A 72,089-nucleotide genomic window follows, 5' to 3' on the forward strand; every position below is an offset into this window, starting at 1 on the left:
CATATTTTCAAACTCCTCTCAAAGACTATCTCAAGCAAACTCTTTCTCTCTCAGGAGTATTGCCCTTCCTCCAAGGAGCAATTCATCTGCACAAAGCACTTCTTGCAACAGGGACTCTCCTTCCAACAGCATTCTGTGGCATCTTTCCTTTCCCTCCCTCTCCGCAGCTCTCGTGAAAAGACATCAGACCAGACCACTGTAGGTCACAAAGCTCCCTCTGCTTTACTCTCTCCAGAACTTTCTCCAGATACCACCATACTGATTGGCTGACACAGTATCCCCAAGTTGGACAGCAGGGCTTCTTGTCTTTAGCTGTAATCAAAACATTCTACCAGCTGGACACACTGCTTTTGCAGAAAACTGCTAAAATGAATACTTACAGCATGGCGGTAAGTATTCTTAACCAGGGGATTACATACACTGTAAGACGTGAATCAAAGCCACGGACAAATTAGAGAGGAAACCTACCTCAGGGAAAGGGAGATCTGAACGTCCTGCAGTTACATGTGAACAGGTATCTGACGATTTACATTTTTATCTGAACAAAGTAGCACAACTGAATATGACTGATGAAGAAATCAGGACTAAAAATATGATCAGTGCTGAGTCTAATGGAACTTGGCTCCTTATGCAACTGGATGCTTGATTTCCTCACTTGCAGATCTCAGTCAGTATGGGTTAACAACAGCGCGGTATTGTAGCAGTTAGCGTGATGCTATTGCAGCTTGGGGCGTTGGAGTTCAGAGTTCAAACCCCTCTCTGTCCGCAAGGAGTTTATACATTCTGTGGTGACCACGTGGGACTCCTCTGGGTGCTGGGTGCTGGGTGCTCTGGTTTCCTCCCACAGTCCAAAAACTTGCCGATTAGTGAGTTAATTGGACTTTGTAAAGCGTCCTTGATTAGCCTCATGTTAAATAAGTGGATTGCTGGATGGTGTGGTTGATTGGACCAGAAGGGCCTGTTCCACACTATATCTCTAAATAAATAAACATCTACTCTACAATGACCATCAGCCCAGGGGCACCACAAGGTTGTGCTCTACTTGCTTTATACTTGTGTCTGTGAGGGCTAAGTACAACTTCAATGCCATATTTAAGTTTGCTGACAATACCACTGTTGACAGAATCAAAGGTAGTGATGAATCAGCGTATTGGAGAGAGATTGAAAACCTGGCTAATTGGTGCCACAATAAAAACCTCTTAATCAATGTCAACATGATCAAGGAGCTGATTATTGACTGCAGGAGAAAGAAAACAGAGGTCCAAGAGCCAGTCCTCATTAACAAATTGGTGGTTGAAAGTGTCAGTAACATTGAATTTAGTGGCGTTATCGTATTAGAGAATCTGTCCAGGCACCAGCACATGAGTGCCATTATAGAGAAGGCTTGGCAGTATCTCTACCTTCTTATAAGTTTGCTCGTATACGGAGATAATCTAAAACTTTGACAAACTTGTACAGCTGCAAAGTGGAGATGCAAACTGTTTGTATCACGGCCTGGTATGGAAACAACAATGCCCAAGAATGGCAAAGCTTGTAAAAAGCAGTGGATACAGCCCAGTCCATTACACGAAAAACCCTCCTAACCATCCCACCATTGAGCACATCTACAAGGAGTGTTGTGGCAAGAAAGCAAATCCATCATCAAGGACCCCACCATCCCGGCTATGCTCTCTTCTCCCCGCTGCCATCAAGCAGGCGGTACAGGAGATTTAGACCCCGCACCATCAGATTCAAGAAGTTATTACCTGTCAGCAAATCAGGGTCCTGATCCAGCGTGAATAACTTCACTCACCTCAACTCTGAAGTGATTCTACAACCTATGGACTTAATTTTAAGGACTCTATAACTCGCGTTCTTAGGAATATTTATGAATATTTAATAACACATTATATTATATGTTTTTGTAGTGCACAGATTCTCTTTATGCATATTGGTTGTCAGTCTTTTTTTCTGGTTTATGATTCTATTCTATTTCCTTGTTCTGTCATGAATGTAAGAAAACGTATACACACATTCACGATAAATGTACTTTGAAATTTGAACACTTAGATCAATTCAAAGGACATGGGGCAAGATGTCAGAGAATGTCTAAGATGGATGTTATCAGTTGTAACAACTGAGAAAGAGGGAGCTTGTTCAGTTACAATATCAGCAGGATAAACTCGGTGAGAAACAAGTGAGAAAACTAAAGTTTGAAGAGTATCTGAGTCACAGTGAACTATACAAAGCTCAAAAACAAAGTGAGACAGTGTGGAGAAGCAAAGCGGTCCTGTCACTGGCAAACCCTTCCTATAACGGCCAGTAATCCAAATCAGCGCCAAGATCTGAATTTACAGGAACGCAGAATGGACACGACAGCTGCTTTTAGTGATGTGACTGATGAGAAAACACCACGGCAGTCTTAGTGCCTCCTGGTGCAGTGGGATCCTTCTGTGCACTTTAATCCACACTGGGGGAGCCCTTCTGGGTCCAACTGTCACAGTGACATACAATGAGCCTCGGATACTATTAAAACAAAGCTGGTTTGACTGACACCTCAACTATTGGTGGGCTCCCTCTGCCCTCTAATGGTTGTGAGTTATTACTGCAAGGTATCAAATGATGTGAGTCCACTCAGCTTCAGTCCACATTGGCACCTGAACTACAAAGAGCAAATGAAATCATCACAGAAGCTTAAAAAAAATGCAAATATTGCAAATAAAAATTCCCTAAAATACAAGTGGGCAGAATCAGAGGAGAGAGAAATGAACTGATCAAAACCAGTCAAAGCCTTTCCCCAGAGCTGAGGAATTCAAACATTGAATAGTTGAAAAGCAAGTACCCTGATAGAAACCCCTCCCACGCCGCCCTCTGCTCTCCGCGATGAACGTGAGCCCATGTGAGTAAGTTTGTGAAGGCACTGTTGCCTTATCTCCCTTCAGAGTACTTCCTTCGCAGAAATAAACAATTTCCTCGGTCAGAGAAACCAGTTATATTCTCTGTAACTGGGAAGAAATTTATTATAAATGATCCACTAATAATTAAACTATGTCCAGGCCAGTCTTTTCCGATGCCTCTCCACTGTCATTCAACTAAGTGGGGCCACAATCTTAAACACGAGGAATTCTGCAGATGCTGGAAATTCAAGCAACACACATCAAAGTTGCTGGTGAACGCAGCAGGCCAGGCAGCATCTCTAGGAAGAGGTACAGTCGACGTTTCAGGCCAAGACCCTTCGGGCCACAATCTTTTACTCTTCAGAAAAGAAACACAACCTGTTCCTTGAAGAGATTGAGTCAGACAAGAAACAGACCTTTCAGTCCAATGAGTCTGTGCTGACCATCAAGCACCCATTCCGAATCAGGTTTATTCTCACTGACGTGTTGTGACAGCTGTGTTTTACAGCAGCAGTATAATTTAGTACATAAAAATACTACAAATTACAGTAAGAAATATATGTTACAAATCAAATAAGTATTGCAAAAGAGAGAGCAAAAAGAGTGAGGTAGTATTCATGGGTTGGTTCATTGTCCGTCCAAATATATGATGGTGGAGAGGAAGAAGCTGTTTCTAAAACATTGAGTGTGTGCCTCCAGACTCCTGTACCTCCTCTCTGATGGTAGTAATTGTGAAAAGGGCATATACTGGCTGGTGAGGGTCGTTAATAATGGATGCAAAAGTTCTTGGCACATTGCCTGTTGAAGCTGCTCTTGATGATGGGGAGATAGTGCCCAAGATGGAGCTGACCGAGTTTACACCAATATTCAGACTAATCCTATATTTATTCCATAATTTTAAATGTCCCCATATTCTAATCACCCCACACTTGCACCCACCCCTGTTCTTCTAGAACTCCTCAGTTACATGCAGAGAGTGACTTACAGCAGCCAATTAACCAGAAGACCGTAAGTACAACCATAAGATGTAGAAGCAGAATTAGGCTATTTAGCCCATCTAGTCTGCTCCGCCATTTCATCATGGCTGATCCAATTTTCCTCTTGGCCCCTGTCTCCTGCCTTCTCCCTGTATCCCTTCATGCCCTGACCTATCAAGAATCTATCAACCTCTGCCTTAAATATACATAAAGACTCAGCATCCATAGCTGGCTGTGGCAAAAAATTCCACAGATTCACCTCTCCCTGGCTAAAGAAATTCCTCCTCATCTCCGTTGTAAAAGGACGCCACTCTATTTTGAGGCTGTGTCCTCTGATCTTAGACTCCCCCACCATAGGAAAAATCCTCATTACATCTACTCTATCAAGGCCTTTCACCATTTGATAAGTTTCAATGAGTCCACCTCGCATTCTTCTGAATTCTAGTGAATACAGGCCCAGAGCTGTCAAACACTCTTCATATGACAAGCATTCGATCCTGGAATCATTTTTGGGAACCTTCTTTGAACTCTCTCCAGTTTCTAAGATAAGGGGCCCAAACCTGCTCACAATACTCCAAGTGAGGCCTCACCACTGCTTTATAAAGTTTCAACGTTACATCCTTGCTTCCAGTTCTCTTGAAATTAAAGCTCACCATAGACTCAACCAGCAAATTAACCTTTGGGGAATCCTGCACAAGGACCCCCAAGTCCCTTTATGTCTCCGTCATTTGTATTTTCTGTCCAATTAGAAAATAGTAAACCCTTTCATTTCTTCTACCAAGTTACATGACCAAACACTTCCTGAGACTGAATTCCAACTAACCTACCAACAATCATGTATTTTGGACATGGGAGGAAGCTAGATCTCTCAGGGGAAGACCTTGCAATGATGGGAGAACGTGCAAACTCCACAGGGTCAGCATCTCTTTGTTTTGAAGGCTGAACAGATAAGCCACCAGCAGGTGCAAGTAATGTGTTGTGCCTAGGATAGAATCTTGGTGATGTTTTTGCCCTGGAACTTGAAGCTATGCAGCCTTTCCATCACTTTCTACGCAATGAAGACTAGTGTGTGTTCTCCTAACTTCCCCTTCCTGAAATCCACAATAATTTCGTTGGTCTTGCTGATGTTGGGTACGGGGTTGTTGTTGCTCGACCAGCAAATCAATCTCATGCCTAGGTAATCTATTTCACTCCTAGCTGAACTATCTCACTCCTCTGCAAGAATTATCAAGTTCTTTTTTTTTGGTGTGTGCGTGCGTGCGTGCGAGTCTGTGCGTGTGCATCTGCGTGTGCGTGCATGCATCCGTGATGACGTCTTTTTCGTGGCTTTTACAAGGCGCAGAGCGAGACAGACTGTGTTGCGCGCCACTCCTCACACAGATATTTTCGCAGTATTTTTCCCTTTATTTTACGAGGTCAAGTTGTGATCTCGACACTCAACCCAGCACGGATGGAAAGCGTACTCGGGAGCGGACCCAACTGGTTTCGAACCCGGGAACCTCCGCTCCCGGGTCCGGCGCCAATGTCGTTGCACCACCAGCCGGCCCAGAATCATCAAGTTCTGATAGACAACTGTGGCAAGTAGATAAGAAAACAAATAGTATGTTGCAACACACATTAAAGTTGCTGGTGAACGCAGCAGGCCAGGCAGCATCTCTAGGAAGAGGTACAGTCGATGTTTCGGGCCGAGACCCTTCGTCAGATTGTATGTTGGCCTTAATTGTAAAAGAGATAAAAAAAGGTAATGTTTTGCAGCATGTTGCTGAGGCCACGCCCTGGTGTACTGCACTGTTTGATCCTCTGTTGCAGGAGTTCCCAACCTTTTTTATGCCATAGACCAATGCTATTAAGCAAAGGGCCTATGGACCCCAGTTGGGAACCCCTATTCTACAGGGATAGATTAACATTGGAATCATTTCAAACTAGATTCACCAGGCCAATTCCAGAGCTGAGAGGACTGGCCTATCAGAAGAGATGAAACAGTTTGGATCAGTATTCCATGGAGTTTAAAAGAATGAGGGGTGATCTTATTGAAATATATCCAATCATAAGGAGGCATTACAGGGTAAATATGGAGATATATTCGGCAGTGGGTGAGTCACGAAAAATGAGGTGTAGTTAAATATAAGGGGAGTAGAGAGTCTTTGCAATGTGAAATCCTGGAATGATATATTTCTGAGACCTAAATCTCTAGAAGTATTTAGAATAGAGACAGGTTAAATAAAAAAACTCTGCAACATCGTGGACTTGTGCGCTCGGGTTCTGAAGAGGTGTTGATGTAGATCATATTGAATGGTGTGGCAGGCTCGATATACTGCACGTGGTGGCCTATTACTGCTCTAGTTTTCTTGTGTCAGTTCTTGGTGCTACCTGAAAACCCCTCCCCTCTCCCCCAGTGTAGAGGACCTCACCCTTCCACTAATACTTCAATGGTGGAAGTACTGGTGCTGACAGCCCTGTCTGTGTTGCCTCATGTTGTCAATGCTCTCTGATTCCTTGATTCAATGGCCCTCTAGCAGGAATACCTTTTAGGATGGCTTAATTAGTTACTGTATCTCAGACAGTGAATTAGAGACCTAATAGGTAATTGCAGTTTCCAATAATCCCAAACTGAACAGGACATCTCCACTTAAATGGTAAATTAGCTGATCTATATTACACACTAATATCATATAACACCATTTTCAATATTATTTTGTTGACTGTGGCAAGGCATAAAACTGCACAGGTCTTCCCAGGTCCATGTCCACCATTATGTCTAATCTATTTTCTTAGTTACCTCCTCAAAAAGATCAATCAGGTTTGTGAGCATAATCAATCCTACACAAAACCTTACTTGACATTTTCAAACCAGTCTCTGCCTTTTTAGTGAACGTTAATCCCTCAGAATCCTGTCAAATAACTTGCCACTGATGTTAGGTTCACTGGCCTGTGCTTTCCAGGTTTACTTTCACTACCCTCTTTTAACAAGGGGTCAACTCCAGCTTTCCTCAGTCTTCTGATACCTCACCCGTGGCTTACAAAGGATACAAAATCTGTGTCAGAACTGCAGTAATCTCCATAAATTCACTTGGTGACTCGGAATAGATCCCATCAGGCCCTGGGGTTATATCCATCTGTATGAGTGCCGGTTGTTCTCACACTTCTCCCTTCCTACTACAGACATAATGCAGAATGTCAGCATATTAATCTCCTACAATTCAAGTCTCCACATCCGTCTCCTCGGTGAATACTGACAAAAGTCACAGAATCAGGTGCTCACCTGGTGCCACAGAGACAGGGTACAGAAATGTCGGCGGAGCAGGATTGTTCCAGTGGATGGAGAAGATGCCATTAGAGCGATGGTCGGAGACGGAGACCCAGGGTGGCTTGAGATGGCGCGAGCAGGGCCTTTCAGAACTTTTTGGCGTTAAATGCTGATGATGGTACAGCGTGGAACATCGCTGTCCCCTCGATTTCAGCCCACCACATCTCTCTGGTCCTTTCAGACATGGGAGTGAGGGATTTATCCTCTCCCCACCCTCACCTATCACCCCAACCTCCCCCACCATTTTTGGGGAGGGAAGGAGGGCCAAGCGATGGTTACACCTGAGGAAGAGCTGGTGAGGAGCGAGGGAGCACTGATGGATGAACGGATAGGAGGGAAGGAGAGCCAGTGCAAGAACTGGGAAGTTTCAAACCCTGAAACACCAAACAAGCTTTTATTTTGTTCCAAACAATCATCTTATTGGTTACTAGAGATGATCTCCCTTCTCCTTCCACTTTCCTGCTCTCTCCTCACTCCCCCCATTAACATTCCCTCTCCCTCCCTCCTTCCTAACCCCACCCAATGTGTACCTACACACGGTCACTAGGAATTGCAGGAAACTCAGGTTGATCCTTGTGAGGACGCCTGAGAATATCATTGGGGTCTCTCTTCGATCCAGCAGAGATATTTATCAGGAGTGCTGCATATGCGGGCTCCCTGGTGTTGTCAATCCCTCCATCTATCCAACAATCGCTTTGACCCCTACCACCAGGCAGGGGTACCATAGCATTACGACAACAATGTCAGTCATTCTCTAATTCAATTTAAAATTGTACATCGTTATTATTTGACAAAGGAGAGACTGTCGAAAATATTTCCTAATGTTAATAGTCAGTGTGATAGATGTAAAACTGAGATAGCTATATTGACACATATGTTTTGGTCATGTTCTCTATTGAAACAGTTTTGGAAATCTATTTTTTCCACAATTTCCAAAGCTCTAAAAATTAATTTACAACCTAATAAACTGACAGTTTTGTTTGGTATTATTCTTCAATATATTCATGGTATTTCTATATCAGGCCAACATGTAATTGCGTTTGTTACATTGTTGGCTAGAAGGGCTATTTTATTAAAATGAAAAGATGCCTCTGCTCCCACTTTGATACAATGGTTCTCTCAGGTGCTTCTATGTCTTAGTTTGGAAAAAATCAGGTCGAACTTTTGACCCTCGATTTGACTTTGAGAAAAGGCAGGGCTCTTTTGCCCGCTAGTATCATTTGATTTGAGTTAATTAAGATGGTCCCCTTCTGATTCTTGGGTAAATAAATTCGGTTGGTGGATTGATGTCTTTTTTTTATGGAAGCTTGTATGACGTATAGCTCCGGGTTTGTGCTCCAAATGGTTTTTTTTTCTCTTTTTTTTGTTAGCAGGGTTTTTTTTGTTTTAGTTAGTAGGGGTTCTTTTTTCCTTCTTTCTTTTTTCCAAAAGAAATAGCTTTAACATTTTGTTTTCTTATTATTATTATTGATGTACTGTTTAGCTTGGTTAATAGTTTGACTCTTATTATACATATTGATACACTGACTTGATTATTTTAATGTATTTTTTGTTGCTGATTTTCAATAATAACTAATAAAAAGATTTAAAAATGAGAATATAACTAAGCAATGTTGGGATGGGAAACGGCTTGTTTCCCCAGTCCGTATGACGACTGAATTACCTGCTAGCACAACGTCTCATCACACATGAAGAGTCGTTAGGGTTAAACTGTTTACTTTTTAATTTGCATTGTAAATGCTTCTTAAATAAATTGTGAATTTATTAGTGGTAATATTGTATTATTTTGTGTTTTATGTCTGTGTTCTATGTATGGTGTTTTGTACCTTGGTCTGGAGTAACGTTAGTTCTTTTGGGGGTATATATCTTTGCAGTTGAATAACAATATAATTGATCTTGAACTAAACTATGCCCCTGAACTCAGGTCAGACTTGAAATCCCTTGCTGGCTTGTTCCAAACGAGGCCTCAATGACAGGGGTGCAGTGCTAATTTTTTATGTGCTGGAGCTGACAAAATGCTTGCCATTTCCTATATCCTCTCTCTATATACGAGGGGTGATTGATAAGTTCTGGCCTAAGGTAGAAGGAGATGAGTTATACAGCTCTGGTTACATGCACGTGCAATTCAACTCTTTGAGTGATTATGCAGAAAGTTTGAAGTTAATAACTTTTGTGGTATTTCTGTCTCAGATAATTGAAAATTGCTAGGTTTTCTAAAATTGACTCTTCCACCTTAGGCCACGAACTTGTCAATCACCCCTTGTATGTCACACCCAATTTGTGTACCTGCTCATTTCATGTACTGGGCAACTTTCTTGCCCCATTCATGTAATGAGCAGGTACACAAATTGGGTGTGATATATATCTATGAATAGGGCTTCTTATAATGTCAAGCACTAAGCCAAGATGAAAGAAATATATGAATTCCAGAGCTCCACAGAAATATAGTGATAGTTAAGACATTAACAAGATTACAGCCTATCACTACATTTCAGTGTATAACTGGTACAATAAAACATATAGTACTTAATTTAATAATATGACAAAGTATTGCACGGTTGCACTCACTAATTATCATAAAATATAATTATCAAGCAGGTAAAGAAAAAGACGGTAATCATGTATTTTACCAATTTAAGAGTAATTACCTAGTTACCAAATGCCACCAATGAGAAGTTTCACAATAACTTCCACAAAGGGTCAGGCATAATATGTGTTCGGGGGTCTAAAGCAACTCTTGTCCTTGTGTCATCTGCTGATCTGTGGTACCGCAGCCATGATGTGACATACGGCTCAGGATTCCACTGAACTAGAGGAGGTCCGTGTAGTTTAACAAACATAAGTGCTGATACATGATCTATGAGAATGCTTGAGCGTGTTGTTGTTATTATCAAGTTCATGTGACTGAATCCTCTCTCACACTCAGCAGTACTAATAGGAATAACTTGTGAACAGCTCAGTAATGGGCGTAAATCTTGGGGAGATGCAGCGTCCACGATTTCCACATAATCTCTGAAGGCATTTATTACAGAGGAAGAAGAAAGCTTAAACCTCTTACAGAGAGATGATATTGCAGCTTCTCCATAATTAGGTGGTATTTCAGCAGGCCAGTTATCTTTATCAAGGACACACATTTCATTTAGCAGGGACTTATACATACTTTGAAGTTTAGAAGTTTGAGAACCTTTCAAGGATGTTGCCGTGAACATACGCTGCTGCAAATTGTTTATAAGACTAGTAAGAAACCGTAGATAATTAACGGAGGCAATTTTGTCATTGGAAATTATCATGTCAGGATAATGTTCCTTGAGAATTGTAGCAACACCAGATTAAACACCAAGCATTACACTCGCCCCATCACTAGAAAATGCTACAAGGTTCTGTTTCAAGTAAGAGTCATCAAACCCTTGGTTATTGAGACAGTTCAATAGATGCTTAGCAATAGTTGCAGCTTTCTGATCAGGCAGTTCAATTAGATCTAAAAACATAAAATGGGGATCGCCTTCCTTATCACTTTCACGTTTCAAATAAAATTATTAGGGTGGTCTTAATGCTCAAGCTTGTTGATTCATCAATGAGAACAGAAAATGTGCCATTTATCTGCTTGATATGCTGGCAAATTTTATTTTTCATATTAATGGCTATGTGATTAATTATCTCTGTAGCACTAGCGCGGGAATGCAGTCCAATTCCAATGTCAATAACATTTTTTTTGAAGTTCCAATAAGCCAAAGTGATCAGAGTATGGTCTGTCATTCTGAGCTCAATAATATGCAGAACAAAAAATTGAACAAGTTGCCTTTAGATGCGAAGCATTCATGGTGTCACATAATTTTCCAAGAGCATCTTCACTAGCTATATTTTCAACATTTAGAGCAGCAGTGTGAGCTTTTGATAGTTTGTGATCAACAATTTTTTTTCTGAGAGACTTCAAGCGTGTACTTCGATCGGCTCCATAATAGGATACTTGGTACATCTGCCATTCATTTGACAGCCTCAAACCCTTAGAAGTGAAAAGTGTCAGATTGCTTTTGTTTGCAGTTGCATATACTTTACACCCAAGTTTATCATCCTTGAAGTCTAACCAGGGATAAGTTTCCTTCCTTTTCTTCCACATTACTTCAGTCCAGACATCTGAACAGGGATACAAGCCTGACTTCGAAGGACCATTACTTTCAGATCTACATTTGGACCTGGTTAGAAAATTTGAACTAGAAGCAGGCGAAACACAGTTTTTGTCACTTTTACTGTTATCAGTCTCTTGTACGTTATTCTTGTTACACTCCTCAGCTTGTTTACGAAAGAAAGAAGTTGACGTTGTTTGCTTAGAAGCTATAGGGTTGTTAGTGAGAAAAATTTACTTTTGTATTAGCGAGTAATCCACGGACCACCGCAGATGTAGCCTTACTAATAACGAGTGCTGGAGAGAGACTGAGGATCTGTGAAATGGCCGGAGGCTACAGCAGGGTATGCTGGGAAAACAACGGGTCGAGCAAGGATGAATTTCACAAATACCTAAATAAAAAACAGTCACAGCTCCAGGATTTCACCAAAAATGATCAAATATCCTAATGTTATTAGTGGTATTTCCCCCACCAGCCACCACCCCCTCTCCCCAACCCCCATTTCCATAAAATTCCCTCTATTTAATATACGGCCGCTGTTAAATTCCCCGCTTGTTTATTTTGACTTTTGTTTTACAGAGGTGCTGGAGCAGTGCTCCAGTGAGCTCCAGCAGCACTGCACCCCTGCTCAACAACCCAGTCCTCACTTCTTGGAGCCATCCAGTGCAGTCTGAAACCCACGAGGGGAGGGGGGTCAGGAATTCAAGGCCTTCTTCCCTGCTCCAGCCCACTTCCCGCACTCCAAATTGAGCAGCATTCTTGCCACCTGCGCTTCACCAAAGTTGAAGGTGGCCCAGAATTCATAATCGGTGCTGGGCACCCCGAATAGCTTAGAATCTCGAATTGAGATTGAAGAGAGGCCTATTCCAATGGGAAACGCGCCAAGGCTTCCATGTGGCTCTCAAATCTTGGGAGAATCACCTTCATCATATCTTCTAAAATGTCCAGTGAGCCTCATAACTCAATCTGCTCATCCTGGGACTGGAAACCAGGCTGGGGATGGAGGCGGGGGAACCACACATTGATCAAAGGAATGGAAAGCCATGTTCTCCTCCTGCCCACCCCGCACGCAGGAAAACTCCAGCTCCTCCCCCTCCTCTCTCTCCACCTTCTCTCTCTTCTTGCATCCTGTAGAAGAGCAGGACCCACCTCCAGAGATGGCACCCCGACGGGATACAAAATTGATGGGTCATATCCTGGAGAGGGCAGAGATGTTAGAATGCTTAAAATACAATTTTTCCAATTTCCCACACATGCACTGTGCTTCCAGTGTGCCCAACCCAGGGACAGAGAGAACTGTGCATTGTACTCCTGGTGTAGGTTAAGACCCAGCAATAGGGTAGCAGGGACTGTGCTCACTGGTCCTGGAGTGGGTCAGGGAATATGACAATGGGAACCGAGCATAACACTCCTATTGTGGGTCTGACCCAGGGGATACAGTCATAGGATTGTGCTCGGTATTCCCAGCATGGGTCTGACCCATCCCAATCCCTCTACCAACCTCTTTGTACCTGTAACCGATTTTCCACTCGCACAGAAGCTTTGCAAACTTTTCCTGCTTGTGGAATGTTAGAGTGTTCCAGCAGGGAACAAAGGCTTGACTGGGTTCCCCCTAGGCAATTCCTTTCTCTGCTGCTTGTTTTCCCAAATGGCAAATCGACTGACACATTGGCAGCAGGACTGGGAAACCTGTGGAAAGAGATTGCAAAATTCATTGCGCTGTCAGACACTGTACTCCTGGTGTGGTCTGACCCAGAGGATACAGTGATGGGTACTGTGCTTGATACTCCTGGTATGGGTCTGACCCACCTCTACCCCTCTTCCACTCCTCAGTACCCATAACTAATATTCCACGCGCGCGCACGTTTTACAATTTTCCCTGTTCGTCTATAGACTGTTGGGGGCTTTCAGACTGGGGAAAAAGGCTTGTCTGGATTCTCGCCATATTCGATTCCCTTCTCTGCTGCTTGTATTCTGGAGTGACAGACGGACTGAGGCATTTGCAGCAGGATTTCCATCTTTTTTGGAAAGTGATTGCAAAGTTCCTGAATCATTGCACTGTGCGAGACTGTGCCCCTGGTGTGGTCTGACCCAGAGGTACAAGGACTGGAACCGTGCATGCTGTTCTCAGAAACAGACGTTTGGCATCAGTCGGAGAGCTGGCATCATGCCAAGTTTCACAAGGGCAGATTAGAGAAAAAAACCATTGGGGGAATGCGCACATACTCTAAATACTGAATCAGGCAATGGTGCAGTAACAGCAGGTGGGTTGTAGGAGGGTGGGACAGAATTTCCCACGTGCAGCCACCTCAGGGAGCTAGGACTCGGATCCCAAGATCCTCGTTGTTCCTCTGTGAGAGCAGAACTCAGGAAAGGCAGGCTTGATTGGAGTTGGTGGAAACCTGTCGACATGAGTTGGGAGTTCCAGGACATGGGTGGGATTAATTCTCTGAAGGCATTGAAGTTACAGAAAGGGAATGGTTAGAATCGCAGAGAGTGTACGAGGGAGGAGTCACAGCAGGCTGGAGGGGGAGAGGAAATGGGCAAATTCAGGGATGAATTTCTATATGTCCTTCAAGGTTCATTCTTGGTAGAGAGCTCACTGACAAATATTTTGACTGACAGGCAGTCCTCAACATGGTGAGAAAGGGTCATGCCTGCACTAGCGTATGAAGTCACCTCCTGCAGACCGGCAGGTGAGGTCAACAGTGAGATTGAACAGCCAGGAGGGCGATTCTGCAATGTTTTGTGGAGAGCAAGGGCATGAAGAGGCACTGAAGAAGTCATGGTCATCCACTGCAACCAATCAATCAGTTATGTGAAAAAGACAAGAAAATACAGGTGAGGCCAAGACCAGACCAGCCATTTTCTTACTGAATGGTAAGCCAGGCATGAGGGGCCACGTGGTCTTTTCCAGATCCCAAGTCTTATGTTCTGTGAACTACTTTTTCTGGTAGTGTTCTAATTAAGTTCTAATTATGAGGAATGAGATCACTATGTGCACATCTGTTGCAGAAATTGCCTGAGCAGTACTGGTGAGGTTCAAAACATGGTTGAATGTTTGAATACTGCAATTTGATGTGGAAACCATTGCATTTACAATACACTCTGAGAATGACGAAAGGTCCCACACAACCCAATTTTAGGGTAAACTGTGATAAAATAAGAATGGCATTTTAAGATTAAACGGAAGGAAGCTTTCAATGCGTCATGAATGAGTGCTATTTGATTAAGGCTGCAATTTGTTGGGGCAGTAATGATCAGCTTTATTCTGAAACCAATCTGCACTACCTTGTAGGCTGTAGTGCAGAACTCTTATGTAGCAAAGAGAGCAAATATCCTGGAGAAGTGGCTGGGAAAGAAAGAAACAGAAGAGGCCATTCAGTCCCTTCAGGCAGTTTCCAGTTTATCATTGGCTAGTGACCAAAGTATACGTCACTCCCTTTTTTTCTTCATACTCCTCAGTATTTTTATGATCCCAACCATGGTAATTTCAGTTGAGTCTGATTTAGAATCAGAATCAGTTTTATTATCACTGACATATCTTGTGAAATCTACTGTTTTGCAGCAGTAGAGTGCAAAGACAAAAGAAAATTACAAAAATAAACACCCGTTGAGTTTATGAGGAAGGTAACTCACATCACAAAGTATAAACCTTTCAAATAATTATTTGACTGCTCCTTTTTTACGGCAGTAAGAAAAAGATCATGCTTGTCTGCTAAATTCTGCTAAAAGATCATGCTTGTCTGCTAAATTCTTTCCCGATCTCCCGATCCTCCAGCATTTTGTATGTGGTTCCTGAAATAATGAAATAATTCGCAATCATAGCAGAAAATTACACCTCCGTCTACATACTTGCAATGCAATGGGAATGTTATAGGTGGTATTATTGTAGGTTTTTGCAAATAAAATGATGGAGGTGTTTTATGTTTAAGAACAGTGGTTATTGTACTCGAAACACTAAACACAAAAAGCCCGATGACAGAACTTTATGTAATATGTCAGACCAGCCTCGTAAAGTGAATCCCAACTCAATGTTGGTGGTTGTGAATTATGTACATTTCCACTCTTTACGTTACCCTATACAGGCCGCCAACACCCCCCCCACCCCTGCAAAAGTTCACTAAAATTGGCACTGTGAGATTCTCTGGAGCTCGAATCAGCTCCACCCGGGGAGGAACAGCAGGTGCCTCTGGCTCTTCCAGAAGTGTGTTGACACACTTATCATCCTGTCCTGATGGCAGGGGCATATATATAACCATATAACAATTACAGCACAGAAACAGGCCATCTCGGCCCTCCTAGTCCATGCCGAACTCTTACCCTATCCTATTCCCACTGACCTGCACTCAGCCCATAACCCTCCATTCCTTTCCTGTCCATATACCTATCCAATTTAACTTTAAACAGCAACATCGAACCTGCCTCAACCACTTCTGCTGGAAGCTCATTCCACACAGCTACCACTCTCTGAGTAAAGAACTTCCCCCTCATGTTACCCCTAAACTTTTGTCCTCTAATTCTCAACCCATGCCCTCTTGTTTGAATCTTCCCCACTCTCAATGGATAAAGTCTAACCACATCAACTCTATCAATCCCCCTCATAATTTTAAACACCTCTATCAAGTCTCCCCTCAACTTTCTAAGCTCCAAAGGATAAAGACCTAACTTGTTCAACCTTTCTCTGTAACTTAGGAGATGAAACCGAGGCAACATTTTCGTAAACCTCCTCTGTACTCTCTCAATTTTATTGACATCCTTCCTATAATTCGGTACCAGAACTGTACACAATACTCCAGATTTGGCCTTACCAATGCCTTATACAAATTGAACATTACATCCCAACTCCTATACTCAATGCTCTGATTAATAAAGGCATGGTGGTGGAATCCTCCAAATCTTGGTGGGTTTAAGGCAAACTACCAAAATACATTCAGGTTTACCCCTCTTATGTATGATAATAATCTCTTATCTCCATTCCAAAATGCAGAATGAGCCAACGTAAGGGGGCATAGTTTTAAGCTGCTGGAAGTAGGTACAGAGGAGATGTCAAGGGTAAGTTTTTTTACACAGAGAGAGGTCAGTGCATGGAATGGGCTGCTGTGTGGTTAAGAAGGCATATGGTGCATTGGCCTTCATCAATCATGGAATCCTCAAGGGTGAAGGTGACCATCCGGAAGTGGTGGTGCATGTCGGCACAAATGACGTGGGGAAGAAGAGGAAAGACATTCTACAGAGTGAATTCAGAGAACTCGGAAGAAGGCTGAAAAGTAGGACTTCCAGGGTGGTTATCTCCAGTTTGCTTCCAGTTCCTCGTGCTGGAGAGGGCAGAAACAGGGAGATAATAGATCTGAATGTGTGGCTGAGGAACTGGTGCAGGAAGCAAGGATTTACATTCTTGGACCACTGAGGTATGTTTTGTGGTAAGGATGAATTGTACAAAAGAGATGGGTTGCACCTTAATAGGCGGGGGACCAGCATTCTGGCAGGCAGGTTTGCCTCTGCAACACGGGTGTGTTTAAACTAAGTAGTTGGGGGGAGGGGACGAACTGGAAATATAAGGATGGAGTTAAAGGGAAAGTGAGAATAAGAAAAGTTAAGAAAGACAACAGAATCAACGGAGCAGAAAGCTCAAGAAGATCGTACAGTATGGCCAAGTGAAACAGGAATTGATATGGGAGGTGAGGGGAGTAATGAATTAAAAGTATCGTATATGAATGCATGGAGTATAAGAAATAAAGTGGATGAGCTTGAGGCACAGTTGGAAATTGGTAAGTATGATGTTGTGGGAATGACAGAGACATGGCTTCAAGTGGACAGGGCCTGGGAAATGAATATTCAAGGGTAGACGTCCTATTGAAAGGACAGACTGATGGGCAGAGGGGATGGGGTGACTCTGTTGGTGAGGAATGATATTCAGTCCCTTGCGAGGGGGGACATAGAATCAGGAGACGTAGAGTCAGTATGGATAGAACTGACAAATTCTAAGGGTAGAAAGACCCTAATGGGAGCTATCTACTACAGGCCCGCAAACAGTAGTCTGGATGTAGGGTGTAAGTTGAATCAAGAGTTAAAATTGGCATGTCACAAAGGTAATGCTACAGTTGTTATGGGGGATTTCAACCTGCAGGTAGACTGGAAGAATCAGGTTGGTACTGGACCCCAAGAAAGGGAGTTTGTGGAGTCCCTCTGAGATGGATTCTTAGAACAGCTTGTACTGGAGCCTACCAGAGAGAAGGCAATTCTAGATTTAGTGTTATGCGATGAACCTGATTTGATCAGGGACCTCGAGGTAAAAGAGCCATTAGGAGGTAGTGACCATAATATGACAAGTTTTAATCTACAAATTGAGAAGAAGGGAAAATCAGAAGTGTCAGTGTTACAGTTGAACAAAGGGAACCGTGGAGCTATGAGGGAGGAGCTGGCCAATGTTCAATGGAACAATACCTTAGCAGGGATGACAGTGGAACAACAATGGCAGGTATTTCTGGGAATAATGCAGAAGGTGCAGGATCAGTTCATTCCAAAGAGGAAGAAAGATCCTAAGGGGAGTAAGGGGAGGCCGTGGCTGACAAGGGAAGTAAAGGACAGTATAAAAATAAAAGAGAAGAATTATAACATAGCAAAGATGAATGGGAAGCAGGAGGATTGGGAAACTTTTGAAGAGCAACAGAAGATAACTAAAAAGGCAATATGGGGGAAAAGATGAGGTACGAAGGTAAACTAGCCAAGAACATAAAGGAGGATAGTAGAAGCTTCTTTAGGTATGTGAAAAGGAAAAAAATAGTTAAGACCAAAATTGGGCCCTTGAAGACAGAAGCGGGTGAATTTATTATGGGGAACAAGGAAATGGCAGACGAGTTGAACAGGTACTTTGAATCTGTCTTCACTAGGGAAGACACAAACAATCTCCCAGATGTAATAGTGGCCAAAAGACATAGGGTAATGGATGAACTGAAGGAAATTTATATTAGGCAGGAAATGGTGTTGGATAGGCTGTTGGGTCTGAAGGCTGATAGGTCCCCGGAACCTGATGGTCTGCATCTCAGGGTACTTAAGGAGGTGGCTTTAGAAAACGTGGACGCATTGGTAATCATTTTCCAATGTTCTATAGATTCAAATTCAGTTCCTGTGGATTGGAGGGTGGCTAATGTTGTCCCACTTTTTAAGATAGGAGGGAGAGATAAAACAGGGAATTATAGACCGGTTAGCCTGACGTCGGTGGTGGGAAAGATGCTGGAGTCAATTATAAAAGATGAAATTACAACACATCTGGATAGCAGTAACAGGATAGGTCCGAGTCACCATGGATTTACGAAGGGGAAATCGTGCTTGACTAATCTTCTGGAATTTTTTGAGGATGTAACTGTGAAAATGGACAAGGGAGAGCCAGTGGATGTAGTGTACCTGGACTTCAGAAAGCCTTTGATAAAGTCCCACATAGGAGATTAATGGACAAAATTAGGGCACATGGTATTGGGAGCAGAGTACCAACATGGATTGAAAATTGGCTGGCTGACAGGAAACAAAGAGTAGCAATTAACGGGTCCCTTTCGGAATGGCAGGCGGTGACCAGTGGGGTACCGCAGGGTTCAGTACTGGGACCGCAGCTGTTTACAATATACATTAATGATTTAGATGAAGGGATTAAAAGTAACATTAGTAAATTTGCAGATGACACAAAGCTGGGTGGCAGTGTGAAATGTGAGGAGGATGTTATGAGAATGCAAGATGACTTGGACGGCTGGGTGAGTGGGCGGATGCATGGCAGATGCAGTTTAATGTGGATAACTGTGAGGTTATCCACTTTGATGGAAAGAACAGGAAGGCAGATTATTATCTAAATGGAGTCAAGTTAGGAAAAGGGGAAGCACAACGAGATCTAGGTAATCTTGTACATCAGTCACTGAAAGCAAGCATGCAGGTACAGCAGGCAGTGAAGAAAGCTAGTGGCATGCTGGCCTTCATAACAAGGGGAATTGAGTATAGGAGCAAAGAGGTCCTTCTGCAGCTGTACAGGGCCCTGGTGAGACCATACCCGGAGTATTGTGTGCAGTTTTGGTCTCCATATTTGAGGAAGAACATTCTTGCTATCGAGGGAGTGCAGCGTAGGTTCACAATGTTAATTCCCGGGATGGTGGGACTGTCACATGTTGAAAGATTGGAGCAACTGGGCTTGTATACACTGGAATTTAGAAGGATGAGAGGGGATCTGATTGAAACATAAGATTATTAAGGGATTGGACACGCTGGAGGCAGGAAACATGTTCCCGATGTTGGTGGAGTCCCGAACCAGAGGCCACAGTTTAAGAATAAGGGGTAGGCCATGTAGAACAGAGTTGAGGAAAAACATTTTCACCCAGTGAGTGGTGGATATGTGGAATGCTCTGCCCCAGAAGGCAGTGGAGACCAAGTCTCTGGACGCTTTCAAGAAAGAGTTAGATAGAGCTCTTAAAGATAGTGGAATCAAAGGTTATGGGGATAAGGCAGGAACTGGATACTGATTGTCATGATCAGCCTTGATCACAGTGAATGGCAGTGCTGGCTCGAAGGGCTGAATGGCCTACTCCTGCACCTATCGTCTATTGTCTATTGATTGAGTTTAGGGGCCGAGAGGTAATGTTACAGCTATATAGGACCCTGGTCAGAACCCACTTGGAGTACTGTGCTCAGTTCTGGTCGCCTCACTACTGGAAGGATGTGGAAACCATAGAAAGGGTGCCGAGGAGATTTACAAGGATGCTGCCTGGATTAGGGAGCATGCCTTATGAGAATAGGTTGAGTGAACTCGACCTTTTCTCCTTGAAGCGACGGAGAAAGAGAGGTGACCAGATAGAGGTGTATAAGATGATGAGAGGCAATGATTGTGTAGATAGTCAGAGGCTTTTTTCCCAGGGCTGAAATGGCTAACACAAGAGGGCACAGTTCTAAGGTGCTTGAAAGCAAGTACAGAGGAGATGTCAGGGGTAAGTTTTTTTTACACAGAGTGGTGAGTGCGTGGAATGGGCTGCCAGCGATGGCGGATACAATAGGGTCTTTTTTGAGGATGTGACTAAACTTATTGATGAAGGTAGAGCAGTAGATGTAGTCTGTATGAATTTCAGCAAGGCATTTGATAAGGTACCCCAGGGGTCCCCAACCTTTTTCGCACTGCGGACCGGTTTCATATTGTCAATATTCTTGCGGACCGGCCGACCCGGGGGGGGGGGGGGGGGTTGCGGGGGTAAGGGTTGTCAACGGACAAGAATAGCAGTCAAATATGCTGGATTTCCCCGAGAAAGACTACAATGACCATGAAGCCTTGCGCGGGCGCCAGTGCGCATGCGTAACTTGCGGGGCGTGTGTACCATTTTTTTCTACAAATCGTTTTTGGCGATCCTGTTCGGGGGGGGGTGCTAATCACGACCGGAATATAGATAATTAGCTAATACACTCAATTTCGTTTCTAAAAGGGTTTATCTAACGAATTTAATATTAAACACACAGCACATATTTTCCTCGCATGAATATAGTGATAAGTCAATTATCAGGGGAGCTTGAAGTAAATGTTGAACGAGCTTCCAGTAGAAGTGGTAGAGGCAGGTTCGATATTATCATTTAAAGAAAAATTGGATAGGTATATGGACAAGAAAGGAATGGAGGGTTATGGGCTGAGTGCAGGTCGGTGGGACTAAGTGAGAGTAGCATTCAGCACGGACTAGAAGGGCAGAGATGGCCTGTTTCCGTGCTGTAGTTGTTATATGGTTATATAAGTCAATGGCATCATAACATTTTAAGTATTGTTTGGATATTAAACACGCAGCACATATTTTCCCCGTATGAACATATAAAGTCATGCAACACACCAATATTGCTGAATCAGTGGGAGCTCTGGGCTTGTTTCCCCGCAACGAGACGGTCCTATCGAGGTGTGATGGGAGACAGCGATACTCGAAGGAGGTCCCTGATGTCCAGTCTATTCCGCAATTTAGTTTTCATTGCACTCATTGCAGAGATATGTTGGAAATGGAAGCAACGTTTTCAGTGCTTTCGTGGCTATGTCAGGATATTTAGCCTTGACTTTGATCCATAATGACGGCAGAGATGTTATGTCAAACATACTTTTCAGCCCGCCGTCATTTGCAAGCTCGAGGAGTTGATCTCCTTCCCGCGCTGACATGGATGACGCGCGGGTAATGACCTCGCATGCGTAATGGCTCAACAGTGGCCATGACAAGGAATGAGGAAAGGTGCAGCTGACTAATATCGCCAAATCATATCGTTTTCTCGCGGCCCGGTAGCGCATGCTCTGCGGCCCGGTACTGGTCCGCGGCCCGGTGGTTGGGGACCACTGAGGTACCCCATGCAAGGCTTATTGAGAAAGTAAAGAGGTATGGGATCCAAGGGGATCTTGTTTTGTGGATTCAGAACTGCCTTGCTCATGGAAGATAAAGAGTGGTTGTAGACGGGTCATATTCTGCATGGAGGTCGATGACCAGTGGTGTGCCTCAGGGATCTGTTCTGGGACCCCTACTCTTCATGATTTTTAAAAATGACCTGGATGAGGAAGTAGAGGGATGTGTTAGTAAATTTTCTGATGACACAAAGGTTGGGGGTGTTGTAGATAGTTTGGAGGGCTGTCAGAGGTTACAGTGGGACATTGATACGATGCAAAACTGGGCTAAGAAGTGGCAGATGGAGTTCAACCCAGATAAACGTGAGGTGGTTCATTTTGGTAGGTCAAATATGATGGCAGACTATAGTATTAATGGTGTTACGTACCTCGTAACTGGGTTGCCAAACCAGCAGAAATGGATCACTCAGTTGGAGTCTGGATTACTAGAACTAAGAAAGTTTTATTGAAGAAACAAGCAACACAGTACTCTAATCAAAAGGATAATAAATGCAACAGTTCAGCAATGGTAAACACACATGTACACAGAATTAGGATAACAGGATCAATCAAGCTCTATCGTCGTCTAGGGGTAAATGACCAGTTTCAAAGTGACGCAAAGTTCAGTTCAATTGAGTTCAGTTCAGTTCACAGTAATCACTGCCGTGGGAGATGGACAGTGGGGGGAAGGAGAGAGAGAGCAAAAACGAATGAATATTCAAACGGCTTCCACACAGACTTTCGATATTCTTCGCAGTCAGCTTTCGGGCGAGCCCTTTGTGATGTCTTCTGAGGTCACCGACTGTGACCCCACCGTTTCCAGATACGATCATTTCTCTGCGGTGAAACCTGGCACCCAGGCAAGGGCGGACACACACCAGGTTCCCGCCGATTGTACCTTTCCACCCTGTGCGTCTATGGCTTGGTCCCGCGACCAGACCTCCAAAACCTCCCACCGACTTGTGGGAGACGCACCGCTTCCAGGGTCTTGTTACCTCGGGGTGTCGTGTGTGTCTGCCTTAGCGAACCTGTCCCTTTTTATCCCTCTGCTGGGGTATCGCCTGTCCATCACTTCAAACAGTTCAGGGTTCAAAGGGGGGCCGATCTTGACAGCTCTCCTTCTGTCCCTTCATTAACATCTCCAAATGCTGCTCCATCGTTTTCCTTATCTCTCTTTCTCCTGAAGACAGGTGGCAGACCAACTGCTGATCCCACTGGTGCCAGCACAGGACAGCTAACATCTTAATCTATGTGTATTCTCGTCACACCCCTCACCTTTAAGGATTTTTACCAGGGTAAAAATTACAAACATGAATACATTATTTGATACACACAAATATACATCTTCATCAGCTATTTGGCTAATACAGCGAATTTTAAATTGTCAACACCTGACAGACAAGTCAGCAATCACATTTTCTGTTCCTTTTATATGTGTTATTAATAATCTCTTAAACCAGGCTCCAACTTAGCAAACTTCGTAATGGCCGAAAACACTGATGAATTGCGATCAATGTAACCTCTCGTTGGGTTTCGTCCTGGACCACAATAGCAAGGGTCGTCCCATTCCAACTTAGTTTTCTCTCGCAAGGGCTTAGTAGGAGGGGGAGGGGTAGTAACCGCAGAGTTATTGCAAAACTTCCTACAGTACCCCACCATCTCCAAGAGCCTTCTGAGGGCCCTCTTGTCTGTCGGGGTTGGGATGTCAGAGATAGCCCGCACTTTAGCTTGCATCGCTGCCAGCTGCCCCTGTGTCACCACAATTCCCAGATAAATGACCTTCGTGTGGCCGAACTCATTTTTTTCAAGATTCACTATCAAGCTGGCTTCAGACAGCCGTATTACATCGCCAATACACACCTCTGTGTTCGTCAGCCCTTTCGTCACTGAATTACTCATTCTATAGGATATGTGCTCACTAGGTTGACCTAGCATAACAAACACCACCCAACGTCCCAGTTCTTTGCATCACCTCAGGACAATCAAACACACGTGTGCGAGCTGTTTAATTACTTCTCCTAAAGAGTCGCTTTGTTTGGGGATTAAGGGAGAGACCTTAACAGCAGAGCTGGCCAAAACAATAGCCTTCTCCCATCTGGTCGATACCATACTCATCTTTGCAAAATGTTTCTTTTCTCTTATCAGGGGGACCCTAGCTTCATTGATTTCCGCGCTAACACCGACTAGGTTTGTTAGCATATCAAAAGCCTGTGACCGTCTCAGTTCGCGTCTGCCATAATCAATAACATCCTTCCTCCTGTGCAGCCGGTAAACTTCTTTCATGATTCCACCAACTGTTTCCTCCAGCACCTCAAAGTGTCCACCGAGGGGTACCTTGTGGGCCAGGTTAAAAATCTCATCCCCATAAATCTTTTGCACCACCCCCCATTCCTCATCTGCGGGTACGGTACTTGGTCTCCCTTTCTTCCTTAGCACTTCCTCCTCCACACAATAGCCTACTGGCTCCCTTCTTAATTCTGCGTCAGAGAGAGCTGTCTCCACCAAAACCATCAGCCCCTCGTCTCGCTCCTGCACCTGCACAAATTCCTTCCTGGCTAATGCTAAGTCTGTCTCAGCTCCCTCGCTACCTCTTGTTTCACTACACTCCTTCTTTTCACTTTCTACCTCCTCCTGGTACATCTCAGCTAACTTTACTTCGGCAGTCCCGTGATGAACCTGTGAGTCTATGGGCGGGGCCTCAATGCTGGCAGGCTGACCTGTCAATCTCACTGCTGGGAACACGATTCCCCCGGCGAGGTCATTACCGAGCAAGACTTCCATGCCTTTCATCAGTAATTCGGACCTCACCCTGATCGTGACTAGTCCAGAGACCAGGTTGCTTTGTAGGTGAATCTGGTGCAAAGGGACTGCCTCTGTCCCTTCTCCAATACCTTTGACCTTGACCTCCCGAGTCTGGGTCTCTGAGCTAAACTCTAATACACTCTTCAGTATCAGTGACTGACACGCTCCCGTGTCTCTCCAGATCCGCACTGGAACTGGTTTTAACCCCTCCTTCACCAACACCAATCCGGCCGAGATAAACCTCTCGCGCCCTTCCTGAACTTTGGCAGACCTTTCCTCTCCTAGCGGTTCGTTTACCAGCTCGATACAGCCAGTCAAAATCGCCATTTTTCCTTTACCCGTCTCCTTCTTTGGGGCAAAGCACCTGGACGCAAAATGTCTGACTTTCCCACAATTATAACAGACGACCCCAGGAGACTTCCTACCAGACTGCTCCCGGTCTACCTTATCCTTCTCACTAGTCCCCAGCTTACTTTCTGACTTTTCTGGCGGACTCTCCCCACCGTCCTGACTACCCTTCTGGTAGCCTTTACTCGGGGCAAACTTCATTTTATGCGTCAACGCGTACTCATCCGCCAACTTAGCAGTTGCGGCTAACGTGGCTGCCTCTTTCTCATCTAGGTAGGGTCTCATACCCTCAGGGACACAATGTTTAAACTGCTCAATCAGGATCAGCTGTAGCAGTCTGTCATAATCCCCCTCTACCCCCTTCGAGGCGCACCAACGCTCACAATATGTCTGTATCTCATGGGCAAACTCTAAATACGTGCGGTCCCACTGCTTCCTCACATTCCTGAACCTCTGCCAGTATGCCTTCGGGACCAACTCAAAAATCCTGAGGATGGCCTCTTTCACCACCTCATACCTCTGGGCATCTTCCGTGGACAAAGCTGAGTAAGCTTGTTGGGCTTTCCCTTTCAGTACACTCTGAAGCAAAACAGCCCACTTATCCCTCGGCCAGTCCTGACTTGTAGCAACTTTTTCGAAATGGAGAAGGTACCGATCCATGTCGGTATCGTCAAATGGGGGAACCAGCCTAACCTCCTGGGTCGCCCGGAACCCTCCACCTTGGATCGGCACGGGCCCCTGCTCTGCCCTTATCTTTAACTTCTCCAGCTCAAATTCCCTTTCCCTCTGTTTCTCCAACTGCCTCTCTTCTCGCTCCAACTGTCTCTCTCTCTCTCTAACTCTCTCTCCTGCCTTTCTAACTGTTTCTCTTTCTCCTGCCTTTCTAACTGCTTCTCTTCGTGTTCTAACTGCCGTACCCAGAACACGTGCTCGAGTCTCAGTTCTTCAAGCTGCACCTGTACCACGTCTCCAGCAGGTTTTTCAATAGACACCACCTCCAGCTCCCCTTGGGGAAACACACCTTTAGATACATAGTGCTCTACGATAGCTCTGTGTATCTCCTCTCTCCTCATTGTCGACTTCCCCTTAACAAGATTCAACCATTTGGCCACAGCTGCCAATTCTGCTTTCCTGGCATCCTCTAATGCCTCCAAGGTTGGCGCCTTTATAAATTCCTCAATCTCCATTTCTGCTGTTTGTCTTTTCTTTCTTTCGGGAATTTTAACCGAATCAATTTACTCCGTCCCAAATTTAGCGTTCAAAATCGCGGACGAGAACCCCACTTATGTTACGTACCCCGTAACTGGGTTGCCAAACCAGCAGAAATGGATCACTCAGTTGGAGTCTGGATTACAAGAACTAAGAAAGTTTTATTAAAGAAACAAGCAACACAGTACTCTAATCAAAAGGATAATAAATGCAACAGTTCAGCAATGATAAACACACATGTACACAGAATTAGGATAACAGGATCAATCAAGCTCTATCGTCGTCTAGGGGTAAATGACCAGTTTCAAAGTGACGCAAAGTTCAGTTCAATTGAGTTCAGTTCAGTTCACAGTAATCACTGCCGTGGGAGATGGACAGTGGGGGGAAGGAGAGAGAGAGCAAAAATGAATGAATATTCAAACGGCTTCCACACAGATCTTCGATATTCTTCGCAGTCAGCTTTCAGGCGAGCCCTTTGTGCTGTCTTCTGAGGTCACCGACTGTGACCCCCCCGTTTCCAGATATGATTGTTTCTCTGCGGTGAACCTGGCACCCAGGCAAGGGTGGACACACACCAGGTTCCCGCCGATCGTACCTTTCCACCCTGTGCGTCTATGGCTTGGTCCCGCGACCGGCCCTCCAAAACCTCCCACCGACTTGTGGGAGACGCACTGCTTCCAGGGTCATGTTACCTCGGGGTGTCGTGTGTGTCTGCCTTAGCGAACCTGTCCCTTTTTATCCCCCTGCTGGGGTATCGCCGGTCCATCACTTCAAACAGTTCAGGGTTCAAAGGGGGGCCAATCTTGACTGCTCTCCTTCTGTCCCTTCATTAACATCTCCAAATGCTGCTCCATCGTTTTCCTTATCTCTCTTTCTCCTGAAGACAGGTGGCAGACCAACTGCTGATCCCACTGGTGCCAGCCCAGGCCAGCTAACATCTTAATCTATGTGTATTCTCGTCATAATGGTAAGACACTTGGCAGTGTGGAGGATCAGAGGGATCTTGGGGTCTGAGGTCATAGGACACTCAAAGCTGCTGCACAGGTTGACTGTGTGGTTAAGAAGGCACACAGTGCACTGGCCTTCATCAATCATAGGATTGAGTTTAGGAGCCGAGAGGCATTGTACAGCTATATAGGACCCTGGTCAGACCCTACTTGGAGTACTGTGCTCAGTTCTGGTCGCCTCACTACTGGAAAGATGTGGAAATCATAGAAAGGGTGCAGAGGAGATTTACAAGGATGTTGCCTGGATTAGGGGACATGCCTTATGAGAATAGGTTGAGTGAACTTGGCCGTTTCTCACTGGAGCAACCGAGGAAGAGAGGTGACCTGATAGGGGTGTATAAGATGATGAGAGGCATTGACTGTGTGGATAGTCAGAGGCTTTTTCCCAAGGCTGAAATGGCTAACACAAGAGGGCACAGTTTTAAGGTGCTTGAAAGCTAGTACAGAGGAGATGTCAGGGGTAAGTTTTTTTACACAAAGAGTGGTGAGTGCATGGAATGGGCTGCTGGCAACGGTGGTGGAGGCAGATACAATAGGGTCTTTTAAGGGGCTCCTGGATAGGTACATGGAACTTAGAAAATAGAGGGCTATGGGTAACCCAACGTAATTTCCAAAGTAAGTACATGTTCGGGACAGCATTGTGGGCCAAAGGGCCTGTATTGTGCTGTAAGTTTCTCTATGTTTCTATCGGGAGACTCCATTTCTTGCCGATCAAAACCTTGAGGAGAATGCAGTGGAGGCCGGGTTGGCGGTTGCTCTCCAAGAAGGCATTTGGGAGGTCATGGGTCAGTGGAGGATGTTCTGGAAATTTCAAGACGTATGGGATTCTTGGTGCGGACTGTATGATTTACTTCAGTTTTCTGTGTTTTGTTTCTTCTTGTCAGTTTCTAGGTGGGCAATCAGTTGGTTTTTGTGCAAGGGAGGGGTTGGGGTTTGACAGTTTTGTTTCCTATTCTTTTTCGTGTGGGGGGGGAATGTCTTTTCTTTCAACGACGCCATGGTTTTTTTCAGTATTAAACAGCTATGTGGAGAAGACAAATCTCAGAGTTGCATTCTGCACACATATTTTGATAATAAAATGCACCTTTAATCTTTGGAAGTTTTGAACCATTGATCATGTCAGACCATCTCTTAAACTGGATCCCAACTCAATGTCAGTGGTTGTGAATTATGTACGTTTTCATCAATTACCCTACATTATAAACATGAGTAAGTGTAGCTTAATGAGGCAAGTCAATAAACATAAACTTATTTATCTCTGTAATTTTCTCCTCTTCTTTGCAAGTAATTTTATTCCACCTTTGTTTTATGATGGGCATCATTCCGTCACAAGTGTCTCCTGTGGAGAAGTTGTTAGCTGAACAGAATATGTCGAGAAGCAAAAAGGATGATTATGAATTGTTCCATTTGAAAATGAACAATCATCCCAGAGCATTTATTTTAAACCCCTGATGTAGATGAATATCCATTATTACATTTAATTATTGTTCTAAATATTGTTTCTTAAAGTTACTGATTGTTACTGCTTCACTTGGAATCAACATTCTGAATATTTGAATCTGCGAGTGGTTTGCTCCAAATTTTGATAAATTTTATCTCCACCTATAACGAAGTATACTGGAAACACTGTGGAGTTTACAATCATCAGAGTATATGGCAAGTGTTTGCTGTTCCCTTCCACGCCTTGTGGTGCATCAGGCAGAAACCTTGCCATTTCTTTAGCATCTTTGTCTGTCTTTTACGCTTAAAGGCTGATTTATACTTCTGCGTCAAATTGATGCCGTAGGTACAGTGTAGCCACGAACCCTACGCAGAGCCTACGCGGATCCCTACGCTGTAACCTGACGTGCACCTCTCCCAAAATGTAACTACGCGTCGTGGCAACGCAGACCGCAACAACTGTGATTGGTCCGCTTGGTAGCATCGCATTTCCTCCTACGCTGCAATAGCTTCCCATTGGGCGACTGAAGGGCAGGGAAGGAACTCTGGCTGCAATGCTTTCCATAAAGCTTTACAGACCTCCGAAATTATGGAGGACACATTTTGCTTTTACAAAAAGAGACGCTTGCTAAACATGTTTACCCCGAGAAAGACTACCAGGCCCATGAAGCCTTGCACGGGCAGGGGTGTGCGCATGTGTGACGTGCGCGAATTGCAGAGTGACGCAGACACACCAATACACAAGTATAAATGCTCACAACGCGTGTAGGCCACTTGCGTAGGTTACGGCGTCCATTTGACGCAGAAATATAAATCAGCCTTAACCCAGCAGGTATGGTAAGCATGCAAGGAGCTGGCTGAATTCGAACTTGCGACCATTCGTCTCAAAGTCCAGTGCGTATGTCACTACCCCACCGGCCAGCCACATACTAATGTCAACATTTGTTATTTCCAGGCCATACATGAGATGATTTAACACTCACAGGACTCTCATTGGATTGTTGCTGGAAAGATGTGCACAACGATCAACATTTGAGATTATAATTTGCTTTACTACATAGTACACACAAAATTCATGCTGCCTAATACTTTGATAATTTCTGCAGTTGTATAAAACTTTGCTCAGGCTGTTTTTGAGGTATTGTGTTCAGTTCTGGTCACATTACAGGAAGCATGGGGAGGCCTTGGAGAAGGTGCAGAAGTGATTCACTAGGATTCTACTTGGATTAGAGTGTTAGCTAAAAGGAGGGATTGAATAGACAAGCGTTGCTTTCTCTGGAGTGTCGGAGGTTGAGGGGAGACCTGAGATAAGTTTATGGAATTATGAGAGACATCGATAGGATAGGCAATGGAAGTCTCTTTGCCGGGGTAGAAATGTCAAGTACTAGGGGGCAGAGCTTTAAGGTCTGGAGTTGGGGGAATTAAGAGAAATGTGCAGGACAATTTCTTTACATGAAGAGTGGCAGATGCCTTCTTGTGGTGACGAAAAGGCATTTAGTCAGGCTCATGAACAGATAGGGAACGGATGGAATAAGACCATAAGACACAGGAGTGAATGGAGGGACATGTATCAAGTGCAGGCAGATGCAAATAACTTCAGGCCAGTCAAGGTCAGCACAGACATCATGAGCCAAAGAGCCTGTTCTTCTGCTGTACTGTTCTAAATTCTGGGTTGTATCTGATGTTCATCCGCCTGGATCATTGCTTAAAAGAACCGTGATTGGTGAAAATTGGGGTTTAATTTCAGAAATGGCTTGCATCAGTTAAAACCAGGTTGTTCTTCAAGTAATTCTAAGGATAACTAAATGAGGCAGTGATCAGTTCTCCCTCAGCTCAACAGCATTCTAGTATCATCACAGCCATAGCAATATCAGTCACTGACATTGCAGAAGCAACTGCAGAATGATTTGTGCCCAGTAGTGTTTGTTGCAATTCTGAGGTCCACTTGATAGAACAAGCATCCAATCAGCAATGCACATTAACTAACAAAACCTTCTGCCTACTTTGCATAATCCCAGCAGGCAGAGTCATCATGGAGGGACTTCAACACAACCTTCCGATACTTCTCCGGCAGGACCAGCTGCCAACACCGAGCTCGGTCCAGGGGTGACGTTACCCGGTATAACATTTGTTTCTTCAACCTCAACCGAAGCCATTCTTTCAGTAACAGCGACATGGGACCATGCATAGCTTTCTCCGCCTGTGTCACAACCCCCTCTTCCATGGCATGGCAGACCGGGCCTATGTCTGGGTCATCTCGCTGTGCAGCGGCCACTTCCCCAGGGCTTAACCCTGGCAGCTGTGTAGTCTTCAGAGCAGTCATATCACAGTACACTAGGGGCAGAGCGTCACCGGATGCCCCCAATGAGTCCACTGCTTGATCCGGCCTCTCCTTCTCCTCAGCCTGCATGGCGATAGCAAACTGGCACATCGCCTTCACCCTGGATGCAGGAACACTATCCTACTCCTTGTCCTTCCCCGGCTCCTCATGGTCCCGTCAGGACAGAGCATCCGCGTCAACATTCCGGCTCCCCGGTCGGTACTTCAGGCTGAAAACATATGAAGAAAAAGCTGCCAGCTACCGATGGCCTGACACATCCAGTTTCGCCGAGCTCAAGATGTAAGTGAGCGGGTTGTTGTCTGTCCGCACCTCAAACTTGCCTCATAGAGATAGCCACTCAGCTTATCCACCACCGCCCATTTCAACGCCAGGAACTCCAACTTGTGAGTGGGATAGTTTCTCTCTGAAGGTGACAAACTCCAGCTGACAAACGCTACAGGCCTCAGGCCAGCGCCCTGATCTTGATATAAAGTGGCCCCTAACCCCTCATGACTGGTGTCAGTGTGTAGCAGATAGGGCAATCGGGGGTCTGCAAAAGCCAGCACCGGTGCCTGAGTCAGTATCTCCTTCAGTGACTGGAAAGCTGCTTCACATTTGTCATCCCATCTCTGTCCGAAGGGCTCTGACAGGTTCACATATTCTCCCACCTCCTGTCTTTTGCTCCCTTTTCCCCTCTGTCCCAGGGGAGGGTGGCCACACAGAAGATGGTTCAAGGGATGACTCACCTTGGCATAGCCCTTCACGAATCTCCGATAGTACCCACAGAACCCTAGGAACGAGCGCAGAGCATCACGGTCTGGAGCCTCGGCCAGGTGGTCATTGCTTCGATCTTAGCCGGGTCTGCCACTACACCATCCACGAGACAATGTGTCCAACATAGCTAACAGACGTCTGGCAGAAGTGGCACTTGTCCAGGGAAAGCTTCAACCCTTCCTGCTTCAGCCGGTTGAGCACCTTCATCAGCCTCGCTTCATGTTCTTCCAAGGTGGATCCAAATACTATGAGGCCTTCCAAATATACCAGCACTTCAAGCAGGTTCATATCCCCCACTGTCTTCTCCATGACCTTCTGGAAGGTGGCAGTGTCATAGTCCGGTCTGTTGGAGTCTGTGTTCCGGTTCACGGTCCAGTCCATGGTTCCTTGTTCCGGGGTTTCTGGTTTTCCCCAGTTTCTGTTGTGGGCATATGTTTCTCGTTTTGGGGCTGAGACATAAATACCTCTGCAAATCAGCGATTCCCTGCTGGACTGTTCTGTTCCCCTCCTTGTCTTTAACCCCCTCCCCTGGCTCCATGCCTGGATACCTCGCCTGACTCTCTGCCTGCTCACCTTGCCTGGATACCCCGCCTGGATACCGTGCCTGTACCACTGAAGTTTTACCGCCAGAGCAAGACTGGAGCCTTGTTAGGTCAAGATAAGGAACTGTCTTTTGTTGTGTGGAATTGTCTCTTTGTGTCCATGCCTTTGCTAGGTGGGTCTGGCTGTTTGCCACCACCTAGAGTTGGGACCTGTCTCTGTGTCCACGCCTTCGCTAGGTGGGTCCAGCTGTTTGCCGCTACCGTATTGGGATCTGTCTCTTCATGTTCAGTGTTCAGTGTATGAGTCCTGGCCCTACGTCCTGTTCCCAAGGAGGGGTCCTGGCTCTGTGTTCCGTGCTCCCGTCTCTTCTAGTCCAAGGCTCCATGCTCCTGAACGCCCTTGTCCAGTCTGTGCCCAGTCCAGTCCTATTCGAGTCCTGTCCATGTGCCTTTACCTGTCCTTGTGTCTTGTCCTACCCAGGAGTTCCTCACCCAACCATGTCCAGTCATGTAGCCTTGTCTTGTCCTTGCCTAGTTCTGGAGTCCGAGCCCGAGTTAAGTCCCAGGTTCTGGGTCCTTGCCCAGTCTCTGGCTTGGAATCCATACCCAAGCCTCCGCATTTCAAGACCAAGACCCCAGTCTGCAGGCCTCAAGACCAAGACCCCAGCCTGCAGCCAAGCTCAAGAGCAAAGACCCTAGACTGCCTCCAAGCCTCAAGCCTCAAGACCCAAGCCTGTCTCCAAGCTTCTAGCCTCAAGACCAAGACCCCAGCCTGTCTCTAGCCTCAAGACCAAGACCCCAGCCTGTCTCCAAGCCTCTAGCCTCAAGACCCCAACCTCTAGTCCTGCAGTCATGTCATGTCCATTCCTGGTTCTGGCGCCCGAGCCCAAGGCAAGACCCAGGTTCTGGGTCCTTGTCCAGTCTCTGGCTCAGGGTCCATACCCTAGTCTGCGTTCTTGTCCCTGCTCGTTGGCTGTATCCTGTTACGTCCCTACTCTAGTCAGGTCCTGATCCTTGTACTTCAGTGTCTGTGTCTTGCATTTGGGTCTGTTCCCAATGCCCCTATTGTGACAGGCAGGGGCTCCTGATATGCCCTGGGGCATCCATTCGAACTGGTAAAAGCCCAAAGGGCAAATGAAGGCCAACTTCTCCTTATCGGCCTCAGTCATCGGGCTCTGGTAATACCCACTCCTCAAATCCAGCACGCTAAATCACTTCGCCCTACTCAGACAGGCCAGCGCATCTTCCACCCGGGGGACAATGTACTGATCTGGGACCGTGTGCCTGTTCAGTGTTCTATAGTCCACACACATACGAACCTTCCCATTCTTCTTCCGGGCCACTACGATAGGAGACGCATACGGGCTTCGGGACTCCGTGATGATCCCAGCCTTCTTCAACTTGCCCAAATGCTGCCGCATGTCTTCCACGTCTGCAGGGGCCAGTCGCCGTGACTGTTCTCTAAACGGAGTATCCTCAGTCACCCGTATGGTGTGGCGAGTGCTCCTGGAACAACCCACATCAAACTCATCAAGGGAAAAAACATCTGTCAAAGTCAACATCTTCTCCACCAGCCTCCGCTTCCAACCCTCCGGTACAGGTGATGCCCCAAATTTAAAAGCTTCAGCAGGCAACTTAGGCCTTTTTCGCGACAGCTCTCCCCCAACTGGCCTCACGGGGGCGCTATGCATCACCGTCACCGGGAACAAATGCGCCAGAGGCATTCCTCGCTTAAAGGTGACCTCCCGTGCAGTAGTGTTCCTGACGATCACCACCAGCCTGCGTGCCTATACCACCGAGGGCTTCTGCAACTCGGGTCGCACCAGCACCCCAGCAGGGAATCTCGACTCCCCTTCGAGATCTTCCAGGGTGTCCACTAAAAGGGCTTCACCCTCAGGCACTCCCGGGAATCTAGGGATCCCCATCACTCTCGCTACTTCACCCGGCCGCACCACCCTGGGCTTCGACTGGGCACACCACACAGTGCCTGGTTCACACATCACATCCAGCCCAGGGCGACCCCATGCTTCCTCAAAAGCAGCTCAGAACACTGGGTGCACTGACAGAGTCTCCAAAAAGTCTTTACCCACCTTCTCCTTGCAGGCTCCCGGGAGTCCCTGCACAATAGGGGTGTTGGTCCCCACCACAATTGACACACCCCCAGTCTCACCAGGGTCCGGGCAAATCAGTACCAGGGCTTCATAAGCCTCAGACACCTCCACCTCAGCTTCCAGGAACTCCAGTTCCAAAAATAGCCATCGTACGGGTAATCACCATCACTGATGCCCCAAATCTCCAGTGCACTGAAAGGTGTCAGGGGAAAATGCGCCAGATACTGATTGTAGAACGACTGGTACAGTAATGTGACCTGCGACACCGTGCCGAGTATGGCTTTTGCATCTATCCCCTCTATTCGTACCAACATGCTGGATCGGGGCTCCACTAATCCTTCTGGGATAGGGTCTTTTCCTCCCGAGGGTCCCGCGGCACATTGTTGGGAACATATTTTCCCAGAGACTCCAGTCCGCTCCCTCACTGAGTCTCCTCTAAGTTTCCCGACCCCCTTCCTGCTGGGACACCCGGGGACTCTCCCTCCGAGGGGCTCCCTGCCGATCACATTCCCACCTGAAGTGCCCCTCTTCCCCGCAGTTATAGCACACGACTCGCCTCGCAGGTCCCCGGCCTCTGCCTGGCCTCAGTGCCGTCTGTCCCTTCTGAGAGGGGCCTTCTCCGCTAGTCCCCTCCCGCGGAGGGACCCCACCTGCCGCGACCTCATTATATGTCTCCCTCGTGGAGCTGACCCCAGTCATTTCACCACAAGGGTCTACTACCGAGGACTGTACCTTCTTACCAGAGGCGCCTTCTGCTTCCAATTCGTCCTCCTCCTCCCTGACCTCTCTGCGCAACTGAACAAAAGACGGGGGGGTGGGGGAGGGACGAATTCTACAGGACTGCCGGAGGCTCTTAGCGATCGCATCAAGTCTCTGGGCGTCCCTGACAACCTGGTTGATCCTTATCTCATCCACCTCATTCCCCGAAATGACCCCCCGGCACCTCAAGCAATTTAGCCTTCGCTCTAGTCGGAGAAAAGTCAGAAAACTTATCCCCTTTCTCCTGACGCAGATTCTGAATCCCCCCTAAAAGCTCCACCGGGCTTCCCGTCAGCCCAAACGCCTCCTCTAGGGCAACTAGACACTCCTTCCAAGAAGCCAAGGCTGGTTAACGCTCACCCCTTTTTCCACCTCAGCTGCCACCCCTCTCAAACTGTCCCCCATTCTTTTCCGGTTCTCCTCCTCAGAACACTGCCACTCACCAAGCAACTGAGAGGTATGTCCTACCCAGGACCGGTAATCCTCTTCCCCGTCGGGGATGGGGGTCCTCCCTGAGAAAATTCTTAACTTCTGTCGTGGACCCACCGCCTGGTCCACCAGAGTTAATGGCTGAGGCCAACTCAGAGCCCCCCCCCCCTTCTGTGGGGAATGAGAACTAATTACATTCTCCAAATCTGACCACTCCCCTCCTTCATCCCTCAAAAACAACTGGACCTGCTCTCTAAAATCTCCGATCCTAGCTTCGGGCAACTCCTCTGGTGTCTCTTCAGACCCTTCCTCCGTGACAGCGTGCACGCCCCATGGGGGCCTCACCTACGTCACCGATAGACTGGGGCAGCCCCAATTCCTTGACGTCAGCAACGGTCTGTATCAGCACAAAGGCTGAGACCCCGTTTTACCAATCTTTCTGCTTACAATCTCAACCTTACCGATGGCTCTGACTGTACTCAAACATCGAATTAACACATCATCCGGGGTATGTACATCCACCCCACTTAATATGCAGGCATGAGTAACCGGGACATCCTGAATCTCACACCAAAGCTCGATCTTATCCGCATCCATCCCTTTTAATTTAACCCAGGTGATTTACCCCATATCCTGACAGAATTCAAATCCCGGACGAGCTCCCAGATGTGACGGTCTTTGCCCCACTGACTCCCGTTGCCTAGGGTGACTAGCTGTCGCCCCTGCCAAACAGTGCAAATGCTTTGGTGCGGATAAGGTTTGAGTCGCCCAATGATCAGCCATGACACAAATATGAAACAATATACAAAGTGCGAGTAAAGAATGATACTTTATAGCAAATTTTTGGTGATGGGTTAGTAGCAACAACTAAAAGAAAAGGCGCCACATAAGTGACTTATCAGTCTTGTGCACATAATATCTTAATACGTTGGAGCTCACAACTCCGATTCCATCCACAACGTCCTTCCGAGACTCCGGCCACCTTCCAAACCCCCGAGGTCCGGTGTCCGCTGCCCTGGAACCGCTGTCCGTTCTTCACACATCCGTCCTCTCTGTTTGCCTCCCGAAAAAGCCCGCACTCCTCAACTCAGCACACATATACAAGATAATAGAACATGACTTCCATTGGCTAACAAATGAATATAGTTTCCATTATCACATTGGATAATCTGAACATTGCTGTTACAGGGAACCCCTTGCTCAGCAGTTAACAGTACGGGAAGCCATTTTGGTAATAAACAATTAACAGTTAACAGTCTGTCTAGTATTACTGAGATCCGTACATTACACCTAAGGAAGGGCCGGTGAGGAGTGAGGGAGCACCAAGGGGTGAATAGAAAGGAGGGAATGAGCACCAATGGAGGGACTAGGAAGTTACAAGCTGAAACACCAAACAAGGTTTTTTGTTCCAATCACTTTATTGGTTACTAGACAACAGGGTGACCCGTTGGGGCACCCTTTGACAGAAGAATAGTGCAGTTTGATGTGACCAGAATGAACATTACATTTTCCTGAATGCTATTGCTATCTCTTTGATTTGGAAATTAAAGAAGAAAAACTCAGCTTATTAAAGAAGAAAGACGCATAGGAAGACAAATATGTGACCAGAATGAACATTAAGTATCCATGAAGTAAATTTGAAGGAATTGGGCTTGCCGGGTTGGGTCTGGAATTAAATGTCCGATGTAATGACGGACTTGGCCTTGCATAATCACAGAAGGATTCCATTGATTCCTAGTTGGAATGACTTCTTTGGCACAAAAGGATGTCATTTGGAAGAGGCAATTGTATTGTCTGATGTTCTTCCTGAACTCGTTTGCAAGAGGTTCATCATTGCTGTACAAATTGAGGAGTTCATTAGGTAGAGGCTGCAAATTGCCCATCCTGACCTGTCCCTTCATACAGCAGAAATGTGCGGTTTCTCCACGGAATAGGAAGGCACGACAGTGAGGGCATACTCTGGTCATCGAACCAACATTGACAGAAATGTGACGGCATGCCAGTCGTGCATTTTGCCTTGCTCTTTCTCTGTCGAGGTAGTGTCGTCGAAAGCGGCCATTGTCGTCTTCAGCAACTCTCGCAATAATTACTCTGTGCCACATATTCTTCAGTTGATCTTTCCTTTTTTCCCCTCTGTCTCTTCCTCTCTCCTCCTTCTCTGCCTGTTTTTGTCATTCTGGAGACATGCAGCCCTTTCATCCTTCATCTCTTCTACCATTTGTTCTTTCTCTCTGATCCTGGAGTCATGCGGCCCTGGCCTGATTGGATTCTTGTTCTCTCCTCCGTCTGTGCCTATTGTTGTCATTTTGGAGACGTGTATGCCTGACCTCCTCTGTCTCGTCTTCTCTCATCTTTTTTGTCCTGCCTCTTTGATCCTGGAGCCGTGCGGCCCTGGCCTCATCTGATTGTTGTTCTCTCCCTCTCCTTGCTGCTTCCGTACGATGTTTGGCGTCATCTCTTAACCATAACGTCCCCCTTCTCTTTCCATGCGGCATAATTAGGCTATCCATATATTTTTACCCTAATGCTTGATAGAAGATCAGAAGCAGTAACAGCAAAGCCATGAAGCTGCTGAGGCTGGCCGTGCGCATGCGTCGGGCTGTGGCCTCCCAATTTCCATGGTGGCCGATCCAGTCTCGGGTGAAAGGCAGCCTGCTGATTTTTGTCAAAAGAGCAATTTTATACGAATATATAACCCTGAACTTCGCCTGCAGTCTGTAAGTTAGCAAATTTTGAATTCGATTTAGCCAAAAAAAGTGCCGCTCTAAAGCACCGTTTGTGCTAATTGGAAGTCACAAACAGACAGAGCATAAGAGTTTTAGTAGTATATAGATTATAGACCACCTCCCTCCTCACTAACACTCTCTCTCCCCTCCTCACCAGAGATTAATGCTCGCTCTCCTCCCCCCTCCCCCCACTTCCTGTTCCTAACCCCACACAGGGTCTCTAAGAATTGCAGGAGACTCAGGAGGAGGCTAGCGAGGATCATTGGGGTCACTATATCATCCATCAGAGATACTTATCAGGTGCTCTGCATACACAGGGCCTTCTGCGTGGCCCACATCTCCAACTCTCCACCAGAATGTTAAGATGTGAAACAGCTTCTTCCCCCCCAGGCTGTAAGTCTGCTGAACTCCATGTCACAATCAAGGCACATCACACATTGGGTAACACTATTTCCTTTTTAATTGCATCGTAAATGCTCCATAAATAAATAAATATATAAAAACTGATAGATAACTCGTGGTTATATATTACTTAACTTTATGTGTTATATGTATGAGTTATATGTACCTTGTTGTGGACATTGTTTTGTACGAATGTTGTAACCCTTGCGGGTATACAGCTGTCGGACTGAATGACAATAAAGCTGAAGTCAACTAGCTGTGCCCCCTGGACTCAGTCTGACTCCAGTCTCACACTGGGCCCAAAATTAATCCCTCACTCCCCTGTTCCAAACGTGGCCTAACCGACCCTGTCGTGCCGTCTTGGAGCCACCCTGTCCCGTCTGAAACCACAGGGTCCCTCAGGATATCGAGGTCTTCTGAGCTGCAGCCCTCTCCCGGCGCTCCATCAGCAGCATCCTCACTGCCTCTGTTCCACTGAAGTTGAAGGTGGCCCAGAATTCATAATCTGTGTGGGGCACCTTGAGCAGCTCAGAGTCCGGGATGGAGGACGCAGGCGCGGCCTCCTCAGACGGGTACGGAGCCTGCATATGGTGTTCAGATCTTGGGTGATTGTTTTTCAACCCATACCTTAAAACGTCCGGCGAGTCCTGTAATCCACTCCGCACAACGTGAGAGTGGGGACTGGACCAAAGGGGGTCCCACAACTTTTCCCACATCGAGCGGAAACTGAAAGCCACGCTCTGCTCCTGTCCACCTTGCTCCCGGGACGTCCCCGGCTTCCCCACCTCCTCCTCTTCCATCTTCTCCACATCCTCCCCCTCCTCCTGTCCCGTAGAAGAGGAGGGAACCGTCCCCGGGGACGGCGACTCAGACGGAGACGGAACGCTTTCGTCCAGGCCCTCTTGGGGCTGCTGCTCCTCTGCTGCATCCTGGACCCTCTGCCGAAGGGGAGGCGCCGACGGGGATCGCTGTCCCAGACCTCGAGGGATCCATGGGAGCTGGATCCCATGCCGGGAATGGACGAGGGATGGGAGTAACTGGTGGGTCATATCCTGGAGAGGGAAGGACAGGGGACAGATGTTGTTTCTTTTTAAAACAAAACAATTCTTTTAATTTTCTACACATGCACCATATTCCTAAACACAAAATACTCTGCAGATGCTGGGGTCAAAGCAACACTCACCACACGCAGGAGGAACTCAGCAGGTCGGACAGCATCCATGGAAAAGATCGGTCGATGTCTTGGGCCAGAACCCTTCATCAGGACTGTAGAGGGAAGGGGCAGAGGCCCTATATAGAAGGTGAGGGAGGGTGGGAAGGAGAAGGCTGGTAGGTTCCAGGTGAGAAACCAGTAAGGGGAAAGATAAAGGGGTGGGGGAGTTGAAGCAGGGAGGGGATCTGCCCCCCTCCCCCAGCTGCCTCTTGGTTCCGCCTCCTTCAACTAACCATTGTGTTTTCCCCTATTCCTTCTTCACCTTTCCTGCCTATTCCCTCCCTGCCTCCCCTCCCCCACCCCTTGATCTTTCTCCTTACTGGTTTTTCACCTGGAACCTACCAGCCTTCTCCTTCCCACCCTCCCCCACCTTCTTTATAGGGCCTCTGCCCCTTCCTTCTACAGTCCTGACGAAGGGTACTGGCCCGAAACGTCGACCGATCCTTTCCACGGATGCTGCCCGACCTGCTGTGTTCCTCCAGCGTGTGGTGAGTGTTGCACCATACTCCTGGTGCGTCTGACCCAGGGACAAAGAGAACTGTATACCGTGTTCCTGGTGTGGGTTTGACTCAGGAATAGGGACGTAGGAACTATGCACGCTGCTCCTGGAGTGGGTCTGACCATAGGATACGGCGGCGGGAACCATGCATGGCGCTCCTATCGTCAGGGGGTACGGTCATGGGAATCGGTGTTCGGTACTCCCCCTATGTGGCTGACCCGCCCCAATCCCTCTACCAACTCCTCCGTACCTGTGCCTGAAATTCCAGGCGCACGTGGATTTTGCCAATTTTCCCTGCTCGCTTGCAGATTGTTGTCGTCCGGCGGACAAGAGTGATTTCCCTGGCTTCCCGCTGCAGAGGATTCCTTTACCTGCTGCTCGTTTTGCGGAACTACGCGGTTGACACATTTGCAGCAGGACTGGGAACCCTGTGGGAGATCACAAAGTTCCAGAATCATTGCACTGTCCGAGACCGTGCACCTGGCCTCACTTATCCCGGAGATTGTGGGGAGCTGACTACGCAAATTCTCAGGGATGATCAGTTCTCTGGAGGCTGCGGAAGGGAATGGTCAGAATCGCTGCGAGTGCAGGAAGGGGAGTCACGAGGGTGAGGGGCAGGTCCGGAGGGGGGAGAGTGAATTTCTTCCTCCCGTTCTTATTTCCCTCAAGGTTTATTCTTGGTTGAGAACTCACCGAGAAACATTCACATTGACACAGAATTCGGAACGTGGCGATAAAGAAACGAGAAATAGCCGAAGCGATCCGTCGCCTTCTTGATGTGTTCCTCTTTGCGGGCTCCATGATCTCTACAGTGGGACAGAAACGGGGGAGCTTGACTCTGTCTGACTCCAGAAACCTGTGGCGGGAATTCACTCTATGTGCGATCTCAGCGGTACGTGGTGGGGCGGTGGGCAGGAAACTTCATTCACTGCGTGAGGGCGGGAGTGTTTTAATTTAAATCGTATCTACTCTCGGTATACACACTGCATACTGATGAGAGTTGACGATTCCAGTGGGAGGTAGGAAGGTATCGTCTCTCTCCACCCCCCCCCTCGAGCTACGCCCTCCCATCTCTCCGACAACATCCCCATCCCTGCCCCGCAAACCCCTCTTCACTCCCGTTTCACCCACCTTCCCTCTGTGATCTGGCCGGAGATGTATTCTCTGAGATGCTATTTTAAAGTTCGTAGGCGTATGGCGTTGTATGCCGCGGTCGGAGAGATGCTCTGATGACACCTGTCCAGGACTTCACAGACCCCGCCTGAAGCTGGGGCCGCATTGACGGCACCGTGGGGGGGGGGGGGGGACGTCACTAGATTGTAATGTCTCGGTGAGCTCACAAAGGTGAGGGGATGGGGACCGAGGCCCCAACATCTGCATCCTCCACTTAATATATTAGCTAGGCCGCCCCTTGCTCACCAACCACCTCCCCGCCCATTTCTCATCTCGTCTACTCCTCTCTGCACGGGACGGGGCATTTTATTCTCTCTTCTCTTCACCACCCCCCCCCCCAAAATTGGGCAGAAAATTCAAAAGTAACTTACCACCAGTCACACGGAAACTCCCATCCTACTGCACTTTCTCTGTAACTGTTACACTTTTCGTGCTGAAATTACCTGTATGGACGGCATAGTTCACTATCCCTTCATACCTGATAATAATAATAAACCAATGTTCTAATATACTATAGAGAATCAGTTAAATAGTGACCCCTGTTCATGAGAAAATCTTCCCCCCGACACACCCCGGACAAACCCCTGTAAAGAGGGAGGCTCTCCCCTTCTTGATTGTTGGATTAGAGTCCAGGAATTTTATTGTTCAAGTTTATTGCCATTTAACTGTACCTGGGTATACAGCTAAACAAAACACCATTCCTCAGGAGCCAAGGTGTAAAACACAGTACCTTATCACATAGACCACATGCAATAATATAAACATAGAAATGTATTTTGCAGTTGTCACATTGCCATAAAGTGCATCTACAATATATGGTTAAATATACAACAGAATTACTGCTACTGATGCTGATATAAATAATGTGTATTGGATGGCAGCGGGATTTTCAGAAGTCTCTCAGCCTGAGGGAGAAGTGTTACCCAGCCTAACTGTCCTTGTTCTTATACGGCGGTATCTTCTGCTTGATGGTAGGAGGTCAAAGAGGTTGTGGGACAGATGGGGGAGGTCCTTGACAATGGTGAGGGTGCTGCAGACACAGGAGCAGAATGAGGCCATTCAGCCCATCGGGTTCGCTCCGCCATTCCATCATGGCTGATTCCGGATCGCACTTAACCCCATATACCTGCCCTCTCACTATATCCCTTGATGCTCCGACCAATCAGGAAAAAGCGGGAGGAGAAGATGGCGGCACGACGCAGCGCGCACAGCTCTCCGGTGAAATGATATCATTTCTGTTAAATAGAAGCCGTGGACAATTCTGATTTGATGGAGACAAACGTGAAAGCACGGAGGAACATCTGGAGAAATTTCTGAAACGCCGGTTCGCTGCCGCTGTTACTGGCAATCCAGAATCTTCCGGAGGGAAGGCCCCAAAATCCCTGGCTTTGCCTGCTGCTGGCGACCGAGGCTGAGGTCGAATCATTCGGATAGAGATGATGCTCGGTACTCGGTGTCGGAGGGCTGATCAGAGCTCTAAGTTTTCAGATGACTCAGAGTCGGACTGCGGTCGGGCATGGCAGGAAGCGTTTTCTTCCTTCTACCGTCTGCGTGAGATGTGGAACTTTAGAGAGACTTTGAACTTTTTTACTGTGCCATGGCCTGTTCTTCATCAAGTTATGGTATTGTTGCACTGTTGTAACTATATGTTATAATTATGTGTTTTTTGTTAGTTTTTCAGTCTTGGTCTGTCCTCTGTTTTTGTGATATCACACCGGAGGAGTATTATATCATTTCTTAATGCATGCATTACTAAATGACAATAAAAGAGGACTGCGTGTCCTCATAATCTAATCTAATCTATCAACTTCTGCTTTGAATATACCCAGGACTTGGCCTCCACCACATGGTCATGGTCCCTTCTGGCAATCCCCCACCATGCCATTTACCTCTGGAATTGGGCCTCAATCACCTCATTTAAATTCCAATCATTCCCAGGTTCCACTAACTACACACACCTGCTTTCCATCAGAAACTGCAGGATAAAGACCCTGCGACCGCAACAAGGAGTTGCCAGTTTGTTGGTTGACTTTTGTATGAGTAACCTTGTTCGATGGTTCTTAGGACTATCAGTTCTAAGGCTAGCATTGTTCCTGAATTCTCTACTGAAGCCAAGACTTTGGCTAAAGACTCTCTCTGGACACCAATGCCACGCTCCCTATGACCATAAGGCCTCCCGACTTGGCCTCCTTTGGACTACAGGTCCAAAGTTGCCAAACACTTCTCATATGTTAACCCCTTCATTCCCAGAATCATCCTGGTGAATCTCCTCTGGATTCTTTCCAATAACAACACATCCTATCTGAGATATGGGGCCCAAAACTGTTGACAATACTCTTAACTGCGGCCTGACTAGTGTCTTATAAAGACTTGGCATTATCTCCTTGCTTTTATATTCTATTCCCCTTGAAATAAATACCAACATTGCATTTGCCTTCTTTACCACAGACTCAAGCTGTGAATTAACCTGCTGAGAGTCTTGCACGAGGACTCCTCAGTCCCTTTGCACCTCCGGTGTTTGAATTTTCTCCCCACTTAGATAATAGTCTGCACTATTGTTCCTTTTACCAAAATGTATTATCATACATTTCTCAACACTGTATTCCATTTGCCACTTTTTTGGCCATTTTTCCAATTTGTCTAAGTCCTACTGCAATTGCATTTCTTTTTCGGAACTGCCTACCCCTCCACATATCTTTGTATCATCACAAACTTTGCTACAAAGCCATCAGTTCACTATCTAGATCATTGACAATGTGAAGAGTAGCAGTCCCACTACTGACCCCGGAGGAACACTAGTCACTGGCAGCCAACCAGGAAAGTCCCCTTTTATTCCCACTCGCTGCCTTCTGCCTGTCAACCATTCCTCAGTATATTTCCTGTAACACCATCAGCCTACAACATCATGTGAGGTACCTTATCAAGTGCCCTCTGACAATCGAAGTAAATGATATCCACTGCCTTGCCTTTGTCCACCTTGCTTGTTACTTCCTCAAAGAACTCTAGCAGATTCATCAGGCACGATTTCCCTTCAGAAAAACCATGCTGACTTTGATGTATTTCGTTATTGGTCTCCTAGAACCCTGAAACCTTGTCCTTAATAATGGACTCCAACACTTTTCTGACCACTGAGGTTAGTTAACTGGCCTATAATTTCCTTGCTTTTGTCTTCCTCCCTTCTAAAAGAGTGGAGTGAAATTTGCAATTTTTCAGTCCTCCGGGATCATGCCAGAATCAAGTGATTCTTGAAAGATCATGACCAACGCATCCATTATCTCTTCAGCAGCCTCTCTCGGGACTCTGGGATGTAGTCCATCTGGTCCAGTTAACTTACCATCTTAAGACCTTTCAGTTTGCCGAGCACTTTTCCTTTGTAATAGCAATGGCACTCACTCCTGCTCTCTGACACTCACAAATCTCTGGCATACAGCTGGTGTCTTTCACAGTAAAGACTGAAGTAAAGTACTTATTAAGGTCATCTTCGTCCCCCATTACTACCTCACCAGCATAATTTTCTAGTGGTCTAGTATCAACTCTCACCTCCCTTCTATTCTTTATACAACTGAAAAATCTTTTGGTATCCTGCTTTATATTATCAGCTAGTTTGCCCTCATATTTCATCTTTTCCCTTTTTTCCCTTCTTATAGCTTTTTTTGTGGTGTTTTGTTGAATTTTAAAAGCTTCCCAATCATCCAACTTCCCACTCACTTTTGCTACCTTATGTGTCATTTCCTTGACTTTTATGCAGTCCTTAACTTCCCTCTTCAGCCATGGTTGCCTTGCCCTGCCATTTGAGAACAACTTCTTTTGTGGGATGTATCTATTCTGCGACTTGTAAATTATTCCCAGGAGCTTCATCCACCTCTATTCTGCCATCATCCCTGCCAGTATCCCCCTCCAATCCACCTGGGCTAGCTCTTCTCTCATGCCTCTGTAATTCTCTTTTTTCCATTGCGATACTGATACATGTCATTTGTGCTTCTCCCTCTCAATTTGCAGTAAGAATTCAATCTTATTATAATCACTACCTGCTATGGGTCCCTTTATGTTAAGCTGACTAATAAAATCTGTGTTATTACACAACACCCAATCTAAGATAGCCTTTCCCCGAGTAGGCTCAAGCACAAGCTGCTCTAAAAAGCCATCTTGTAGGCATTCAACAAATTCCTTCTCTTGCGATCTGACACCAACCTGACTTTCTCAATCCCCTTGCAGATTGAAGTCCTCCATTACAATTGTAGAAGCATGGTCCCATGTCCCTGGTACTGAAAGAATGGCTTCGGTTGAGGTTGAAGAACCAAATGTTATACCGGGTAACATCACCCCCGGACCGAGCTCGGTGTTGGCAGCTGGTCCTGCCGGAGAAGTATCGGAAGGTTGTGTTGAAGTCCCTCCATGATGATTCTGGACATTTGGGAGTGGAAAAGACCAATGAGTTGCTCAAGGATCGGTTTTACTGGCCCCGAATGAGGACGGAGGTTGAAGAGTACTGCAAGTTCTGCATTCGTTGCATACGACGGAAGACGCTGCCCGGGCAGGCTGCCCCTTTGTCCCACTTGCAGAGTGTGGGGCCTTTGGACCTGGTGTGTATGGATTTCCTGTCAATAGAACCCGATGCCAGCAACATGGCGAATGTCTAGGTCATCACGGACCACTACACCAGCTCAAGCTTTTCCTACCAAGGATCAGAGGGCAACTACAGTGGTGAAAGTGCTATGGGAGAAGTATTTTGTGCATTATGGCCTTCCTCGGCAGATACATAGTGACCAGGGACGAGACTTTGAGAGCAAACTCATCTATGAGTTGCTGGGGATGCTGGGGATTGAGAAGTCCAGGACCACGCCCTATCATCCACAGGGGGATCCCCAGCCGGAAAGGTTTAATCAGACGCTGCTAGACATGCTCGGGACTCTGGAGATCAGCAAAGAAAATCAATGGAGTCAACATATTGGGTATCTGGTTCACTGTTACAACTGTACACGCAATGAAGCTACTGGTTACTCACCCTATTATGCTTAGACGCGAGGCAAGGTTGCCCATTGACCTTTGTTTCGGGACTGATGCGGGTGAGGTGTCGCCAAAGCCTTACTTGAAGTATGTGTCTGATATGAGGCAAGAACTGAAAAGAGCTTACGAGTTGGCCGGGGAGGCTGCCGCCCGGCAGAATTGAAAAAATAAGAGCAGGTACGTCCAGAAAGTAAAGTTCTCTCAACTCCTGCCGGGAGACCGAGTCCTCATCAAGAACCTGGGATTACCGGGAAAACACAAGCTGGCTGATTGCTGGGCAGCCACGCCCTATGTGGTGGAGAGTCAGATGCCAAACCTGCCTGTTTTCCGGGTACGGCCTGATGATGGAAAGGGGCCTGTCAAGGTTCTCCATCGGAATGACCTGTTGCCCCTGGGGCAAGATGTGCAGGTACAGCAGGAGCCTGACGAGGTGGCTGCACCCAGTACCAAGACTCTGCGTCCCCACAGGGTGGAGGACGTGCCTACCCCAGGAGAGACAGGCCCGGGCCCAGCCCCTGTGAGGATACTGATTCGGAAGATGATGACTGGGATGGTTGGTACATTCTGACATTCACTGATGCTCCCGGGATGGAGGAAGAGACTCCTGGCCTTTCTCCCACTGGGTTAGAAGGGGCTAGTGAGGGGCAGTCTGTGGTACCACACGGCGCTGAAGGGGAGGATGTAGGGTCTGAAACAGAGATAGAGGGTTCCGAGGTGCAGAGAGGCTTGGGTGACAGCTCGGGGGAGGGTTCGCCTCGTAGTTGTAAAGGGTCCCCTGTAGTGTCCGAGGCAGAAGGGGTAGACGAGGGGGTACATAATTCTCAGAGAAGTCGGAAACCCCAGAGAGGCTGGCCTACGTAGCACCCGGGGAACAAGGTGTGATATCTACTGTTTTGGGGAGTCAGATCACTGCTTTCTGCACTTGGATTGGGTTGTGTGTTCTGCAGGGAGGGATGGCGAATTATCTGAACGTCATGAGGGCATGACTTATTTCGGTGAGGGCAGAATGTAGGGCTCTCAGTATACTAGATGGGCTGTTAACTGTTAAAAGCTTATTACCAAAATGGCTCCTCTGAGGTGTTATATTAAAATGGCTTCTCGTACTGTTAACTGCTGAGCAAGGGATTTTTGGTAACAGCAATGTTTGGGTTATACAATGTAATAGTGGAAACTGTATTCATTTGTTAACCAATGGAAGTGATGTATATGTGTGCTGAGTTGAGGAGCGCAGGCTTTTTCAGGAGGCAAGCGGAGAGGTCAGACGGGTGAGGAATGGACAGCGGTTCCAGGACCTCGGGGGTTCGGAGGGTGGCCGGAGTCTCGGAAGGACGTTTTGGATGGAATCGGAGACGTGAGCTCCAACGTATTAAAATATCATGTGCACAAGACTGATAAGTCATTTATGTGGCGTCTTTTCTTTTAGCTGTTGCTACTAACCCATCACCAAAATTTGCTATAAAGTATAATCCTTCACTCGCACTTTGTATATTGTTTCATATTTGTGTCGTGGCTGATCATTGAGCGACTCGCACCGTATCCGCACCAAAACATTTGCACTGTTTGGCGGGGTCGATGGCTATTCACCCTAGGCAATGGGAGTCAGTGGGGCAAAGACCGTTACAGTAACCATCACTTGGCTCTCCTTCCCTGCTCAAAAAAGATGAGGGAGGAGAGGGTGATAATGTGAGGGTGGGGAGAAGATAATTCTTCCACTCCTATGCCCATGAGGGCCAGAGAGATGTAGTGGGCTGAAATCGAGGGGGCAGCGATGTCCCTCAATGAGCTGCATTGTGGTCTAACAATTCCTCACTTAATTTATATTCCTGCCTCACTTCCACGTTGCTCCATCATCAGCAGATAATGCCGAAATGTTCAGTAGGCACCACTTGCATTTAAAGTCTCGCACCCACTCCTTGGGTCACCTCAATGCTGTCGAAAAGTTCTGAAAGGGCCCACTCATGCCCTCTCAAACCACCATGTGTCTCCGTCCCTGATCATTGCTCTAAGTTGATCTTCTCCATCCATTGGGAAAATCCCACCCCAATGATATTTCTACGCAGCACATCACCTCTCTCTATGGCACGTACCACTGAGAATGAAGCGTATCCTTGCCTGTAAAGACTTGGCAAAGTGCCACTTAGAGGATAATGTAAAGATGTGGAAGAAGGTCGTGGTAGGATGAGAACATAGAGAACATAGAACATAGAACGGTACAGCACAGTACAGTAGAGGCCCTTCGGCCCACAATGTTGTACCAACCCTCAAACACTGCCTCCCATATAACCCCCCACCTTAAATTCCTCCATATACCTGTCTATTAGTCTCTTAAATTTCACTTGTGTATCTGCCTCCACCACTGACTCAGGCAGTGTATTCCATGCGCCAAGCACTCTCTGAGTAAAAAACCTTCCTCTAATATCCCCCTTGAATTTCCCACCCCTTACCTTAAAGCCACGTCCTCTTGTACTGAGCAGTGGTGCCCTGGGGAAGAGGCACTGGCTATCCACTCTATCCATTCCCCTTATTATCTTGTATACCTCTATCATGTCTCCTGTCATCCTCCTTCTCTGCAAAGAGTAAAGCCATAGCTCCCTTAATCTCTGATCATAATGCATACTCTCTAAACCAGGCAGTATCCTGGTAAATCTCCTCTGTACCCTTTCCAATACTTCCACATCCTTCCTATAGTGAGGCAACCAGAACTGGACACAGTACTCCCAAGTGTGGTCTAACCAGAAATTTATAGAGCTGCATTATTACCTTGCGACTCATAAACTCTATCCCTCGACTTATGAAAGCTAACACCCCATAAGCTTTCTTAACTACCCTATCTACCTGTGAGGCAACTTTCAGGGATCTGTGGACATGTACCCCCCGATCCCTCTGCTCCTCTACACTGCCAAGTATCCTGCCATTTATTTTGTACTTTGCCTTGGAGTTTGTCCTTACAAAGTGTACCACCTCACACTTCTCCGGGTTGAACTCCATCTGCCACTTCTTAGCCAACTTCTGCATCCTATCAATGTCTCTCTGCAATCTTTGACGATCCTTGACACTATCCACAACTCCACCAACCTTTGTGTTTTCTGCAAACTTGCCAACCCACCCTTCTACCCCCACATCCAGGTTGTTAATAGAAATCACGAAAAGTAGAGGTCCCAGAACTGATCCTTGTGGGACACCACTAGTCACAACCCTCCAATCCGAATGTACTCCCTCCACCATGACCCTCTGCTTTGTGCAGGCAAGCCAATTCTGAATCTACCTGGCCAAACTTCCCTGGATCCCATGCCTTTTGACTTTCTGAATAAGCCTACCGTTTGGAACCTTGTCAAGTGCCTTACTAAAATCCATGTAGATCACATCCACTGCACTACCCTCATCTATATGCCTGGTCACCTCCTCAAGGAACTCTATCAGGCTTGGTAGACACGATCCGCCCTTCACAAAGCCATGCTGACTGTTCCTGATCAGACCATGATTCTCTAAATGCCCAAAGGTCCTATCTCTAAGAATCTTTTCCAACAGCTTTCCCACCACAGACGTAAGGCTCACTGGTCTATAATTACCCGGACTATCCCTACTACCTTTTTTGAACAAGGGGACAACATTCGCCTCCCTCCAATCCTCCGGTACCATTCCCGTGGACAATGAGGACATAAAGATCCCAGCCAGGGGCTCAGCAATCTCTTCGCTTGGCTCCTGGAGCAGCCTGGGGAATATTCTGTCAGGCCCTGGGGACTTACCTGTCCTAATGTATTTTAATAACTCCAACACCTCCTCTCCTTTAATATCAACAGGCTCCAGAACATCAACCTCACTCATATTGTCCTCACCATCATCAAGTTCCCTCTCATTGGTGAAAACCGAAGAGAAGTATTCATTGAGGACCTCGCTCATTTCCACAGCCTCCAGGCACATCTTCCCACTTTTATCTCTAATCAGTCCTACCTTCACTCCTGTCATCCTTTTTTTCTTCACATAATTGAAGAATGCCTTGGAGTTTTCCTTTACCCTATTCGTCAAGGCCTTCTCATGCCCCCTTCTTGCTCTCCTCAGCCCCTTCTTAAGCTCCATTCTTGCTACCCTTTATTTCTCAATAGACCCATCTGATCCTTGCTTCCTAAACCTCATGTATGCTGCCCTCTTGCCCACCTGACTAGATTTTCCACCTCACTTGTCACCCGTGGTTCCTTCACCCTACCATTCTTTATCTTCCTCACCAGGACAAATTTATCCCTAACATCCTGCAAGAGAACCCTAAACATTGACCACAGGTCCATAGTACATTTCCCTGCAAAAACATTATCCCAATTCACACCCACAAGTTCTAGCTTTATAGCCTCATAATTTGCCCTTCCTCAGTAAAAAATTTTCCATGATAATGTTAAAGGACAGGGAGCAGTGGTCACTGTCGCCCAGATGCTCACCCACTGAGAGATCTGTGACCTGACCCGATTCGTTACCTAATACTAGATCTAGTATGGCATTCCCCCTAGTCGGCCTGTCAACATACTGTGACAGGAATCCATCCTGGACACACTTAACAAACTGTACCCCATCTAAACCATTGGAACTAATCAGGTACCAATCAAACAACACACATAAAAGTTGCTGGTGAACGTAGCAGGCTAGGCAGCATCTCTAGGAAGAGATACAGTCGACGTTTTGGGCCGAGATCCTTCGTCAGGACTAACTGAAAGAAGAAATAGAAAGAGATTTGAAAGTGAGAGGGGGAGGGGGAGATCCAAAATGATAGGAGAAGACAGGAAGAGGAGGGATGGAGCCAAGAGCTGTTCAGTTGATTGGCAAAAGGGATATGAGAGGATCATAGGATGGGAGGCCTAGGGAGAAAGAAAGGTGGGAGGAAGCCCAGAGGATGGGCAAGGGGTATAGTGAGAGGGACCTGAGTGTGGCTTCATCTTGACAGTAGAGGAGGCCGTGGATAAACATATCAGAATGGGAATGGAGGAAGAACACTTTATATTCCGTCTGGGTAGCCTCCAAACTGATGGCATGAACATTGACTTCTCTAACTTCCGTTAATGCCCCACCTCCCCCTCGTACCCCATGTGTTATTTTTTATATTATATATATAACATTTTTCTCTCTCTCCTTTTTCTCCCTCTGTCCCTCTCACTATACTCCTATTCACAAATAAAAGTTGTTAGTTAAATTGGTCAAAATCATTGGTTGTAATTCTGATTTATGTGAACGAAGGGTTGGGGGCAGAATATGTTTCAAGGCTCTGTAGACATATTTACAATTAAATCTGACCCATTGTTTGAATGCTACAATTCCTGACTTGCCTGCATTTTGCAGTGCGATGTGTGCACGTGTTCGGTGCTCTGACTTGTTGAGAAGGGTGTAAATTCTGCCTGCTGGGATTATGCAAAGTAGGCAGATGGTTTTGTTAGTTAATATGCATTGCTGATTGGATGCTTGTTCTATCAAGTGGACCTCAGAATTGCAACAAACACTACTGGGCACAAATCATTCTGCAGTTGCTTCTGCAATGTCAGTGACTGACATTGCTATGGCTGTGATGATACTAGAATGCTGTTGAGCTGAGGGAGAACTGATCACTGCCTCATTTAGTAATCCTTAGAATTACTTGAAGAACAACCTGGTTCTAGCTGATGCAAGCCATTTCTGAAATTAAACCCCAATTTTCACCAATCACGGTTCTTTTAAGCAATGATCCAGGCGGATGAACATCAGATACAACCCAGAATTTAGAACAGTACAGCACAAGAACAGGCTCTTTGGCTCATGATGTCTGTGCTGACCGTGACTGGCCTGAAGTTATTTGCATCTGCCTGCACTTGATACATGTCCCTCCATTCACTCCTGTGTCTTATGGTCTTATTCCATCCGTTCCCTATCTGTTCATGAGCCTGACTAAATGCCTTTTCATCACCACAAGAAGGCATCTGCCACTCTTCATGTAAAGAAATTGTCCTGCACATTTCTCTTAATTCCCCCAACTCCAGACCTTAAAGCTCTGCCCCCTAGTACTTGACATTTCTACCCTGGCAAACAGACTTCCATTGCCTATCCTATCAATGTCTGTCATTATTCCATAAACTTATCTCAGGTCTCCCCTCAACCTCTGACACTCCAGAGAAAGCAATGCTTGTCTATTCAATCCCTCCTTTTAGCTAACACTCTAATCCAAGTAGAATCCTAGTGAATCACTTCTGCACCTTCTCCAAGGCCTCCCCATGCTTCCTGTAATGTGACCAGAACTGAACACAATACCTCAAAAACAGCCTGAGCAAAGTTTTATACAACTGCAGAAATTATCAAAGTAGTAGGCAGCATGAATTTTGTGTGTACTATGTAGTAAAGCAAATTATAATCTCAAATGTTGATCGTTGTGCACATCTTTCCAGCAACAATCCAATGAGAGTCCTGTGAGTGTTAAATCATCTCATGTATGGCCTGGAAATAACAAATGTTGCAATTACTATGTGGCTGGCCGGTGGGGTAGTGACATACGCACTGGACTTTGAGACGAATGGTCGCAAGTTCGAATTCAGCCAGCTCCTTGCATGCTTACCATACCTGCTGGGTTAAGGCTGATTTATATTTCTGCGTCAAATGGACGCCATAACCTACGCAAGTGGCCTACACGCGTTGTGAGCATTTATGCTTGTGTATTGGTGTGTCTGCGTCACTCTGCAATTCGCGCACGTCACACATGCGCACACCCCTGCCCGTGCAAGGCTTCATGGGTCTGGTAGTCTTTCTCGGGGTAAACAAGTTTAGCAAGCGCCTCTTTTCGTAAAAGCAAAATGTGTCCTGCATAATTTCGGAGGTCTGTAGAGCTTTATGGAAAGCATTGCAGCCAGAGTTCCTTCCCTGCCCTTCAGTCGCCCAATGGGAAGCTATTGCAGCGCAGGAGCAAATGCGATGCTACCAAGCGGACCAATCACAGTTGTTGCGGTCTGCGTTGCCACGACACGTAGTTACATTTTGGGAGAGCTGCGCGTCAGGTTACGGCGTAGGGATCCGCGTAGGCTCTGCGTAGGGTTCGCGGCTACACTGTACCTACGGCATCGATTTGACGCAGAAGTATAAATCAGCCTTTAAGCGTAAAAGACAGACAAAGATGCTAAAAAAATGGCAAGGTTTCTGCCTGATGCACCGCAAGGCGTGGAAGGGAACAGCAAACACTTGCCATATACTCTGATGATTGTAAACTCCACAGTGTTTCCAGTATAGTTCATTATAGGTGGAGATAAAATTTATCAAAATTTGGAGCAAACCATTCGCAGATTCAAATATTCAGAATGTTGATTCCAAGTTAAGGCCCAAGTGAAGCAGTAACAATCAGTAACTTTAAGAAACAATATTTACAACAATAATTAAATGTAATAATGGATATTCAACTACATCAGGGGTTTAAAATAAATGCTCTGGGATGATTGTTCATTTTCAAATGGAACAATTCATAATTATCCTTATTGCTTCTCGACATATTCTGTTCAGCTAACAACTTCTCCACAGGAGACACTTGTGACGGAATGATGCCCATCATAAAACAAAGGTGGAATAAAATTACTTGCAAAGAAGAGGAGAAAATTACAGAGATAAATAAGTTTATGTTTATTGACTTGCCTCATTAAGCTACACTTACTCATGTTTATAATGTAGGGTAATTGATGAAAACGTACATAATTCACAACCACTGACATTGAGTTGGGATCCAGTTTAAGAGATGGTCTGACATGATCAATGGTTCAAAACTTCCAAAGATTAAAGGTGCATTTTATTATCAAAATATGTGTGCAGAATGCAACTCTGAGATTTGTCTTCTCCACATAGCTGTTTAATACTGAAAAAAACCATGGCGTCGTTAAAAGAAAAGACATTCCCCCCCCACACGAAAAAGAATAGGAAACAAAACTGTCAAACCCCAACCCCTCCCTTGCACAAAAACCAACTGATTGCCCACCTAGAAACTGACAAGAAGAAACAAAACACAGAAAACTTAAGTAAATCATACAGTCCACACCAAGAATCCTATACGTCTTGAAATTTCCAGAACATCCTCCACTGACCCATGACCTCCCAAATGCCTTCTTGGAGAGCAACCGCCAACCTGGCCTCCACTGCATTCTCCTCAAGGTTTCGATCGGCAAGAAATGGAGTCTCCCGATAGAAACATAGAGAAACTTACAGCACAATACAGGCCCTTTGGCCCACAATGCTGTGCCGAACATGTACTTACTTTGGAAATTACCTCGGGTTACCCATAGCCCTCTATTTTCTAAGTTCCATGTACCTATCCAGGAGTCCCTTAAAAGACCCTATTGTATCTGCCTCCACCACCGTTGCCGGCAGCCCATTCCATGCACTCACCACTCTTTGTGTAAAAAAACTTACCCCTGACATCTCCTCTGTACTTGCTTTCAAGCACCTTAAAACTGTGCCCTCTTGTGTTAGCCATTTCAGCCTTGGGAAAAAACCTCTGACTATTCACACAGTCAATGCCTCTCATCATCTTATAAACCCCTATCAGGTCACCTCTCTTCCTCAGTTGCTCCAGTGAGAAAAGGCCAAGTTCACTCAACCTATTCTCATCAGGCATGTTCACTAATCCAGGCAACATCCTTGTAAATCTCCTCTGCACCCTTTCTATGATTTCCACATCCTTCCAGTAGTGAGGCGACCAGAACTGAGCACAGTACTCCAAGTAGGGTCTGACCAGGGTCCTATATAGCTGTAACATTGCCTCTCGGCTCCTAAACTCAATCCTATGATTGATGAGGGCCAGTGCACTGTGTGCCTTCTTAACCACACAGTCAACCTGTGCAGCAGCTTTGAGTGTCCTATGAACTCGGACCCCAAGATCCCTCTGATCCTCCACACTGCCAAGTGTCTTACCATTGTGACGAGAATACACATAGATTAAGATGTTAGCTGTCCAGTGCTGGCACCAGTGGGATCAGCAGTTGGTCTGCCACCTGTCTTCAGGAGAAAGAGAGATAAGGAAAACAATGGAGCAGCATTTGGAGATGTTAATGAAGGAACAGAAGGAGAGCTGTCAAGATCGGCCTCCCTTTGAACCCTGAACTGTTTGAAGTGATGGACAGGCGATACCCCAGCAGGGGGATAAAAAGGGACAGGTTCGCTAAGGCAGACACACATGACACCCCGAGGTAACGAGACCCTGGAAGCGGTGCATCTCCCACAAGTCGGTGGGAGGTTTTGGAGGGCTGCTCGCGGGACCAAGCCATAAATGCACAGGGTGGAAAGGTACGATCGGCAGGAACCTGGTGTGTGTCCACCCTTGTCTGGGTGCCAGGTTTCACCACAGAGAAACGATCGTATCTGGAAACGCGGGAGGGGGTCACATTCGGTGACCTCAGAAGACATCACAAAGGGCTCGCCTGAAAGCTGACTGCAAAGAATATCGAAGGTCTGTGTGGAAGCCGTTTGAATATTCATTCGTTTTTGCTCTCTCTCTCCTTCCCCCCACTGTCCATCTCCCACGGCAGTGATTACTGTGAACTGAACTGAACTCAATTGAACTGAACTTTGCGTCACTTTGAAACTGGTCATTTACCCCTAGACGACGATAGAGCTTGATTGATCCTGTTATCCTAATTCTGTGTACATGTGTGTTTATCATTGCTGAACTGTTGCATTTATTATCCTTTTGATTAGAGTACTGTGTTGCTTGTTTCTTTAATAAAACTTTCTTAGTTCTAGTAATCCAGACTCCAACTGAGTGATCCATTTCTGCTGGTTTGGCAACCCAGTTATGGGGTACGTAACAGTCATAAGAGTGGGCTCCTAGGAACAGTGCCCAATGTTGTAACCGGGTAGCAGTCATCACTGGAATTCCCTTCCTGGGATTGAAAATGGACACAAGGAGCTGGTGATCTGTCACTAGTCCAAACTTTTGTCTATAGAGGTAGTGGTACAACTTCTTTTATTCCCCATGCTAGACTCTCGGTTGATCTGTGCGTAGTTGCATTCTGCTCATCAGTGATCTTGAAGCAAATGTAATCAGATGTTCAGATCCATCTTTCATAATGTGTGACAAAATGCCATAAGGGGATGCATTTGGGGTCGCACGCCAGCCTGATGGGCAGTCGTGATTTCCTATGGGTGACAGTTCATCTGATGTTATGAGTCTCTTTGTTTCCTGGAATGCTTTTTCACATCTTTCTGACCATTCGCACTTCTCTCCTGTCTGTAACAGTACGTTCAAAGGGTGCAACACTGTAGCAAGATTTGGGAGAAACTGGTGGTAGTAGCTTACAAGGCCCAAGTATGACCTGGGTTGTGACAAATTTTCTGGTGTGGGTGCCTGTAACACTGCTTCAATCTTCTCTTGTGACTTACGTAAGCCATGCTTGTCAGTGACATGTCCACAATATGAGATTTCATTCTTGAAATACTCACATTTCTCTCTCTTTGCATGCAGACCATACTCACTCAGCCTGGTAAGCATTTTACCAAGGATCTGGAGGTGCTCTTCATCATTTTTGCCAGTCACGATGATGTCATGAAGGTAACATTGTGTTCCTGGGATATGTTGGAGCACTTGGTCCATTGTTCTTTGCCAAATTGCTGGAGCTGAAATGATACCAAAGGCGAGACAACAGTCCCTTGTGAGTGTTAATTGTGAGGAACTTCCTGCTTGACTCCTCAATCTCTATTTGCAGATAGGCTTGTGACAAGTCAATCTTTGAAAACTTCTCCCCGCCTGCCAAAGGTGTAAAAATGTCTTCTATTTGTGTCAGGGGATACTGCACCGTACGCAGCACCAGGTTGATGTTCACCTTGAAATCTCCACATATGCCAACGGCTCCGGCCTTGCTTTTCTTGATCACCAGGTCAATGGGCATGGCCCAATCACTCCACTCAACTTTGGAGAGAATTCCAAACCCCTCCGAGCTCTAAAGGCTAAAATCTACTTTAGGACATTAAACATAAGGCACTGGATGCCCTTTATGAAATCTTGGTGTTGCTGCTTCATCAAATCAATTCTGGCCCTTATGCCTTTGAGTTTACCATTAGCATTAAGCAGCTGTGCCAGTCTCTGGTTAGTGCTACAATTTGGGCTGCAGTTACGTCTTGATGGCACATGGAGAGCTTTGATCGAGTTCCAGTCTAGTTGGATTTTTCTCAACCATTCACGTCTAAAAACTGCTCGCCCTCCACTTTTCAATACATAGAAGCTCTAACTGCTGTGTTTGGCTCCTGTATGTCACATTCACCTTCAATTTGCCTTTGGGAGTCACTGTTTTGCTGCTGTAGGTCTATAGCATCACTGAGGTCTTTTCTAATGGTATATTAGAAAACAGTCTGTTGTAGTCAGCCTCTGGAATTATAGACAAAGTTCACCCTGTATCCAGCTTTATTTTCAGTTTTACCCCGGCCACATCTATTGTGATCCAGATGATTTTATGATCTGCTTCAATAATACTGTGCAGCTCTAGGCATGACAGCTCACCTTTGTCAGACTCTTCGTTGCCTGCTTTACATTTGGTCCCCTTATGCATATCCTTCGTTTTGTGTGTGAAACTTCTCATTCAGTGTGTTTTTTCTCTTTAATTGTGCTTTTTGTCTGACTTGCACACTCTCTCCATGTGAGCTTTCTGCAAACTTTTTCTTTGAACTAACAGTCATTTGCATCTTGAGAGGGTTTGCCACATCAATAATATTTTTGGCTTTTTGCACCATTCAGGTTTGTGCATTTCATATCCTAATCTCTTTTTCTGTAGTTCTGCTACATCCCTTGCTGCAGTCTGTAATGATATTGCTACGGTCAATGTCCATTCTAAGTTTAGGTCTCTTTCTGTTAGTAGCCTCTTTTGAGTGTTTTGACTATGCATGCTACATATAAGCCTGTCCCTTAATGCCTCAGAAAGACCAGCTATAATGTCACAGTACTGGGTAAGTTTGTGCAGTTCTTCAATGTATTAAGTTTAGGTCTCTTTCTGTTAGTAGCCTCTTTTGAGTGTTTTGACTATGCATGCTACATATAAGCCTGTCCCTTAATGCCTCAGAAAGACCAGCTATAATGTCACAGTACTGGGTAAGTTTGTGCAGTTCTTCAATGTATTCTAGTTCCTTTTGTAAAATCTAAATGTCTCCGCTATTACCAACAGTTTCGGGCTCAAGTCATTTTGTAAAATTGTAACAATTCCGTTGAACATCATGCTTGCTGGCTTTTCAAGGGTTACTAAGTTGCGTAAGAGACTGTACCCATTAAGCTAAGAAGTGTGGGGCTTTCTTTTGCTCAACCATATTGTTTGCCTTACAATACAGTTAAACCTTCTCGATATGTGACTCCCACCTTTAATAGCACTATCAAGTTCATTAATTTTCCCAACTGAAGCCATTGCCATATTATTTTCACTTTAACTTTGCCAGTTGCATCTTTCAGTGTGTACTATGCACTGTTACTGTGCGTCCTATTGCTGGCATCTGTCACGGGCCTTGTACCATTTAACTCTCGCTGTTTCATCCCGTAACAGTTGGTGCAGCTGGTGGAATTCTCTGACATTCAAGTTTGTACTCATCGCCAATTTGTTGTCCCTGTGCAGCTATAAATAATTTAAATAAATTCACGCATGAGAGAGATGGATTTAACTGAGGTATTCACATTGCAGTGAGAGAGAACAATGTACATGCTTAGACAACAGTCTATACATAGTGCTAAGTGGAGTCATTGTTCTAAAATAGGTCCATACGTTACAGAAAGTATGGCACTCTCTTTCACAGATGGTGATTTGCAGGAGTACTGCTTACACCTGCAGTCACTGAAGAGAGGATTTTCGGAATCGATTCACGGATTTAAATGATCTGGAAATTCCAGACTGGGTGATTAACCCATTTCCTTGCAAGGTGGAAAAACAGGAAGGAAAGTTGCAAGAAGAAATTATTGGAATTCCAAATGATGATGGAGCAAAAATGCTTTTCAAAAATGTTGGTGTTTGTGATATATGACTACACTGTCATATGAAGTTTCCTGGTCTTAGGAGAAGAGCCACCTGCTCTTCATTGCATTTCCTTCCTGCCACGTTGTTGAAGGAGGCTTAAGTGCTGTGAATCACATACTCACAAAAAACAGAAACTGTTTGGACATTGTTACGCATGGGGACTTTAGGCTTTTGCCGTCACATTTCAGCTCTTGCTAAACACCATCAGGTTGTGCACAAATGTTGACTTCATTGGACCATTATGGGATCCCCCTATGTTATTTCTGTTAACTGTTGGAACTCCCGAGTGGTTCAACCACACATTTCTGAAGTATTCCTCAAATTCGGGAATATCCTCAGAACTCTTCTGCATGCAGCTGGCTACCTTTCCCCACTCTGTTAATGTTGGATCTATTCATTTGACCACAGCCGACTGGCATTCCAACCACCTTGCAGATTTTACTAATCCTTCCTTTGTCAGCATCAGTTCTACACATCAACTGCCTGACCTGTCCAGGAGACAACAGTGTGGCCACAATATGGGTGCAAATTGTTTACATCTTTAATACACAAAGTTCCGTCGAGGTCTTCAAAGCTCTATGAAGCATTTATCAATCTTCTCAGGTTCTGCAGAGTTGTGAGAAAACACTGGCCTTCTTTCATAGGTCCTGTTGTCATTCCAACGCAGCTTGGTCATTAATGGATTCAGTCGTGGCATGGCTGCCTGTGCTGTTTTCTCATCACTGTCATTATCACTTACATCGCTAGGAAGGGCTGTATTATCCATTCTGCATTCCTGTAAATTGGAATAATGGTGCTGACTTAGATTAGTTCGATATGGGGGGTGTTTGCCAAAGAGGAGGATCAGTGACAGGACCATCACTCTGACAACCTTGCTGTGCTTCTCTGTATGATCACACTTTGTCTCTGAGCTTTGTAGAGCTCACTGTGACTCAATTACTTTTCAAACTTTTAGTTTTCTCACTGGTTTGGTTTATGCACAGACTTGCTCTTTGAATTTCTCAGGGTGTGTATCCAGTTGATATTGTCACTGAACATGCTCCCTCTTTCTCAGTTGTCAAGACAACTAATGTCCATCCAGTTTATATATTTCCCTTAATCTGGCATCTTGACCCATGCCCTTTTAATTCAAATTTCAAAGTAAATTTATCATGAACGTATGTATATGTGACCATATGCTACCACCGAGATGCATTTTCTTGCAAACATTCCTGACAGAACAAAGAAATAGAATCAACCAAAAACTATAAAGACTGACAAACAAACAATGTGCAAAAAGAAGAGAATCTGTGCAAACATTAAAAACAGACAATAGTAATCATTATTTATTTATTAATAATAAATAATCCTGAGAAAATGAGATGTAGAGTATTTGGAAGTGAATCCATAGGTTGTAGAATCAGTTCAACATTGAGGTGAGTGAAGTAATCCATGCTGGTTCAGGACCTGGAAGGTTGAAATGTAATAACTACTCCTGAATCTATTGATATGGGATCTAAATCTCCTGTACCGCCTGCTTGATGGCAGCGGGGAGAAGAGAGCATAGCCGGGATGGTGGGGTCCTTGATGATGCATTTGCTTTCTTGCCACAACACTCCTTGTAGATGTGCTCAATGGTGGGATGGTTAGGAGGGTTTTTCTTGTAATGGACTGGGCTGTATCCACTGCTTTTTACAAGCTTTGCCATTCTTGGGCATTGTTGTTTCCATACCAGGCCGTGATACAAACAGTTAGGATACTCTGCACTGTGCATCTATAGGGGTCTGTCAAAGTTTTAGATTATATCTGGATATGGGCAAACTTATAAGAAGGTAGAGATACTGCCAAGCCTTCTCTATAACGGCACTCATGTGCTGGTGCCTGGACAGATTCTCTAATACGATAACGCCACTAAATTCAATGTTACTGACACTTTCAACCACCAATTTGTTAATGAGGACTGGCTCTTGGACCTCTGGTTTCTTTCTCCTGCAGTCAATAATCAGCTCCTTGATCATGTTGACATCAAGGAAGAGCTTGTAGTTGTGGCACCAATCAGCCAGATTTTCAACCTCCCTCCAATACGCTGATTCATCAATACCTTTGATTTGGCCAACAACAATGGTGTTGTCACCAAACTTGGCATTGAAGCTGTATTTAGCACTCGCATTCATAAGTAAAAAGCAAGTGGAGCAGGGGACTGGGCACAGAACCTCGCAGTGCACTTAGGCTGATGATGATTTTGGAGGAGATGTTTACTTTTAAAAATTTAGAGGTACATCACACAACAGGCCCTTCTGGCCCAATCAGCCACACCACTCAGCAATCCACCTATTTAACACTAGCCTAATCATAGGACAATTTGCAATCTCCAATTAACCTTATTAACTGGCCCGCCTTTGGACTATAGGAGGAAACTGGCGCACCCATGTGGTTATGGGGAGAATGTATACACTCCTTACAGACGGTGCCAAAATTTAACTCTGAAATCCAATGCTCCATGCTATAATAGCATCACGCTAACAGCTGCACTACCGTGTTGTTGTCAGTCCATACTGACTGAGATCTGCAAGTGAGGAAATCAAGCATCCGCTTGCACAAGGAGCCAAATTACATGAGACTCAGCCCTGGTCATATATTTAGCCCTGACGTCTTCAATAGTCTTATCCAGTTGAAATACTTTGTTCAGATCAGAACTAAAACCCTCAGTCATCTGTCCTCATGTAGCTACTAGAGGTTCAGTTCTCCCTTTTCCTGAAGTGGGTTTCTTCTTTGATTTGTCCATGTCTTTGGTCCTCCTCTCACTATGTGTAGACAAAGGCCAATTGATTATTTAATGGGCACCTTATAGCCAGAAATAATAGAATGTGCAATCACAATTCAAATGGACCACACAGAGCTAGATTGATTACACCAAATGGCCAAGTAGATCATGCACAGCTGAAAGTGCTGTTTAACTTCACTTAAAAAATAGCAGAGGAGATGACCCCTAGATTTTAACTTCTCTCTTAGACTTCCTTTAAATAGTGCACCAAGGCAATAACGAGATGCATCGCTGATGATTAGGAAAGTAAGAAAGTCTTACTTCCTGCTGTGTGTGCACTCTGGAACTCTCCACCTTCCCCGAGAATTTTCCTGTCCCTTATCCTCCCAGACGTGGTGTACGTGACATCAGATTGTTGGACCTGGAGAAGAGCTGTCCAGAGATCCTTTCAATGAAGAATGAGGCACAAAGCTTATGGTAGAGCCGCTTCCTAAGACGCTCATCAGATTACATGTCAGACGGAGTCAGTCTGTTCCAGCAAGGAAGTAACAGAGAAATCAGAGCACATGATTTCCTTTTATGATGCAAACAAGTCCAGAATATTTTAGATAAGCCAGTCTTAAACAAGTACTGACCAATTCACACTGCAGCCTTGCAAACAAAGAAAGTGCAGAAGAACTAAAGTGAATGTACCACAATTCACTCAAAGTGAATACAAACAATCATAAAGAAAGCTAAATCTATAAGGGAAAACACATATAAGGCACACAGAGAGGAAGCAGAGTGGCTTGTGGACTGGTGAACACAACACGAGTCTCATCATGGACAAGACTGAAGAGATGATTGTGGATTTCAGGAAGTTGCAGGCTGACCACTCCTTAATACACATCAATGGCTCCTCCATGGACGGAGTCAGGAGCGTCAAGTATCTTGGTGTGCACATCATGGATGATCTCACCTTGTCCCTCAACATCACCTCTTTAGTCAAATAAGCACAGAAGCCCCTCCACTTCCTGAGAGGATTGAGGCGTGAAGCTCCCCACCCCCATTCTACCGGAGCACCATCGAGAGTGCCCTGACCAGATGTAACACTGTCTGGCTATGGGAATTGCAAGGTATCTGACCACAAGACCCTGCAAGGGGTTGTGGGGATGGCTGTGAGAATCATAGGGATCTCTCTCCCCCTCCCATCCAGGACATACACCAAATGTGGGGAAGGGTTGCACTTGAATCTGAGGGGGACCAATATTCTTGTGGGTGGGTTTGCTAGAGCTGTTGTGTGTAGTTTAAACTAATCTGGCAGGTGGATGGGAACCAGTATGATAGAGCTGAGGATGAGCCAGCAGGTTTACAAGTAGATGATGTAACATGTAATATGAATGTAAGGAAGGACAAGCCAATGACTGGGTACAATTTCAGACAGAGCAAAGAGTTAAGTTGTACCACAGAGGCAAAATTCATAAGGGCAAAGAATGCAGGACTGAAGGTGTTTTATTTTAATGCACGTAGTATTCGGAATAAGGTGGATGAACTTGTGGGGCAATTAGAGATTGGTAGATATGACCTTGTGGGCATCACTGAGTCATGATTGAAAGAAGGCTATAGTTGGGAGTTTAACATCAAAGGATGTACTTTGTATCGAAAGGACAGGCAGGAAAGCATAGGCAGTGGTGTGGTGCTGTTGGTAAGAGATGGAACTACATCCTTAGAAAGAGGAGAAGGCTGAATCTTTGTGGAGTTAAGAAACTGCAGGGGTAAAAATTCATAATGGGAATCATATATAGGCTTCCAGATATGTGGGGTTGAGATTGCAAAGGGAGCTGGTAATGAGGGCAAATCTCACAATTGTAATGGAGGACTTCAATCTGCAAGGGGATTGAGAAAGTCAGGTTGGTGTCAGATCGCAAGAGAAGGAATTTGTTGAATGCCTACAAGATGGCTTTTTAGAGCAGCTTGTGCTTGAGCCTACTCGGGGAAAGGCTATCTTAGATTGGGTGTTGTGTAATAACACAGATTTCATTAGTCAGCTTAACATAAAGGGACCCATCGCAGTCAGTGATTATAATATGATTGAATTCTTACTGCAAATTGAGAGAGAGAAGCACAAATGACATGTATCAGTATCGCAATGGAAAAAAGGGAATCACAGAGGCATGAGAGAAGAGCTAGCCCAGGTGGATTGGAGGGGGATACTGGCAGGGATGATGGCAGAATAGAGGTGGATGAAGCTCCTGGGAATAATTTACAAGTCGCAGAATAGATACATCCCACAAAAGAAGTTGTTCTCAAATGGCAGGGCTAGGCAACCATGGCTGAAAAGGGAAGTTAAGGACTGCATAAAAGTTAAGGAAATGACACATAAGGTAGCAAAAGTGAGTGGGAAGTTGGATGATTGGGAAGCTTTTAAAATCCAACAAAACACCACAAAAAAAGCTATAAGAAGGGAAAAAAGGGAAAGGATGAAATATGAGGGCAAACTAGCTGATAATATAAAGCAGGATACCCAAAGATTTTTCAGTTGTATAAAGAATAGAAGGGAGGTGAGAGTTGATATTAGACCACTAGAAAATTATGCTGGTGAGGTAGTAATGGGGGATGAAGATGACCTTAATAAGTACTTTACTTCAGTCTTTACTGTGAAAGACACTAGCTGTATGCCAGAGATCTGTGAGTGTCAGAGAGCAGGAGTGAGTGCCATTGCTATTACAAAGGAAAAGTGCTCGGCAAACTGAAAGGTCTTAAGGTGGTCAGTTAACTGGACCAGATGGACTACATCCCAGAGTCCTGAGAGAGGCTGCTGAAGAGATAATGGATGCATTGGTCATGATCTTTCAAGAATCACTTGATTCTGGCATGATCCCGGAGGACTGAAAAATTGCAAATTTCACTCCACTCTTTTAGAAGGGAGGAAGACAAAAGCAAGGAAATTATAGGCCAGTTAACTAACCTCAGTGGTCAGAAAAGTGTTGGAGTCCATTATTAAGGACAAGGTTTCAGGGTTCTTGGAGACTAATAATAAAATACATCAAAGTCAGCATGGTTTCTCTGAAGGGAAATCGTGCCTGACGAATCTGCTAGAGTTCTTTGAGGAAGTAACAAGCAAGGTGGACAAAGGCAAGGCAGTGGATATCATTTACTTCGATTGTCAGAGGGCACTTGATAAGGTACCTCACATGATGTTGTAGGCTGATGGTGTTACAGGAAATATACTGAGGAATGGCTGACAGGCAGAAGGCAGCGAGTGGGAATAAAAGGGGACTTTCCTGGTTGGCTGCCAGTGACTAGTGTTCCTCCGGGGTCAGTAGTGGGACTGCTACTCTTCACATTGTCAATGATCTAGATAGTGGACTTGATGGCTTTGTAGCAAAGTTTGTGATGATACAAAGATATGTGGAGGGGTAGGCAGTTCTGAAAAAGAAATGCAATTGCAGTAGGACTTAGACAAATTGGAAAAATGGCCAAAAAAGTGGCAAATGCAATACAGCGTTGAGAAATGTATGATAATACATTTTGGTAAAAGGAACAATAGTGCAGACTATTATCTAAGTGGGGAGAAAATTCAGACACTGGAGGTGCAAAGGGACTGAGGAGTCCTCGTGCAAGACTCTCAGCAGGTTAATTCACAGGTTGAGTCTGTGGTAAAGAAGGCAAATGCAATTTTGGTATTTATTTCAAGGGGAATAGAATATAAAAGCAAGGAGATAATGCCAAGTCTTCATAAGACACTAGTCAGGCCGCAGTTAAGAGTATTGTCAACAGTTTTGGGCCCCATATCTCAGATAGGATGTGTTGTTATTGGAAAGAATCCAGAGGAGATTCACCAGGATGATTCTGGGAATGAAGGGGTTAACATATGAGAAGTGTTTGGCAACTTTGGACCTGTAGTCCAAAGGAGGCCAAGTCGGGAGGCCTTATGGTCATAGGGAGCATCGAATTGGTGTCCAGAGAGAGTCTTTAGCCAAAGTCTTGGCTTTAGTAGAGAATTCAGGAACAATGCTAGCCTTAGAACTGATAGTCTTAAGAACCATCAAACAAGGTTACTCATACAAGAGTCAACCAACAAACTGGCAACTCCTTGTTGTGGTCGCAGGGTCTTTATCCTGCAGTTTCTGATGGGAAGCAGGTGTGTGTAGTTAGTGGAACCTGGGAATGATTGGAATTTAAATGAGGTGATTGAGGCCCAATTCCAGAGGTAAATGGCATGGCGGGGGATTGCCAGTAGAGACCATGACCATGTGGTGGAGGCCAAGTCCTGGGTATATTCAAAGCAGAAGTTGATAGATTAGATTATGAGGACATGCAGTCCTCTTTTATTGTCATTTAGTAATGCATGCATTAAGAAATGATATAATACTCCTCCGGTGTGATATCACAAACACAGAGGACAGACCAAGACTGAAAAACTAACAAAAACCACATAATTATAACATATAGTTACAACAGTGCAACAATACCATAACTTGATGAAGAACAGGCCATGGCACAGTAAAAAAGTTCGAAGTCTCTCGAAAGTTCCACATCTCGCGCAGACGGTAGAAGGAAGAAAATGCTCCCTGCCATGCCCGACCGCAGTCCGACTCTGAGTCGTCTGAAAACTTAGAGCTCTGATGAGCCCTCCGACACCGAGTACCGAGCACCATCTCTATCCGAATGATTCGACCTCAGCCTCGGTCGCCAGCAGCAGGCAAAGCCAGGGATTTTGGGGCCTTCCCTCTGAAAGATTCTCGATCGCCCAGTAACAGCAGCAGCGAACCGGAGTTTCAGAAATTTCTCCAGATGTTCCTCCGTGCTTTCACGTCTGTCTCCATCAAATCAAAATTGTCCACGGCCCCTATTTAACAGAAACGATATCATTTCACCGGAGAGCTGCGCGCGCTGCATCGTGCCGCCATCTTCTCCTCCCGCTTTTTCCTGATTGGTCGGAGCATGAAGGGATATAGTTAGAGGGCAGATATATGGGGTTAAGTGCGATCCGGAATCAGCCATGATGGAATGGCGGAGCGAACCCGATGGGCTGAATGGCCTCATTCTGCTCCTGTGTCTGCAGCGCCCTCACCATTGTCAAGGACCTCCCCCATCTTTCCCACAATCTCTTTGCCCTCCTACCATCAAGCAGAAGATACCGCCATATAAGAACAAGGACAGTTAGGCTGGGTAACACTTCTCCCTCAGGCTGAGAGACTTCTGAAAATCCCACTGCCATCCAATACTCATTATTTATATCAGCATCAGTAGCAGTAATTCTGTTGTATATTTAACCATATATTGTAGATGCACTTAATGACAATTTGACAACTGCAAAATACATTTATATGTTTATATTATTGCATGTGCTCTATGTGATAAGGTACTGTGTTTTACACCTTGGCTCCTGAGGAATGGTGTTTTGTTTAGCTGTATACCCAGGTACAGTGAAATGGCAATAAACTTGAACAATAAAATTCCTGGACTCTAATCCAACAATCAAGAAGGGGAGAGCCTCCCTCTTTACAGGGGTTTGTCCGGGGTGTGTGGGAGAGGAAGATTTTCTCATGAACAGGGGTCACTATTTAACTGATTCTCTATAGTATATTAGAACATTGGTTTATTATTATTATCAGGTATGAAGGGATAGTGAACTATGCCGTCCATACAGGTAATTTCAGCACGAAAAGTGTAACAGTTACAGAGAAAGTGCAGTGGGATGGGAGTTTCCGTGTGACTGGTGGTAAGTCACTTTTGAATTTTCTGCCCAATTTTTTTGGGGGGGGTGGTGAAGAGAAGAGAGAATAAAATGCCCCGTCCCGTGCAGAGAGGAGTAGACGAGATGAGAAATGGGCGGGTAGGTGATTGGTGAGCAAGGGGCGGCCTAGCTAATATATTAAGTGGAGGATGCAGATGTTGGGGCCTCGGTCCCCATCCCCTCACCTTTGTGAGCTCACCGAGACATTACAATCTAGTGACGTCCCCCCCCCCCCCCCCCCGGTGCCGTCAATGCGGCCCCAGCTTCAGGCGGGGTCTGTGAAGTCCTGGACAGGTGTCATCAGAGCATCTCTCCGACCGCGGCATACAACGCCATACGCCTACGAACTTTAAAATAGCATCTCAGAGAATACATCTCCGGCCAGATCACAGAGGGAAGGTAGGTGAAACGGGAGTGAAGAGGGGTTTGCGGGGCAGGAATGGGGATGTTGTCGGAGAGATGGGAGGGTGTAGCTCGGGGGGGGGGGGGTTTGGAGAGAGACGACGCCTTCCTACCTCCCACTGGAATCGTCAACTCCCATCAGTATGCAGTGTGTATACCGAGAGTAGATACGATTTAAATTAAAACACTCCCGCCCTCACGCAGTGAATGAAGTTTCCTGCACACCGTCCCACCACGTACCGCTGAGATCGCACATAGAGTGAATTCCCGCCACAGGTTTCTAGAGTCAGACAGAGTCAAGCTCCCCCGTTTCTGTCCCACTGTAGAGATCATGGAGCCCGCAAAGAGGAACACATCAAGAAGGCGACGGATCGCTTCGGCTATTTCTCGTTTCTTTATCGCTACGTTCCGAATTCTGTGTCAATGTGAATGTTTCTCGGTGAGTTCTCAACCAAGAATAAACCTTGAGGGAAATAAGAACGGGAGGAACAAATTCACTCTCCCCCCTCCGGACCTGCCCCTCACCCTCGTGACTCCCCTTCCTGCACTCGCAGCGATTCTGACCATTCCCTTCCGCAGCCTCCAGAGAAGTGATCATCCCTGAGAATTTGCGTAGTCAGCTCCCCACAATCTCCGGGATAAGTGAGGCCAGGTGCACGGTCTCGGATAGTGCAATGATTCTGGAACTTTGTGATCTCCCACAGGGTTCCCAGTCCTGCTGCAAATGTGTCAACCGCGTAGTTCCGCAAAACGAGCAGCGGGTAAAGGAATCTTCTGCAGCGGGAAGCCAGGGAAATCACTCTTGTCCGCCGGACGACAACAATCTGCAAGCGAGCAGGGAAAATTGGCAAAATCCACGTGCGCCTGGAATTTCAGGCACAGGTACGGAGGAGTTGGTAGAGGGATTGGGGCGGGTCAGGCCCATAGAGGGAGTACCGAACACCGATTCCCATGACCGTACCCCCTGACGATAGGAGCGCCATGCATGGTTCCCGCCGCTGTATCCTATGGTCAGACCCACTCCAGGAGCAGCGTGCATAGTTCCTACGTCCCTATTCCTGAGTCAAACCCACACCAGGAACACGGTATACAGTTCTCTTTGTCCCTGGGTCAGACGCACCAGGAGTATGGTGCAACACTCACCACACGCTGGAGGAACACAGCAGGTCGGGCAGCATCCGTGGAAAGGATCGGTCGACGTTTCGGGCCAGAACCCTTCGTCAGGACTGTAGAAGGAAGGGGCAGAGGCCCTATAAAGAAGGTGGGGGAGGGTGGGAAGGAGAAGGCTGGTAGGTTCCAGGTGAAAAACCAGTAAGGAGAAAGATCAAGGGGTGGGGGAGGGGAGGCAGGGAGGGAATAGGCAGGAAAGGTGAAGAAGGAATAGGGGAAAACACAATGGTTAGTTGAAGGAGGCGGAACCAAGAGGCAGCTGGGGGAGGGGGGCAGATCCCCTCCCTGCTTCAACTCCCCCACCCCTTTATCTTTCCCCTTACTGGTTTCTCACCTGGAACCTACCAGCCTTCTCCTTCCCACCCTCCCTCACCTTCTCTATAGGGCCTCTTCCCCTTCCCTCTACAGTCCTGATGAAGGGTTCTGGCCCGAAACGTCGACCGATCTTTTCCATGGATGCTGTCCGACCTGCTGAGTTCCTCCAGCGTGTGGTGAGTGTTGCTTTTCCCCAGCCACTCCAGAGTATTTTGTGTTTAGGAATATGGTGCATGTGTAGAAAATTAAAAGAATTGTTTTGTTTTAAAAAGAAACAACATCTGTCCCCTGTCCTTCCCTCTCCAGGATATGACCCATCAGTTACTCCCATCCCTCGTCCATTCCCGGCATGGGATCCAGCTCCCATGGATCCCTCGAGGTCTGGGACAGCGATATCCGTCGGCGCCTCCCCTTCGGCAGAGGGTCCAGGATGCAGCAGAGGAGCAGCAGCCCCAGGAGGGCCTGGACGAAAGCGTTCCGTCTCCGTTTGAGTCGCCGTCCCCGGGGACGGTCCCCTCCTCTTCTACGGGACAGGAGGAGGGGGAGGATGTGGAGAAGATGGAAGAGGAGGAGGTGGGGAAGCCGGGGACGTCCCGGGAGCAAGGTGGACAGGAGCAGAGCGTGGCTTTCAGTTTCCGCTCGATGTGGGAAAAGTTGTGGGACCCCCTTTGGTCCAGTCCCCATTCTCACGTTGTGCGGAGTGGATTACAGGGCTCGCCGGGTTGAAAAACAATCACCCAAGATCTGAACACCATGTGAAGACTCTGTACCCGTCTGAGGAGGCCGCACCTGCATTCTCCATCCCGGACTCTGAGCTGCTCAGGGTGCCCCACACAGATTATGAATTCTGGGCCACCTTCAACTTCGGTGGAACAGAGGCAGCGAGGATGCTGCTGATGGAGCGCCGGGAGAGGGCTGCAGCTCAGAACACCTCGATATCCTGAGGGACCCCGTGGTTTCAGACGGGACAGGGTGGCTCTGAGACGGCACGACAGGGTCGGTTAGGCCACGTTTGGTACGGGGGAGTGAGGGATTAGTTTTGGGCCCAGTGTGAGACTGGAGTCAGACTGAGTCCAGGGGGCACAGCTAGTTGACTTCAGCTTTATTGTCATTCAGTCCGACAGCTGTATACCCGCAAGGGTTACAACATTCGTAGAAAACAATGTCCACAACACAGTACATATAACTCATACATATAACACATAAAGTTAAGTAATATATTACCACGAGTTATCTATCAGTTTTTATATATTTATTTATTTATGGAGCATTTACGATGCAATTAAAAAGGAAACAGTGTTACCCAATGTGTGATGTGCCTTGATCGTGACATGGAGTTCAGCAGACTTACAGCCTCGGGGGGAAGAAGCTGTTTCACATCCTAACATTCTGGTGGAGAGTTGGGAGATGTGGGCCACGCAGAAGGCCCTGTGTATGCAGAGCACCTGATAAGCATCTCTGATGGATGATATAGTGACTCCAATGATCCTCGCTAGCCTCCTCCTGAGTCTCCTGCAATTCTTAGAGACACTGTGTGGGGTTAGGAACAGGAAGTCGGGGGGGGAGGAGAGCGAGTGTTAATCTCCGGTGAGGAGGGGAGAGAGAGTGTTAGTGAGGAGGGAGGTGGTCTATAATCTATCTACTACTAAAACTCTCATGCTCTGTCTGTTCGTGACTTCCAATTAGCGCAAACGGTGCATTAGAGCGGCACTTTTTTTGGCTAAATCGAATTAAAAATGTGCTAACTTACAGAATGCCGGCAAAGTTCAGGGTTATATATTCGTATAAAATTGCTCCTTGCCAAAAATCAACAGGCTGCCTTTCACCCGAGACTGGATCGGCCATCATGGAAATCGGGAGATCACAGCCCGACGCATGCGCACGGCCAGCCTCAGCAGCTTTATGGCTTTGCTGTTACTGCTTCCGATCTTCTATCAAGCATTAGGGTAAAAATATATGGATAGCCTAATTATGCCGCGTGGAAAGAGAAGGGGGACGTTATGGTTAAGAGCTGACGCCAAACATCATACGGAAGCAGCAAGGAGAGGGAGAGAACAACAATCAGATGAGGCCAGGGCCGCACGGCTCCAGGATCAAAGAGGCAGGACAAAAAAGATGAGAGAAGACGAGACAGAGGAGGTCAGGCATACACGTCTCCAAAATGACAACAATAGGCACAGACGGAGGAGAGATCAAGAATCTCAATCAGGCCAGGGCCGCACAACTCCAGGATCAGAGGGAAAGAACAAATGGTAGAAGAGATGAAGGATGAAAGGGCTGCATGTCTCCAGAATGACAAAACAGGCAGAGAAGGAGGAGAGAGGAAGAGACAGAGGGAAAAAAGATCAACTGAAG

Source organism: Mobula birostris, chromosome 10 (assembly GCF_030028105.1).
Source record: "Mobula birostris isolate sMobBir1 chromosome 10, sMobBir1.hap1, whole genome shotgun sequence".
NCBI classification, from domain to species: domain Eukaryota; kingdom Metazoa; phylum Chordata; class Chondrichthyes; order Myliobatiformes; family Myliobatidae; genus Mobula; species Mobula birostris.